This window comes from Vidua macroura, chromosome 3 (genome assembly GCF_024509145.1).
Source record: "Vidua macroura isolate BioBank_ID:100142 chromosome 3, ASM2450914v1, whole genome shotgun sequence".
In the NCBI taxonomy this organism is placed as follows: domain Eukaryota; kingdom Metazoa; phylum Chordata; class Aves; order Passeriformes; family Viduidae; genus Vidua; species Vidua macroura.
The window spans coordinates 10,472,563-10,544,651 of NC_071573.1; positions in this window are offsets into that span (position 1 = coordinate 10,472,563).

A 72,089-nucleotide genomic window follows, 5' to 3' on the forward strand; every position below is an offset into this window, starting at 1 on the left:
AAGAGGGGGAGGGACCCAGTGTCTTTGGTGACTGATGTATTTTTGCCTGCTCTTCTTGTGACTATGCCCAAGGATGGCAGGGCTCAAAAGTTCAAATACTGTCAACAGTTAGTCATGTTGAAAGTGTCATTGAGATGTGTGTTACATGCTGTGACCCTGCCTGCAGTGACTGGTGAAAAATTGCTTTCAGGAGACACTGACAGACCAAAGAATCCAACATGCCAAAATGATTAAGTCAGATGTACCATCGTATCCACTGATCCACTTTTTCCTCTGAAGAATTAGCCTTAGGATAATAAAACAAAACTGCATCTATAGAGAGAGAGTATTAAAACCAGCATGCATGCATAAAGGATGCAAAGTGCTCCGTTCTAATTTGGTTTCCATCATGCTGGAATTATCCCCTCTGTGGCCCTGGAAAAAAAATTACAAGATTTCTTCTCATATCATTCACACTGACCTTAGTGACAGTCCCGAAAAGCCTTTCTTTTTTATAGTTGTTATAACATCCACAGGCTCTAGATGGTACTATGTAATTGCTCTATTGGGTCTTGCCTTTTGTGATGGTTCCTTACCTTTTTTTGGCTTCTACAAAATGTAGTGAAAGCAGAGCAGAAAAATGAAATCAGCAAGAAACCTACCAAATAAGAAATAAAAAGGTCATGGATTTTTGTTTCAGACTCCATATTTAGATTAACTTTCTTGTATAATGGGATAGATGTTCTAACAGTGCTTAACACATTAGATTCTGGTATTAATGAGTTATGCTGTATTGAGCCAGTGTTTTCATTGCATTTACTGACATGAAAAGAGAAGAGAATAAATGTAGGGTTTACAAAGAGTTCTAAGTTTTTTGCTCACTGTGGTGTGTGTGTGTACAGCATGCATGAACATCTGTGCATACCTCTGACACTTAAGTGGGGACACCCAAAGATAACAGCTCTCTGTCACTCAGGTGACAGGGTCCTACGTGCAAAAGTGGGAAGAGCAATTACACAAAAAAAAAAAAATCTAACAGCAGAAATTGTTACACAATTTCTCATGACCTTACTGAGTTCAGAGACACAGTTGGATAAACAGCTATTTTCTACAGAGCTGCATTAAAATATATCCGAGTACATAATAAATGCTGTAATATGGATTTTTCAGACTGCTAAAGAAAAATAAAATGCAAGCCCTAATGCATGTGCTTCCCTAGACATTTCAAAACTAATTCAAAATTAAGTTTTCCTGTGAAACTCTTCACAACATAATAGAACTACAACTCCATGAAACTCCAGTTGAGAAAATAAGTGAATCACAATTGATACATTTTATTGTCCTTATCTTATCTTACCAGCTTTCTGGCACTTATTAGTCTTAGATGAGCTCCTTTTTGTTCTTAATCTACAGTTGTTAAAGAACCTGCAATTTCTGACAGTCAGACAAAAATACAAACTTTAGTCTGACCCCAGAAAAATGATGACACTCAAATCAAAAAAGAAAATTCAAGGAGTAATTAAACTTTTTTCCATGGAAATTCTTACCAAGAATTAGGTATGCATGTCATAAGGCTAGTCCATGAATAATCAGGGAAGGGGAATGTTTATTTGAGACAAGAAAGTTTCTGTGATTATGTTAATATAATATTAACATTTTCTTTAATAGTCTTTTCTAATTTCATGCGTGGGCAAGAGGCAATACGTGCTCTCTGTCAATGGTTTCTGGAAGTAGGGGATATACATTTCCAGCAATGGGGAAAATGGCTTACATATGAATAAAACCAGTCCTCTTCTATCTTCATCTCATGAGCTTTGACTCCATACTCCTCACTTGCAAGTTCTGTTGATTTTATACTTACCTGACTGATAGGTGTAATATCTGGGAGCCTTCCAGCTCTCTTTTAGAGAATGTAAGTAAACATCTGCCATTGTTTCTCCAAGGAGTAGATGTGTGTTCAGTGCAATGCCTGGGTTTCTGATGTATGCAGAGCTGTACTTGTAGCTGGAAGATTGCCTGTTCTTTATCCCTTCTATTCTGCCTTGCTTCCCTCCACCCTTGACTTCCTCTGCTGAAGTAGTGGCAATAAATATCCCACTATCTTAGAGCAGGTGTAATTATTTTCCTTCTTATTCAAGCAGTCTGAAGTCAACTTTTGATAGTTTTGCTTTGTTTTATTCTATGTTATTATGAAATATCTACGTGAAAAAGTTGTGCACAAAAAATTTTCCATTTTTCAGGTTTATTAAAAAAATAAAGCTTGAATTTTGATTAAAAACTTGAAAACCAAAAAAATTTTCAGCATGTAAACAATGGAACATGCAAAAAAACCCAGAAATGTAGAGGAAAAAGAAAACGTGGTGTCTTCCTGTGTACACGTGTGGGCATCAGCTCAACAGCTGTTCAGTTGAAGAATGAAGTGGCTGAATGTACCAGCTTTCTTGTATACTGGGGTGGGGGGGGGGGGGGTGTGTTTGAGCTGTCCTAAATCACATGCAACCAGGAAAAAACCTGACTAACTCATTCATTTTCCAGATTTTGGCATGGACTTTGCTGGGTGGCTGGTTCTTGCTCTAACTGCAGCAAATGGAAAAGCTGTTGATCAGAACTGCGACTGATATTAGGTGGTTGCCAAACATCAGCATATGAATTTGTTTGATTCCAGATGCCTAACTTTGAAGGGAGTGGTAAAGAAATTAGGAATTAAATGGGCTGAAAGAATTTAAACTGACAATTACTCGAGGCAAAAATGTAAACACTTGTAAGAGCTATTAAAAGCAAATGAAAAAAAGATTCCCGGTCATCTTAAAAGTGCAGGATATCAGTTTCTTCACATTCTTTGAGTTCAAAAATGCCATTGAATGAAACTTTGCCTTCTGAAGCAGAAGCATAGAGTATTGTTTGATCTTTCAAGGGAGACATATTTGATGCTGCTGTCATCAAACCCCAGCTATAATAATTTAATCTGTGTTCAAGGCTTTTCCAGTTCAATTTGGTTAATTCAGAAACAATGTTTAGTTTGCATTTGATAATAAAATATAAATAGATATAAATAGATAATAATAGATAATAACAGATAATAATATAAATATATATATATATATAATAGTATAAATAAATATAAATAATCATAAATATATTTTATCTGTAAGTTTACATGTGGTTATAGATGTGTATTCTATCCATATATTCATGCAGGGAAAAACTAACTTTATTCCATATATTTAATATTTAAAGAGTGACTCAAGATAGTGAAATCATTCAATATGTTAAACGCTCTTCTGTATGTGAAGAGGTATTCATGTCCACTCTTTTCTGCACAGATATGTAATCCTGGAATTGTCATACTCGATCCAAAGTGCAGTCTACTTGATTTTCCTTCCCATTCCTGGCAAATATGGAATGCTCCAGAGAGAAATGGATGAAACTCTATCCACACCATTGTGAAAAAATGCAAATTCTTAACATTAATGAAAACCCTGAAGCTCTCATGTATTTGTTCAAAACTCTAACAATAAACTCTTTGAAGCAGGAATGGTCTTATTAGTCATGCTAATATCCCTTCCACAGGATCACAGAAATTAAGGGTGTATGAGGTGAAAGGTGCTGTGAGTCATCCTTTCCATCCTCCAGGTGGATCATTTATGTCCTGTGCCTTTCTTCATGTATGTACAGAGGTTCCTGGAAGCAAGGCAAGAAAAGACATGAATTCTACAACCTCTAAGGTGAAAATTTGTTTTAGGGCTTTACTAGTCAAGATTCCTCAGGAAATGATATAATAATAAAATGAAAATATTTGACAATTGGAGGCAATCATGAAATAAACAGTAAGGCTGGTTTCATGGTGATTTTATTATTTATTTATTCATTTTATTTATTTATTTGTTTTCCACAGGCACACCAAATTGCTTCTCCTTTCACCAACTGCCTTGTGTCTTCCAGTGTGGCATAGAGGAGCGGCATAGAAGAAAGGGGAGTAAAACTCTTAATGACTGCTCCTCAGTAAAAGTGACTGGAGCCATTGAAAATGGTGGTGTTGAGGTGTTGCCCTCTGTCCTTTGCTTGGTGCTCCTGCCCTAGGAAATTTGGAAAGGAATGTGAGTTGCAACATGTTACAGCCTGGAGTATTGTTTTCTGTGTGTAATGAAGTATGTTGTTTGGGGTATGACAGTCTCTAAATTCATCCTTCCTCAGGACCATCACGAAAAGCTTTGGAATATTTGTCATGGAGAATACTGGGTTTGAATGGGTTGGGAAAAGCTGGAGAGTTGGCAGTGCCAGGTGGGGAAGGAGTTACTAAAAGATGTTTGCAGCCCTAAGGGTCTGCAGCCTTTAGGGAGCAAGGAAAATGTGAGCAGAGTAAAACAGTCCCCAAAGCTCTTCAGCAAGTCTCTAGTTTTCTTTTACCACATACCTAATCCCTTTGAAGAACTAAGATTCTGCATAGACCTTCATTGCCAAACTCATTATTTCAAGTTTGCAGTTTACCCCTGTATTTAGATGGAAAAGTGCCAGTGTGCTTGGTGAGGTTTTGCAACCTGCCAGGTTACTTTGAGGGAAAAAATAAAGCTTCTGTAGCAAGCTTTTGGTGTGAGAGCTAAAGACTGACCTTTAATGAAACATCTTAGTGGATACAGAGACTTACCGCAGACAAGTGAGGCGTGTTTGTGCCTTGCTTCCTTCCCACAGCAGCTGCTGAAGTTTGCTTTTGTGGAGTTTGGGATAAGTAAATAAGGACATCACCATTGCATTTTGCAAATGCCCAAATAAATTGTACACTTCTCTGTTACCATGTGTTTAACTGTAAAGGTAATAATTATTTCCCTGGGTTTTTATCTTGTCATGATATTTCCTTTTAAGCGGCAGAAGAATTAAACGTGATGGGCTGATAGTCTCTTGCTGAATTCTGTCTCATGAGCTTTATAGTTCTTCTTCCTAAGGCAGTATGAAATTCTCTGGCTTGGTGTCACAGCACAGAATTAAACTTCAGAAAAACACCTGACACCTACTGAAAAATTATGAGGCTGCATAAACGCATCTAGCCTGCTTTGTTTACACAATTTATATGGCATAATATTAAAATTTCATGTATTTAATTAGGAAAAGTAAATAAAATGGATGGTTTATTAAAGTGCTGAATGTGGATCACTATTAGAAAGTTGGGGAGTCCTAAGGTCAAACTCTTTCTACATTTGGATATGATTCCTTTAAATGAAGTACTCAGTGCTTCGAGAACGTTGGTGCTTTGAAAATGTTGTTAGCTAGCTTTATAGATCAGTAAGGAGCTATTATTTCTATCATGTCCTCTGAGCAAAAGCACTACTCTCTATTGACATCCTAAGGATAGAAGCACAGGCAGCTTATAGCGATATAACTGTTTGTATAATGTTTACATGGAAAATAGAGACTATTCCTTTTGGGTGTTACTATGGGAAATTAAATTCTTTACCTCAAGAAAGAAAAGAAAGTGAAATCACTTTGTTCCTATAATAACAGAAAAGAAGATTCCAATCTGGTGTCTATTTGAAGGTCTGGGGAAAACAAAATCTCAGCAACCTGATAAATTGTGTATTTTATTATTTGGTATTCCTCAAATAAAAAGAACATGAATGAAAAGGCCTGACCTTTTCACAGGCCACAGCAGAGCTCTGACAATAGTCAATACTTACAGTTAATAGCCGTGCAATTTAAGATCTGTTATATAATGATACATTTGTAAGCAATTTTTTTCCTCCTTTCCTAGATATACATGAGTAGCAAACTACTGCCAGTAGGTATAAAAATTTAGTATCACTTTCCTGATGGTTGTTATCCTCAATCCTATAATTAAAGCTGTGTGGAACTACACAGGGAAGATGCTGATAAAGGAGCCAAGAAAACAGGCAGAAGAGAGGAGCAGGCAGTCACTGCTTTCCTGGTGGCCTAAACACTGCACTAATCAACTCATGCTACTTTTGATGTTCTTCTGACAAGATATACTATGGAACTTTAGGAGTATGCTGTGGTGGAAATAGACTGTAAGAGAAATTTTAAAAGCAACAAAATATGGGAACTGAAATGAAACATGATGTGCTGATGTAACTAGGCATCTAGCAATGTCCAGATGGACTGTCAAGCCTGGAGACATTCAAAAGTGCTTTTCAAAATAGAAATCGCCACTTGCCCCTGGTTAACCCACTTTTCAATGTTTCTTTTTCTTTTTAATGATTACAATGCAATACATTTTTTTTTTTTTTTTTTTTATTACTTATCTTCCAGTTTCCCTATAGGTAGAAATCAGCAGCAGCTATTTATTTCAGTACCTGCACATCTGGTGCCTCATAAAAGAATGTGCCAGAACCATCAGAAATGTTTAAAACAGTGCTTAGACCAAACACCAGCTATCAATTCAGGTACAGAGAGAAAAAGAACCCAATTAGAAATAACTATGGGACCAAACTCTAGCAGATGTTCAATTACCCATGCTACCTACCTACCTTGCAACAGACTGGAGGTGCAGTTGGTGCTGTATACATGCATTGTTTCAGGACTGGTTTTGAATTTCCATGTGTGGTGCCATCTGTGCTAACACTCAGTGGTCCTACCACTCCCCTGCAGCCATCCTGCAAGGGATGTCTTGTTGCACAGTGTGTATGTCTGTGCAGTTTGCATTTGTCTACAGCAACATGCTTCACAAAGAAAATGTGGATTGTGTTGGTGAGGATAGTTGAAAGGTAATGTGCTCCTACTAGTGCTCTTCAGCAGATGTCCTCTAATTTCCTATCTGCAGAAAGGTTTACATTTCACTAATTTTGGTTATTCTTAATCAACGTGGAAGTGCAGCTTGGACTGCTGACACCTGCAAAGCTCAGGGCTAGGTAAAGCTCTCCTTGCCATACCTGAAGGGTGTGACTGCTGCTCTGCTAACAGTGAGGAGAAGAGCTCCAGCATAAGGAGAGTGCACTTCCCACCTTCAGCTGGACTCTAAGTCATTCCAAGGAATAATTTCCTTACTTGGTCTTTATCTTGATCTAGTGACAAATTAAAAAGCATGTTCTATCTTGCCAGAATGGAAAAAATGATTTTCTTTTTTTTTTATCCCTGCACAGCTGCAACTGAGAGAAACAGAAATTAATATTGCTCCTAAATGTGGATCTAGACTGGAGAGATGCCAGACTAACAGGGTAAGGGTGAAAGCTTTCTTGCTTTTGACAGGAGAAAGGCTTTAAATTTACTTCCTAAGCTGATGGGTTTTGAAATGGAGTTCTGCAAAACTAGCAGACGGGCATTAATTTTTATTGCTAAAATTGTGTGTGTGATGTTGGAAAAACAGCCAGTCTACAGCCAGTGCCCTGTCAGTGGAGTCAAACATTTGGCAATGAATAAGTTACAGTTTTTTCCTCCTCAAAAGCCTAGAGAAAGACTACTGTTTCCTCCTGAGGAAAAGCTGTAGATTGATAAGTAAGTAATACAAATGAGGTTCCACAACCTCTCTTTTAGAAGATGTAATATTTTTAAGTAGTTTTGAAAGAAAATGCTTCTTTTTTGCCATACTTTAATATTCCTGAGCCCAGAGTGATGAGACACATCAATCGTTACTCTCTGATAACCTTGGACAAGTTTCCTTTTTGTTTGAGAGACCTGAAGAGCTTTAAAAGTGCCTTCAGGGAGTGCAGAAGTCTCTCAGGGGCTGGGAAGGAAAGGGGGTTTTTGCTTTTCATTAAACGGCCAGCATTCACTGTTGATGACTGTCAGTAAAATTTCATTACTGTGAGCTGCTCTTATCCACCACTGTCTGAGTCCCTAGGAGAACGGGTGTGTGATTCAACTTCACAGAAGTATGAGGAGAGTGGTTCAGCTTTAATATGAACAGCACTATATCTTCCCTTGACCTTGGTGTGGTCCTAGCCATGGGGTTTGTCCAAATTCAGCTGTATATCTCTGCATCCATTTCTCTGCTCTCTATGTTTAGATCCCCCAGAATTCAGGTGTTGGTTTTAAGAGGCAACTGCATGTAGCCCAACTTCTAAGGCATGGCAATCATTTGACCTCACACCTCATTGATTTTCACTGTGTTTAGTTTTGTTCAGAACAGACTGGTATGTTGTGTGCTTTCACATCAACTTTTACTTTCTTCCTTGCTTTGCCATGATTTTATATGGACAGCAACTAGAAAAGAATGTTTGTATGAGGAAACTTTATGAACATTTCACTAGAGAAATGTACTAAAATGCAATTCCTGCCATATCTAGATGAGATTGAAAAGGAAAATCTATGTTTACTCTTGTCAGCAATTATTGTGTGCAGTTTCAGTGTTTCATTAGTGTCTTAACACTATAAGAGAGTGTTTATGGGTAACAGTGGAAGCAAAGCTGAAGACAATGCAGCAGCAGGCAGGAGAGAGAAAAGGAAGAAATGGGAGATTCTGTCTGATGGTGGCACTTTGAGGCCTGAACAAAAAACACCCACTTCAAATTGAGAAAAAGTAAATGCTACATAATTAATAACAAGGGAGAGGAAAATCTTTAGTGCATTTTAAAACATAAAAGAAAAATATTCAGAAACTAGCCTATTGGGAAATGCAATTTCAAAAGTGTTTTTTAAAAAAATAGCAAACATGCCTGGAGTCCTCTAATCTGGATATTTGTTGTTGTTTTTTTTTTAATCTAGCTGAAGCTGCATATTTTATATTTGGCTTTGGGTATGGAGCAATGGGTGTAAGAAGAATTAAATAATTCTGAGTTGAGAAAATAAAAAAAAAAAAACCAGCTCTTGAAAAGGAAAAATTTCTTCACATGCAGAAATGAACATCAGTGAGAAGAATAGTGAACTTGATACTTCCATCTGAATCAGTGACAAAGATGCCCTGAGAAAGGAAGATTTGAAGGTAAGGGGTTGCTAGTGAAATTTCTGATACAATTTTGCTACCATTCATCAGTGCTTTCTTTAACTTGATGAGCTTTTCCAACAAAAAATACCAGAATTTAGCACTTTGCATATGGTGTTTTTCAGATGAACTTAAAATGTGCCAAGTAAGTACAGCTGAAGATGGTGGGAGTTGTACAAGCTCAGCATCTTTTGGGATCTGTCTCTGTGTACACATTCACTGTGCAAACAGCTAATTGAGTTTCAAAAGCGATAGAAAGAAAAGTTTATTCTCCTTCCTCCAAAAGCAGTTAATTTCCTGGGATCTATTGAGTCAAATGCTGTATTTACAATGTTCAGTTCCTCGCTTAATCAAAATTAAACACTTAATTTTGCACTTCATATCTCCAAAGAGGAGGGTGAATAATTTATAATGAATAATTTTATGAATTTGGCCTTTTTCTGTTCATGAATTATCCACAAGAGATCAGGACTTCTCAGAGGTACTTCCACTCAAATTGATTCACTAAATAATTCTTGATCTGCAGCAGTTTGTTGTGAGGTTTGATATTTAAGATTCCAGCTGTTCTGATTGGACTCTTAGGCAGATATTATAATTGCCAACTCAATGTGTACATATCCTAAACTGGCGCTTCCAGGCTGACTCATTGCAACTGCTGCAGCACTTTTTATAGCTTGATATATATTTTGTTTGTTAAATTTTAGAAAATTACTCTCAGCAAGATTTTTTTAGGAGTCATTGAACGTAAAAGTTCCATAACGTACCGGAAATCATCTGTTAGTGATGCTGATGGAAGGCATAAGTCTGGGAAGTAGCTAATGCTTTGAAAGTCTTTCAGGAGGACAGTGCACTGTAGAAAAGTTCTTTGGCAGTGTTGGAAGCCGAGCCAGAGCAGAGCTCTCAGCCCTCTTCTGTGAAGCACTTGTGATTATCTAGATCAATATCTATAAGGTCAATGAGAGTGCCACATAAAAGCTGTTCTTTAAATCAGTTTTGTGATGGGCTGTGGTTTCCACGGAAGAATAGCAAGTGGATGCTCTTGTTCCCAAAATTGTTTGCATGCTTAAGATCAACTGTGTTTACTGTGTTGTCTGTTTTATGCTACTGGTTAAGATATCCTAATCCAAATCTGTTTTTTTGTCTGTGAGGAACTAATAAGGGCTTTGGGGAAGGTCAGATTTTTAAGATAAATGGATAGATGCTAATTCACATTTTGGCTTTTATAACCAGAAGAACAAATACCCAGTACACTCTGGAGCATGTCAGCATCTTTGTATTTCTACTGGCATTCTCTTAAGTCCTGTCATGTAACAAATCATCATATAAACCAGATAACTTAGTTATATAGATAGATTTATTCTTTGCTTCTCAATCCCTATTGTGATACCAAAATATTTCTTAACTGGACTATCAGAGCAGCACAGTTGGTGATATGGAGAGTAGTTAATGTAAGATTTTTAATTTGTTGATAAGCTCCAGAGAAACAGATAATCACCAATGTAGTTGTTGAAGATATAATTATGTATAATTTATATCCCTTATGGAAAAGGGAAGGTTTGCTGATTACACATAGACAAAGTTTATGTCAGACGTTTTCTTTTTAGAGGCTCAGCACGTTCCTGAACTATGTGTATATAAACAAGTAGCATCAAACATCAAATGTGGCAAATTTTCAGATACCACAGTGTCTCAGAACATGAGGACAAAGATTTAAACAATTCCTATAGGCCCATTTAGATTTAGCTATCTTGTGTCTGTGCCTTCATTTACTGGTTAGCCTTTTGATGGATGCTATATTTCAGCAATATACAAAAAATTTTATTATGTACTCCATATTATACCTAAACTGTATTCCAGATCATGATCTTGGCAGGCTTTCTGTCCTCTTTTTCTACATTTGTAAAATACTGCCAGGAAAACCTGCTGGATATAGATTTATGCAAAATATTTGAATGGGAGGCAAGGGAGTGTGTGTTGACTAGACAACCTCCTTCCACCCATTGCTATATGATTCAGGGAATTTTTAAAATGCAATTTAAATAGGAAAAAAAACATTCAGATCCTCAGTTAGTAAAAATTAACCCTTTTCCTGGTTCCCAATTCCTCTCAGTTCTGGAAAGGTTGGAAAAGTTTTTTCTCATATATATGCAAAAATGTTATTGCTCCAATAGTTTTGTCATTGCAAAGATCAGCTGTTGAACCAAATGCCTCCTCCTGAGCTCTAAAATTACTGGTTTAGTATGATTAAATGTATTCTAAATGCACTGTTTTAGTGTGATTTTCCATGTTTATGGCATAGCCTTTCATGGGATGGGAGCTATTTGAAAGCAATGAAATGTGTTTGTGTTTGTGCATGTGAGTAAATGCATGTAAATGAGGAGGTCAGAGAGAATAAATTTGTGATGTCCGGAGGCCAAAAGAGACAGATTTGAGTTAGAAGACCAAGAAGATTTTAACCAGTTAATATTGAGAATAACTGATGTGCGACAAAGTTAATTTATTTCATTTAAGATGGAAGGATCTATTATTATTATTAAAATATTATCTCCAGTAGAAGGCTAATGGAAATAAACACAGGCAGAATTTCAGTCAGCTCCCCTGTCACTCCCAATACACATACTTACTTATATGCACAGATGTATGTGCACACATCCAAGGAAAGCCTGAACACTGACACCATGGCTGTAACTGGTGGGCTTTGGTCTGCACATGGGGAAATAATGAAACTTGACTATTTTATGTTGAAAGGCAAAGTTTTTCCAGAGTATATGAATGGAATAGACCAGCCTGACAAAACATCTAAGGGAACATCACTGCAGAGCTATTATTTCTCTTTTTTATTATGTGCAGACAATTCCACTGCTTTTAAAATACCCTGGCTCGGGGGCATCAGATCAGAGATCACCTCTTTTGCACCCAGCTGCTGAGGCTGTTGCAATACTCTGGAGGCACACATTTAACCAAAGTAACAGGGCAGTGATCACTACAGAGATAGGGGAATTCCTTCTTTCTTCATTCAAAGAACTAAAGTTGCTACTGTTACAATGATATCAAACTAATTCTTTTATATAAAAAGAACACTTAGTAAGATAAAAATGTCATTTCTCCTTTTACAGAAAGGTCTGATTCAAAGAAAACAGTTCAGTAAACTTGTTAAATGGTTATGACTTCAACAAACCTGAAGAGTCTGAAACTGTTTAAGTCATCACATAGAAGTGTGTAATAGGACCTGACATCAACATTTTTTTTTATTGTTAATAATCTCTAATAAAATCTGGAAAGCAAATGTCAAGAGCATAAATAAAATCATATGCAAATATACTGGCAACAATATTAGGACATTAAGAGTAACACTTTAAATATTCACATAATTAGATATTAACTAATCCTCGTAACATATCTGTGCCCTGGGTGGATAAATATTACAACTCCTGGGGAATGTGAAAACTATAGCAGAAGCCAGTGATTTAGGCAGAGGGTAGAATGTAAAGTTTTTCTGTTACTAACCCTTCCTCTGTTCTGAGTCATGCTTCCTTGAGCATTGGAAGACATACATTCTCTGTTCTGGCATTCAGACTGTATGAAAGAAAGTTGCCTTGACTAAGGCAGGTTTTTCATGCTACTGTACGAGTTCAGGTTGTGATGGGTAAGTTTTATGGTGCAATTCCTCAAATTCCAGGGTGTAATTCCTCAAACTGTGGTTTTACTAGTCTCACAAGTCACCATGAGCTGTTTTAGTGTGGACTTCTGGCTGTTGCTACAACCTATAGTATCACAGTACTCATAGAAGGGATTATGAAGTTCCTACTACATATTTCCTGAACTTCTTACCCAGCGAAGTTACTTTCGTTTAAATCGATTGATGCAATTGAAGCGTATTTTGAGTCTATACCAAATTAAAAACCAAGAAAATTGGTTATAAATGCAGCGTGAGGAGAGAGAACCCACTTCAAAATCAACTTGCAGCATTTCCCCACGCAGGGCCAGCAGTGGCAGGATCTGCGTAGAGTGGATATGTTCCGTGCACAGAAGTGATCACCAAGTCAACAGGCCCCTGAAACCCTGTGGTTGCAGTTTGGTCCCATTCTCCTGCTGATTGTGACCATATTCTTTGTTTGCATAGCATCTGGGTGAACATCTGTGAAAAGTCAGGGATGCTTTCGGTCTGTGCTTCAAGCTTAGACAACTCTTTTATAAAAATTAAGAGTGCAGCTAGGGTTACTTTCCATCCTTAAAGTCTTGCTGCAGAGTTGGAAGTTAGATAATGTGCCGGGGTTGATTCCTGGTTGCAAATACTTGAAATGCATTTGGAATAAGATGATATTCGGTTAGCTTGGGCAAAAAAACTCAGAGGCTCACGGCTCAAAAGTTCATACGTATTCCCTGACTGAGTGCTGGCACTTAGTAAGTGGATCATTCTCATAACATAGCTGCCATTTTTTCATTCTCGATAAGAAACCTATTGTCACTTTTGTCCATGAAATATCTTGAAAGGACAGTGAAAAACCTGTATGTATTTCTAAGCCTTTTAAGTTGGAAAGTCTGTGATTGGAGAGTGGCATGTCAAAAGTCAGCCCTGAAAACCTTGTCTAGGGAGAAAATGGGAGAGGGATGTAGGCTAACTAATGTATTCTTATTGGGTTTTTCATGGTTAAAAGAAAATAAAATACTAAGCAGCCAACCATTTAGAGATGCTGGAAATATTTACTATTTTAAACACACCCGTGAAGTCCTGAGTTTGTGTAGCTTTCAAAACCTTTTGTTATTGCTGTTTTTGTTGAGTTTCTTGTTTCTTTTTTTTTTTTTTATATGATAATGATTTCTGATAAGCTTCTCACAGACAAGTACATTAAATGAGGATTTAGATGAAAACAGGTTGGGTTTTGATCAGTCCAGGTGATGATTAAGAAAGCCATTTACACAAAGCTACATGAGTGTGAGGCAGAAGACTTAAGAGCAGAGGAAATAATAGGAATGCTGAAGCAGTAACAAGTGTTATGTGATGCCTCCAGAGTTGAGACGAGAACCCTGGAAATCATGTAAAGTAGAATTTAGCCAGTGCAGAGATTCAAAGTGAGAAGTAGAAGCATTTTCCAAGAGAATATATAGTGGAGTGAGGCCTGGAAGAAGGAAGCTGTAGTGATCAAGACAAGAAAATTGAAGAGAAATGAAAAAGTATTCAAGTGGAAAGGAGAAAAGAGGAAAAAATAATTTCAGGGTTGCAAGGAAGAACATTATTTGATTGAATAAACATTTTCTGAACAAACCTGAGGTTGCAGGTTTATTTTGCATGGAGTCCCTGCTCAAGAAAAAGCAGCTCAGCTGCTTTTCCACCTCTTTGATATAATAAATGCCAACCATGTTAACCTAAATAATTTTCTAGAATGTTCCAGGGTTTTTTTATTCCCCATTTTTCCTATTTTTCTTCCTGATACTTCTTGTTGTTCAGTTTATATTAATTGCCAAGAAGTTTTTCCCCACCTCTTCAGGTATCCCTGACTTGTAGTTATTTGGTTTAAAAATATAGCACAGAACATCTTGTGTATAGGAGGGGTACATATGCATGTGACTAACCAATACGTTTTTCCTAGACAAATGATTCTGAAGTCTGCACCTGGAGTACTGGCAGGAATAACAGTCTGATGAACTCTACTCATCTTGTCAGCGGACACTGACATTTTTTATTTTTTCTTTATGTGTTGTAATGTTTCATCAAAATGGCAATTGGCAAAGTGTGCTTCACTATTTGCTAGAAAAAGAAAGATGTCAAATCTTGTTAATGTCATTGAGCAAAACTGTGTGGATTTTAGGATTATATAGCTGCAAGTATTATGGAATTATTAATTTAAGAATCTATATATGAATAAAGCATCTGGTGAATGAATAAAAGTAATTTCTCTCACATGGATAATTTAAATACCAGCTGTCTCCATACTAAACCATATTTTCTCATAAAAGCTTTTAAAGAGTCTGTCTGATGGTTGTGAAACTCCAGGATTTATGGACAGTGTAAGGTCTGTCTATACAAGGATCTGAATCTTGGCTCATAATTGAAAGCCACCTCCAATGAATGGTTCAAAACAAGTGTAAAAGACCCCCTGGAGGAAACAAACAATTAAGCTTTACAGACTGACTCCTCTTAAATGTCTTGTCAAAACTGTAAAAGCTTCATTTTAATGTAGGGGATAAACTTGAAGGGGATAAAAGAAAATGTGTTCCTTTAATTATCTGCTGGACAGGTGGAAGAATCTGACAGTCTGAGATCATACCATTAAAATAAAATAATATACTTGATAAATTGCGATATTCTTTTATGATGGCTTTATCTGTGCTCTTCATCCTTATCCATTTTCTTTCTGATATTAGTGAGTCTAGAAAACTTAGCATGAGCTTCTTTTGAATACACTTTGTTGGCACTTCTTTATTCTAACACACCTTCCACATTGACTGTTTTTTACAATTTGGATCTTTTCAGAAAATCTAATGAAAAGAGGGAAAATCTTGGATAAGCCCTGGTCTCTGAGGGTTGAGTCTCTGAGATCCTTGTCAGACATTGTAGGCTGATGTTCTCTGGGAATTTCTTCATTCAGCTCCAGAGGCATGGGTTTCTTGTGCATTTCTTGCTTTCAGAATGAAAAAAAAAATACAGCTGGTCAGAAAACAAAATTCTTTTGGGAAAGTCATATCTACAGTTAGAAAATTTGTCTGGAATTATGAAGGATTTTGAGTGCAAAACCACCCCCTGTAGTTTTTCCTGGTGAATATACTTCTGATGCAATACAAAAATGAACCATGTTATTCATTATTTGCCATGGCCAGTAATAGGCACTATGATCCTAGGATTTGATGATGTTGCATCAGTGCATCAGTAAAAACAATTTGTGCAATTTATATCTATTGTCACCAGCTCTTCTACTTCCTCTACTTCTCAACCTTTTCAACTTAGCAGATCTCATGTCTGAGTTCAAATGTCCGAAATTGTTAAGTGTGTGCATATTGTTTACAAAAATTGATTCTGCACAACCTTGAGTGTTTCCTGAAAAAAAATGGGGAAAAAAAGAAAAAAAAGAGAAAAAAGAAAAAAAAGAGAAAAAAGAAAAAAAAGAAAAAAAAGAAAAAATGCCTGTTAAAATGCCCTGTTTCAGGATTAACATTGTTTCATTTTTGTTCCATAATTGTTTCATATTCTAAAATAAATAGCTAATGGCTAATATTAAAATGGCTAATAACTAATTGATGTTCAGCTTTTTGCAGATTTTTTTCTTTGCAGTACATGCAGAATTTTCCTGTTCTCATTCAGAACAAAGCCAAATCTTGCAATCCCAGTAGTCTATTTTCAAACTTAACTATTATATTACATTAGAAAAACATAGTAAAAGGTGACTAGAGAAAAAGCCCACATCCCTAGGGATCTTCAGTCATGATTTGAAGATAATAGGCTTCAGAGGTAAAGACAAAATATGTGTGGCTTCAATTCAGCCTATTTCCAGCCATATGCAAATTTATGCTTTATTTCTCTTATTTCTCTGCTAATTCTGAATGGGAAACAGGAAAAAAGTTAAACCCAGAGGTGCTTTAAAGACATTCTTAAGATTTTAGGGAATATAAAGTCCTGATTGATTCTCTTAACCACCTTGAACACAGAACTTCCCACATAATCCTTTATGTTTGTACAGCATGTGTTACAGCAGAATCAAGCTGCTGCCCTAAGATACTGAGCTGATATTCTGGCAAGTAAATCAGATGTTCTTGTTCTCCAAGTGTCAGTGTTCAAAGAGAGGAAAGAGGAACTAATTTTCTTAAAATGTAGTGTTTTAAGTGAATGCATCAAAATATTATGACCCCTAATTCTACTGAATTTTTCTAAATGCTTTCTGCAAAACATAGTGTAATGACATTTGCATTTTACAAGGAAAGTGCATTAGCAACTTTTATATGGGAAAGAGAGGTTAATTCAATTCTGGACTGTAATGGAGGTTAAATGTAAAGCTTTAATGTTCTGGACTTCATCCCAAAATAATAATTCAGCTAATGAAATAACTCATTGTAATTCAACCAGACTAAATGGAAGCGTTTTTGAAGCTGTGTCTACAAGAATTGATTGCTTAACGCTTATGAGCCAGCCTAAATTCAGCACTTGTTGGACAATGAAGCATGTTTTAGAATTGTGAGGGTGTTCCAATATCCTCCTAAACACCATATATTTAAAAGCAAGCCTTCAAATTACTTTATAGTGCTGAATTATCATTTTTTTGATGGACCATTTATAGATCTAATATGTTCCTTAAAAGTACATGGTATGATGACTAGCTAATGCTGAACAATATTTCCTGAAGTAATTCTGATTGAATTGGTTATTAAAATATATATATATTGCAGTTTTAGGTCTTTATCTTTTTTCTTCACAAATCATTTGTGAAAATTTTTTGAGTACAGGAGCATGTTCGTTATTCATAAATGCTTTTTGGATGGTTTGAATTAAAAAAGAAACTTTATATTTTCTGTGATCCACTGAGCTATTCAATAGCTACGTTGTTTTTTGTCATATGTTTTTTGATAGCTTGTCTAAATCATGGAAGGCAAATAGTATGTAACAAACCTGTTCTTGCATGACAGACCTGATTTTCATGATGTTATGGGTTTGGGGTGAAAATTTGTCCCTTATTAAAAATATTTGTCACCAAAACTTATCCACAGCATTGCAAATAACTACTAATTCATGGAGGAAGTATAAACGTGCCTGAATTTGACAGTATTTTGTAATTGAAAACATACTTCAAAAACTGAAAAACATGTATCTCTAATGACTCTCCCCAAAGTGAAACCTAGATCACCAGGTCAGTCTTTTTCTTCCTCTCACTACCTACCTCACCATGTCAAAAACCTCAAGCCCAAACCCAGAACAAATGCAGGCAAATGCAGGTTATTACTCAAAGGTGCAGACTGATGTCTCTCTCAAGAAAAAAAAATTTTGACAACTTTTAGGATGGTTTGATCGATGAATAATGCTCAATGTCTTAGTTCCAGGAACACCTCATGGGAAATAATTTATTATAAGCTAAAACTGGGATTGGAATATATGCACCATTCAAGCAACAGCACTCCCTGCCCATGTTGCTGGTAGCGTTCCAGGGAAGGAGGAGTTGTGGTGGGATTCTGGAGGGGAGCATATACCCTGCTCTTCTCTTGTGGCTGCAATAAGAAACTGGGAATCAGACACTGATTGGGTGACTGGTGATGTCCCAATTTCTTTTGTCTGGTTTGCTAAAGATTAAGGAAATATGAGCATTTAAACCAAAATTCCTGAAAATGTTCAAATACTTTTCTAAATTTTTGGAAGTTTGGGAGTTTTTTTTCCACTTTCCCAGAGCCTGTCAGATATCTTTGTGATCAAACACTGTATTTCTCTGTTCACAAGTTGCATTTCTGCCTCTGCTCTTATTCTTTTCAGTCGTAGTATTAGAGGTGATATACAGCTATGCTACATCACTTGGTCTAGTAAAAAAAGTACTTCTCCCTTGAAGCCTTGCTACACTTGAATGGTATTTGAAATCTTAGGTTTTAAAGGCAGAAGAACTTGTAGATGGTCCAACCTACAAAGGAGATTTCATGTGTCTGAGCTGGATCTAATTTTGTGCCTATACATTATAGAGTACTTGATAATCACCTTGCTAATGTTCAGGTCTAAACACTCTGCTTACTCAAAAGAGACCAGTGGAGGTTTCTCTCCAGAGGTGGGTATCCTCTGCCTAGCTGTGGACATCTGAGTTAGGTGGACAAACCTCTTTCCAAAAACCTTGCAAAAATGCTTAGATTTTATTTTTTTTTAATAAAGGTTGTGTCCATCTTTCCCGTATTAGGAAGGCTTCTTTATCAGGCTTGATTTTATGTCTAAATTTAAGTACAAACTATAACACTTATGCTAGTTGAATTACTTAGTACCTTGTCAAAATGAGAGACTTTCTGTACTTCTCATTATTCAAAGTTCAGTAACTTACTAGAGGGAAAGCAATGAGGTCTGATCTTAGTAGCCATAGGGCTAGAATGGGTTTCAAGCCTCTTCTCCCCTCCACAGTCCCACAGGATCTCTGCTGTCTTAGCACAGTGGTTGATCAGTTGGTATCCCCCACCATGAGAAACAGCAGCAGATGGCAGAAATCTCCTTCCTGCCCAAAAAAAAACCAGAGCTGGGCATCTGCCATTGGAGAAACAGGGGAATAAGAATAAGAATGGGAAGACTGCTGCCCAAGTCAGAGAGCTGGCCTTTTTGAAGAAAAGAGCTGCAGGCAAAATAGAAAATTCCTATGGATCTAATTCCCAGGCTGGCTATTAGCTGAACACGTTGATTTAAAAAATAACTTCTCTGTCAGAGTAATGTGTTTCACAAAGGCATCTACTCATGATCTAAAAACATCAAGAGATGAAGATGGACTTTACTTTATATTTTTTTCCCCATGGCTAATCACTTATGCAATTACAAATTGGTGCATGATTTCATATTTGGCTTCATTTCTATCTATGGTTCTTTCTATATCTGTCTTTGTTAAAGAATCCTTTAGCTCTTTCTACTTTTTCCCTTTGAAAGTATTTAGACTGCAATCATGTCACTCTCAGCCTGGCCTCTCAAAAGCTAAATTACTTGAGCTGTTAAATTTTTTCACTTTAACAAATTTTCTTCAGCTCTCAAAGTCAATTTTTATGACCTTTTACTTCACCTTCTTCTGTTTTCTAATGTCCTTCTCAAAATTTGGCCCCTTAAATTGTGGGCAGCATACCAATACCCCTTCTACTTCTGCTGCTTACATGTCCGGAGATTGTAATAGGCAATTTTCCTACAAAATTGACCAAAGGAGCACATTCTGAATTTCTTATTGGTTGTCACTGAAAAAGCTGCTTTGGAGGTACATCTTTCCTACTCTGTGGATGGCACACACACTCTTCCTTTCAGCTATATTTTGTTGTGCTCGAATATATTTAAACACATTTTGTTTGAGTAAGTCCAAGTCTTCTAGTGATTGCTTCCCACCAATCTTTGTCTAAGGTAAAGAATCAATCTATTTTTAAATATTTACTCCAATTTATTAATTAATGAAAAAGTGGAATAGGAGCAGACTTATTGCTAGTCAAAGACACCTTTGAAAAAACTCCCATCAGCAAATGTTCATCATCTGACAAATACTTCTTGGCCCAACTCTTATCCCATCTGAAGTGTGCCATATTCTACAATGTCAATTTTAATCAGAAAATTCCATAATGCTACAGCAAATGCTGAGAAAAGTGCACTTGGTCTCTGAAGTTACATTTAGTGATCAAACAAAATCCTCGCACAGGAGGAAATAAGGTTTCCTTGGTGTGATTTTCTTTTAAGTGATTTTTGTTGTCATTAAGTTTTTATTTCTCTATCTTAATACTTTATCAGAGGGCTCCTTTTTGATTTTTTCTGTAATTTTCTTGAGGTTGATGCCTGGCTAGCTGATATACTGAGCCGCTGCTGAATGGTTTTCTGTTTGAACCCTGATAAATAATGTTCTTCCAACTTTCTGATGTTGGAAGCACCCACAAAACGTTTTGCTTTAGTAAAAAACAAAGGCCCTACAACTCCATCCAACAACAAAAAAATCCCAAACACAGAGAATAAATGTTTATTTTGATGAGTCTTATTTATATTTCATCAGGATTAAAAAAATACGAAGAAAATTTAGATATTGTTTTCTTTTTGATGTAGTGGTTGTTTTGGGTTTTTTTGTTTGTTTATTTGTTTGTTCTTAGTTTTGAGGTTTTTTAGTATGTAGTGTTCAGTACTCCTTTTGGTGACCGATATCTTGCACAGTATTCTTTACAAATACAGAACAGGAATATTTAGAACATTCAGATTTCTAATGGTCAGTGCTTCTATTTTTACCGAGGAAATATTACCACATATCTGTGAATGCTTCTCTTTGTTTTCAGCAAGCACAGGCTGTAGGGAGGTGCCAAATCCATTTCCTTGACAGAGGCAATTCTGCCACAGCTCCAGGTCCATGGGGCCAAGTGGGAGATGCTGAGTACATATTCCCTGTGGGAACACAACCTTTTCTCCTCTGGCTGGTTTGGATGAAAGCCCCTTACTGGACAAAAATGTACCCATGTACAGATTCAAGTACGAAGTGGGTCCCTCCAGCAGCCAGGGTACGATGCTCAGCCTGTCCTGTCATAGTTAGCAGTGTCCCCTGATCTCCCCTTGCTGCACAGGCAGGTGCATCCCCAAATGGTCCATCTGAGAACCCCACCACTGGCATATGCCTCTGTGGGACCATTAGCTTTTGGGGTGACCCCATGAGCCCTTCCTGTCCATTTGTCTGAGGGTTTGTGGGTTGCACTTCTCCTGGGACAGTCTCAGGAGCAGACAGGACAGGGGGCTTCAAGGTCTTCAGCTTTGTATTGAGTGCCCCCACCATTGCTTCTCTGAGCTCACAGAGGTGATCCTTAGTCCCATAACCCAGCACAAAAACTTCTGATTGCAGCAGTGTTAGGCCTGGGTTCAACACTGCCTCTTTAGTCTTCCTTCCCTACTTTCTGGGATTGCTAGCTTGAATTATCCTAACTGTTGTTTGCTTAAACATGTTGTCACTTGCTGTCTTTTTGCTAGGCATCCCCTCATACATATAATGTCCCAAGTTTTTGGTCATTTTCTTTACTGTGGAAGTGAAGATTTTAACTAATTATTTTTCAGATGCTTAGATTCTTACTTGTGTTGTTGGAGCTCCCTTCCAGTTTTATTTGTACTTTTTCTTGGCTTTGGAAATTACTACTTTTGAAGTACTGCTTATCTATCTGCCTATCTACAGAGCCCTTTGAAACTGGCCTCTCCTGGCACACGTTGAACACAATTGGATTGCTACTATTGATCTTTAGATAACAGCCAACTATCATTCTAACGATTCAGTCATCTGCTTTGTTATATAATAGTTGCCTCCTGTTGGGTAGAGCATGGTTTGGTTTTAGGATAGAGAAAAGTGTTATATCACAAACTCTACTGATGATTTCCTGTAAGCTGATTGAAACCTGCAGCATGTATTCACTGAGCTAAAGCCTCCAAAAACACACCACTTGTTCCATATCACTAGTAAGTCAGGATGAGTTCATCCCATTCTGTAGTTTGGTCAGATGATCTGCAACAACCCTTCATCAGAACCCGCTCATTGATCCGTGTATGTTCAAAGTCCTGCTGTTCTAAGTTATCAATAATTCTAAAGCAAGTAATTGCCTTCTAAAATGAGCAAAATCCCAACCTCTTTTCCTTACACAGCCTTTTCCAAGCAGGTTATAAGCTATGATTTAATAATTCTAGATAAGAAATTAGTCTCACCAGGTTTCAGTAATGCCAATTACTTTGATCAACAACAATTTTCAATGGTTTTTGTTTACCATCTGGATTTCTACTGATGGTAGAAAATAAGAGAAACTTTTATTATTTTCATTATCTTTGTCACATTACTTCAAAATATATTATGCTGGATTTAATAGTCTGAATTGTTTTCTGAACATCTTTCCTTGCATGTCTAGTTTTCAGACCTTTTTGCAACTTTCAGATAGTTTCTAACAAGAAAATTGTTTGCCTTACCCATGTTATACAGGTAACTTCTTCAGTATCACATTTTCTTTCAGGGGAATGCAGCCAGTATCTCCATGAAATCCAGACTGTCTGTTTCATTTATACCTAGCAGTCTTCTCAACAATTTACTACCTTTTTTTTGCCCCTCAATCTAGTAATATTTCAGAGAAGACCATTTGAGCCTATCTCTTAATCATCTCTTTTCCAAGATGTGGATAATTTCCCTAATATGTACAATTGGACAGATGCCAACAGTGTTCTGACTTCTAGTTCTCCTTACTTTTGAATGAACTGGTCACCTTATCTCAAGGTAATATCAGCAATGAGGGCTGTGTTAATTTCAGAGCTGATAATGCAATGCAAGTGCAGTCCAGTACAAACATTCCCGTGTTCTCTTTTTTAATTAAGATGCCCAGATAGTTTGATCCAGAACACGTGACAGTCTTACAATATCTATGAATTAGGTTGATTGCTTCCTGGTAATCTTTCTTGGATAATACAGCTAACAGATGTACTCTCACTTTATATAGTTTGCCCAAAATATATTTAATGTCTTTCATAAGATTATACCTCTTTTGAAAAGAACAAGAAGACGTGCACTTCAGAGGACCACAAGGAATTTCATAACACAGATAAAAGAAGGAAGAAGGACTAAATGGGAGAGGGAGTGTAGTTTCTCATAGGCAACAGGAAAAAAGTAGAGAGAACAAAAAGTTCCAAGATATTTTTCTACAATTATATTAATTGCTTTGGAGCTCAGTAGAGATATGATTAATGCAGATTTTAATATTGGAGGTATTTGCATCCAAATCAGACATCCTAGACTACTTCTGTGGTCAGTGGAGATAAATGGGTATTTTTAGTACATGATTTTTCTCATCCTAAAGCAAAAGTCTATATTTTATCGGACTTGAGTCTTAAAAGCACCTATTTTTCTCCATGAATCCCTTAGTTGTGAACACTGAGACTATAAAGGTAGGTGAGATTAATCCTACCTTAGGTGATTAATGTCAAAATACTCAATTTTGCGAAACAGCAGTGCTACCTAAACAACTCTTCCTTAAGCATTTAAGTTACCTGGATTTTTTTTTTTTTTTTTTTTTTTTTTTAATGGCAGCAAAACCTCACAAAACTAAAGACACCTCAGCTGCTGAGATAAGATTTATTAACACTACCCTATGTCTGTCTCCCTGTCGGTCCATCTGCAGACAACACAGTCCAGGAGCAGGAATGTGGAGGAGTGAGTGCAGCTTTCTGAAAACAAACTCCGTGCTTCTTCTCCCCCCCTTCACTCCTGGAACAAGTCTTAATGGTGCAAAACTTATTATTCAGCATAAACAGACAATTAGGGATAAAAGCATCATACAGTTGACCTAGGACATTGTCTTTTTCTGTTCTCCAAATTACCGTAAACTTACAGATTAAAACCATAAATTGCATTGTTATCTATGCATAGCTAATATTTTATTGATTTTTCGTTATATATATTGCAGATTTAGATTGTTAATAAATTCCTGGTTTGTACTGACTACATTTATTTTTCTAAGTGAACAAAAATATCCATAGGAGAGCCTTGAAACTTAAACTCTTCTGCATAATTTATAACACCTAATTTTACTGTAACTTAAATTTTAGTTTCTGGGTTTTACCTGTATCTAGCCCATAGGTGAACCGTTTTCTGTGCCAGCTTCCTTACTAATTTATAAACATGAAGTCAGCAATGTCACAGAGACGAAAGATGCACATTAAAGTAATGTCTCACAGCAGTATCACTTCCAGCTGGGGAATTGAGTGTTACAGTTGTTACAATTTCTTTGTGTTAAACTCTCAGAGCTCTTTCTCTTGAAGTCTTCTCTCTTTTTCTACCTGTTACTGCATGAACTGTTGCCTCAGTTTTGAGCCAGTAGGTTCTTCTTTTCTGAGAGTTTAAAAAGGACCTGAGTTACCCTGGGTTGGACAGCTTAGTTTAAATCCAGAACAAACTAGTTTGCCTCTGGAGATCACTCACTCAGTTTTCTAAGGCAACTCAATGGGAAGAGAACACATCATTTGTCAGCAGCCTGACATGCCACAAGCTCTTGGAAAGACTGTAAGAGAAGAATATTAGAACATGCCAGCAAAGCTGGTTCATAGTGTTAGGTTTGCCTGGAGGTAGCCATACCCTGTTGACTTTTGATGTGTTTATATTTCTCTTTTGGGTCACGACTGTGGACTACTGTGGTGACAATGCTTCAAGCATCTGTTTCAGAGAAGTCTTTTAGGCCCCTCCTGAACACCTGGACTAAGGCCATCTCCTATTCATCACAGGGGGTACTTGCTTGTGACTGAAGGCTCACCAGTTCTTGTTCATCTCCCATATTCACCTGTACTGGCTGCTCACACAGAGCTGGGAATCTCACATAATCAGCTTTAGTCTCTTTAATGACTTTATGGCACTTGATATATCTCTTTTTATCCTTCTTCTAGATTTCTGGATCCCAGCACACCAGCAGGACTCAAAGATGGTTTTGGTTTACTCTTGACAAAGGAAAGGAAGAATAGAGTAGTGGTTGGGACAAAGGTGGAGGAGCAGAGAGGTCTTGGAACAGATACAAACAGTAATAATGTTTCTTTTTCATCTCTCTCTTCCATCTCTAAAAATTAATCCCATCCAAAAATTATTGAAACACTGAAAAAAAATTAGCATCTTGCATCCAGTATAAAGGATGAAGAGAAGGTCTGTTTCTGTATGAAGAGTATCCTACTCCAGTACTGGCTCAAAAAGGGATCTGCATGTCTTTAACAGTTTGCCCCAGATTGCATGGTGCTGTGAGTAAAGAGATGAGGCCATGAAAGGCCTGTTTTGCAGATAATCCTACATGGAAGTATTCAGGTTCATCCAAACGCCTTAGGAGTTGAGATGCTAGATGCTAGAGAGCTCTGAGTTAGGGATCTGCTGGACCTTGGTCAGACACTAGCATGAGGTTATGGTAGAGTGGGCAGACTGACTTTCCAATCATAATCCATGTATTAAGAGACTCCTCTTCCTTGCTCTGGCCTTCATTTTCATGCATGGCACCAGAAAGACACAGCAGGTGTCAAACAGAAACTCAGAATATATGGCCAGACAGTATGGTGTTTTCTGCCCTATCCTTCCTAGAAAGAGGATGTTTTATAGAGGAGGACAAGCACATAAGCCAGGCTGGGGTGCACCTAAGCTGGCTGGTGGTGGAGATGGATCTGAGGTGAAGGGAAGAAAAAGGATGAAAGAGTTTGTACTGGGAGCAGACAGGGAATTTGTGTTTGTAGTAAGAATTGCTTCAGTTAAAACACTTCTCTGCTTATTTATGGGAAATGTTTTAGGATTAAAAAACTTGGTTACAGCATGCAGATTGTTAGGATAGATGCTGATTGACTAGGTTACACATAATTGTGCTGTGTGTCATCTTGACTACCTAAATGGTTGAGTCATGTCTGAGAACACGTATCCAGTGTATCAGAGGGAGCAGACACTGAGCATCCCTGTGACTCCTCCTGAGCCAGCAGGCTGCTACATGCTTCCTGACAGGGCAAGGTAAATGCCATCAGATGACTGAAATGCCAAATGACGGAGAAAGTATGTGAATATATAAATACAGACTTGTTGGGGGGGCCGGAGGGGGGGCAGTGTGTTTCTGTGTCTATATGTATCATAGTGTCTGCAGTCTGTGCAAGATTACTTGTCAAGTGGTTTAAGCTGTGTGACTCCCCCCCAAGCTGTGACACAACTTCTGGACAGTGACTTTTCTTTTATCTGTTTTAGTATGGAACCTTAAATGCTAGCTCTGATAAATGCAAGAGAAGAAATGCTTCCCCTAGGAGAGGTGAAGTAGGAATTAGGAATAAGAGTTCAAGGTGAGCTGAGCATTTGTGGATCATAGTACTGTGGACTGTAACTCTCTGATGGTAGCTCACTGCAATTACAAGTGATCATGTAGCAGCCCCTCACCAGTCATTCTGCCTTATACCAGAAATCACAGTTTTCTGTGACACATTTGGAAATACACCCACAACCACTAGATCCATTTCCACACATGTGAGAGAAAACCAGTACTTTTATCTGTTCTTGGCCCTTCCAGTAGCAAGAAACTTGTTTTTGAATTTTTCTCTTCATCCTTGACTTCAATTTTCTGCCTTTGTCCCTCTGCCCCATTTGCAGGAGTGTTTCCTCCCTGTGGTTCCTTGGCTGTATGTAAGGAAAAGTGCTGCCAGTCAGTGAAATGCAAATTGCACCCTGAACAACAATGCCTATAGAAGGGATGTGTTTGTGTTTTGATTTTTGCAGACTCAGTTGCATGTGGAACAGTTTCAAGATTCTTGCCTCCAAACATGTCTTTTTCTGCTCTGCAAACATGTCTTTTTCCAAACTGTGTTGGACTGTTTCAGAAGAAATGAGACTTTCTTTCTTTTCTCCATCTGTAAATCTATCAAATATGCAACAAGGTAGAAAAGAAACAGATGGACAACATGGTGATTTGGGGATATGTTTACAGGCAATTAGTTATCACTGTGAACGCATTAATTATGGATTTGTGCAGGAGGACCTGCATGGTTAAGAACATTCCAACTTCCTTTTCTCATACGTCTGGGATTGTAGCTTGAGGTGTGGTAGGTTAACCTAACAAAACTCAAAATGCAATATTGTTGATAGGAATATAGGAGTATAGGAAAGAACATAAATAACCCCTCTCTTTGTAGAACTGGCACTTCAGTGCCTATTTGTGCACTCTTAAGTACAATGGATTTTCAGCCCTTCTCCATTTGTTTCATGTCATCTCATTGTACAAACTGCAGCCAACAAGCTGATTTTGGAATGGGAAAGCAAATCCTATCCATTTTTCAGCTGACTTCTCTTTGCCTCTTCAAGGTACGCTATATGTGCAGAAGAGTGACAATTTATATGATTAGCCAAATTCAGCTATAGACAGCCACAGAAGTCACTGGGGGCTAAATTATCTCTGGAAAGTTGAGAATAGAATTTGAGCTATTGGATATGTTTGTACTGGGAACACTTAGGTAATTAAGTAGAACCTTTCTGAAGTACAGTGATTTTACTAAACAGGTTTTACCTTGCAGGGAAGAGCAGTTCTGTTAAAAGGTTCCATTCTTATGAGACTGAGTCAGATGGCTCATAAGATTAATGATACAAAAATGACATCTTTGGCTTTCATACACAGCTAGTTCAAATCTAGTTCTTGCAAGCTACCAGTTATTTATTGTACATGGTAGATAGATAAAAATTGTTTAAAGGCCTATGTAAAAAAAAAAAGAAAAAGAAAAAAAAAAAAGAAGTATTTACATCTATTTGTGTTTCAAGATACCTGTGTTGTAAGACCCAGCATTACAAGTGCATTCATTAGAAGACAGTGACAGATTTAATAAGCATGGAAACTCCCGTGGCTGACGATAACCTTCTAGATCAGGACTTGGAAGTATATGAAAAGCAATGAAAGGAACGCTGTTTTTAACAGTCACAAAGAGATTAGAACACTGACAGTGTTCTGAATTCTACTGTTACAAGATTTTGTGCTGCTAAAGAGGAAAACAGATGCAATGTCCCGCTTTTGGAACAGCCTGTATGAAAACTCTCCAACCCCACCCAACTCTAAGGTCAAACACTAATGTTCCCTAGCTGATGGATGTGGAATTACTGCATAGAAAGGAACTGATGCTGTCTTTGTGTTTTCTTGTTTGGTCTGTGATAGGTCTCTCACAGATGCTGCATTTATTTAAGTGTGACTGTCTGCAAGAAGATGCCTTTCCCTCTAGGGCCAGTGTTCTTGCACTTAACAGACGTGGCTTGCTGTGACCTCCACTGAGAATGGGATTAGCTCTGCTTTTCCAAGGCAAGAGGCCTGGGCTTGGGATAAGAGAGGCGGGAAGCTCAGGGAAGTATCTTCTGTGTCCAGGGCTTGGGTAACAGCTTTTGTTGCACAGATGGTATTTAGTTGAGCTTTCCTTATGAGTTGGGTGAGAGGTCACTTCAGAGTGGTGTGGGTGGGAGTTTAAAAAATGCCCAAAAGGTCTTTTGAAGGTAACACACAGTGTTACCTGTGTCTGAGGGTACAGATCCTGAGCAAGAATTAACATGAGGTGTTACCTGAAAAGGTGCTAACTGCAGGACTTGAAGCTTAGCACAAAATGTTCTAGCTAGTCCTGCACAGATTTTCTGTGCCTTACACACTTTGCTAAGGAAGTCTTACTTTCTGACTAATATTTCCTTTTGAGCTCTGCCTAATATCCTGCATACATACAAACCTATTCTTTCTTGATCAAATTTTATCATTACCTGAGGCAGGTACTGATTATGCTGTATCTGTTTTTATCTCCACACTTAATTCATCATAAACTGTGTTAGTTTTTTATTTTTGCCATTTATATTTCATTGTGCATGGTAATTCAGGCATTCTTTTATATGACATGAATAGCTGTGAATGTAGGCTCTATGGACTTTTGCAGTGCAAGAGTAAAACTGAATTTCATTTCTATATAGCATGCCCTTTCTGAATTTCATATGAGAAATACTTGCTCTTGAGCTATCCAAACAAGAATGCCTTGGCTTGGACCACAGTGACAGGTCACTTACTCATGCTACTTGTCAGTGACACACTGATGCAAGCTGAAATGCATTGCCTTTTCATTTGTTTTTAACCTTAATCAAAACTTGTGTGGAAGAGGTACGCTGGCATAGCAATGAGGAGTGAGTCACTACAGTCCTCTGGTATCCAGAAATGAAATGTCAGTGCAGCTGCTCAATCTTCATTTCCTTACATAACCAAAGGCCAGTCAGGTCTTAAAATTTTCTTTTCTATAGAACTTTTACTTCTCCAGAGCCTCCTTTTTTATATGCATGAATGTGTGGGGATTGTTTGGCTTGAATTTCAGCAGAACAGCACATAATTTTAATTCTTGCTCTCCTTTTCCCTCCTCTTACTTCCTCGCTGAATCAGGCATACTAATTTATTATTGTTAAAGTAAGTGGGCTGTTCTCACTTGACTATTCATAAAAGCATATTATACCAAAAGGAGCACAGTCAGTCATATAAGAAATCACCAACCTTTCCATTTCTGCATAAATACACATACTCATGTCGAAGTAAAGAGGGCATAAGTCATTCTGGCAGCTGAGACATGCAATATACTGTGTGTTCCTATTGACAGAAGTATTTAGAAAAAAATAAAATAAAATTTGTTTCCACATAACTCTAAAGCTAAAGGGACCTGGAATTACTAAGACAGGGCAGCTGAGATGTCTTGGGTACTTTTAGTGCAAATGTTGTGGATGCACACCTCCCCTTTCCAAGTGTGGATCTTAAAGTACTGCACAAACTTAGCATCAAATATTAGTTGTGTCTGTCACCCTGGAAGCTTCAAACTTCTCTGCTCAGGGCTGTGGAGTAGATATGACAGCATCCACATACGTCCTTTCATATTTGGGTCCACTGTCCTGGTCTTCCGAGCACCACAGAGAAGACCTCTGCATTCTTTCCATCTTTCTTAAGCATCTTGAAACCTGAGTGTTTTTCTGACAACACTTTTAAGTTTTTAAAACATTTTTTTAAATCTAGAAATACTTTAATTTATGGGAGGAGGAAAAAAGAACTCTAAGTTTAGAGACCAGGCATATTTTTACTATTTGCAAAAACAACTAAGCTGCTGCTCCCACCTTCACAAATTCCCAGCACAGGTAATGTATTGCAGTGTGCTTCACCAAGGAAGTGGTCTGCAGCAGAGATGTCAATTGCTCCGTGTCATACAGTGAATCACGGGTGACAATAAAGTCTTTGGGAGTCCTGACGCAAAGGAGTCTTTGCTTAGCAAAGGACTCCTCTGCTTCAACTTTTGAATGTCTCATGCTTATCATAAATTTGAAGCTTTTTCCTTCAATCTGCTGGACCTTCAGAAAATGGGGCTTTACAGTGGCATCAGTCATGGAAAGGATAAATTAACTAAAATGAGTTTTGTAATGCATAAGTTTTTAGCAATTTTTTTTTCAGTTCTATTTCATCTTTGGTATTTCATGCAAAATATAAGTATTTTATACAATAGTGGGAAAAGATAGATTTTGATAGCAAAAAAAAAGTGGTTTTTATCTGTATAATTCGAGTGTTGTGAACTGGCACTGAAAAGTTTTATTAAAATAAAAAAAATTAATAAAAACATTAAAAAATAAGAGGAGAAAACAACTCTGAACAAAAAAAACCCAAACCCCTCATTTGAAATCCATTGAACCTCAAAAAATTACTTCAAAGGGTTTGGATTGGACCTATGCAATTCTTTTTTTTTTTTTTTCTTCAAAAGTTGTATGTGAAATGGCTAAATGAAGATGTGACCCAGGGCTCTGAGTAGCTTTGATTTTGTTCTTAAGCAAAAGAGGCTGTAGGTATTGAAAGTCAAATGCTGTATGCCTCTTGAAGATTGTGCTACTTTTCTGCATATGGGAAAGAAAATATGCATATTTCTGTGCAGAAATGTTTTTCATATTGAAACAGATCCTGCAGGCCAAATAATTTCAAGCTTTTTTGAATAAATCTTTAAATATTTCTTTCCTCTCCCTTAATGTTGTTGGAGTTGTATATTTATTTATTTTCTAGTGTTAGCATCGCTTGAAAGAAATAAGCCTCCAGACAGTATCCTTAATTTAGAAAATATTTAAATTCTAGAAATCTCTGCATATGTGGTAGGGTTAATAATGAAATCCAATTCAAAATATAATGATATGTTTTTGAGTGCTTTCGAATAAAATTATCTGGTGGGTGTCAGAGTAAGGGAACCAGACAATGAACACTGACAGTAATGGAATGAGGTTACCACAGTTGCAGAGGGAAGTTTTTTGGTGAAATTCTTCTAGTTTAGAAAATAAATATTTATTAAAAATTGATTTATTTTAGGAAGATACCAATATTGGCAACAATTGTTCTGGGAAGGAATGATCTCTGAATTTGCTGAGCATCCTGGTTGGAGAGAACCAGCCAGCTGGCCCTCGAATTGGACTGGGGAGAGGCAGGTTTCAAGGTCTCTCATGTCACTAAGACCTTTGTGTGATGTCTTCCCAAAAGAAACCCACCTCCTCAAAATAATTTCAGAGACTTTGCTGTTTACCCAACATTAATATCAAATGATATGTTACCCAAATATTTTTGAAGACATTTAGATATATCTTTTTTAGTACTAGGATAACTGGGAATGTTTGTAAGGCCAGTGTAAGGCTGAGGTAAGGACGCAGGGGATTGACATGGCTACAGACTGACCAGAGCATCATTACTAGGAATTTCAGTACCCAGGGGAAATATACCTTACACCTGTGTATAAACACCTTCTTTTTAAAGGGCTGACAACTTACCTTCTTGATAAGACAGCAACACTTGGGGAATGGCTTGCATCTTGGTATTTCAAAAAGGAGCCAAATATTCCTATTGTCACCAGACAGATCAGGGAAATACTTCTTTTTTTATCTAGAAGAATGTAAAGGGCTGATGTCTGAAATATAATATTGACGTAAGGCCTCACCCTTACAGAACAAGATTTTGAAAGGTCTGATGACAGTTTTGTTGTGAATAAACATAACCATGTATCAGTCTTTAAAGACAAAACAGCTTTGATGTGATAGAGATGATGTGGATGCTCCATCTCTGGAAGTATTCAAGGCCAAGCTGGATGGAGCTCTGAGCTACCTAGTCTGGTGGAAAGTGTCCCTGTCCATGACAGGGAGGTTGGAATTTGATGATTTTTAAGGTCTCTTCTAGCCCAGGCCATTCTATAATTCTATGATTCTATGATATTGCAGCAACAGTGTACTCAAAAGCGAGGACTGGCTGGAAGGGAAAATTAAATTGCACTTGAATATAGAAATTTCCATCTGGATAGGTAGAAGCTGGGAGAAATATTATGGGTGGTAGGTATGGAAATAGTGTTCAGTGGGTGTGTGGTTGTGGTGTTATAGGAAGGAAAAAATGAAGACCTGTTGAATGAGCTAATCATATGAAGCAGAATTGATGAAACTCCAGGGAGCCAGTACTTGGTTGCTGCATTAAACTCATTGATCTGCTACAGGTGGGCCAAGAAGAGTCAAAACCTTTTTTTTTTTATTTTTTTAATTTGTCCAAAAAAACCTCATTTAAATTAAAAAGGGCTTATTTCTGCTACTTTGATATGAAAATAGTAGAAATATTAGGTTGTGGTGTTGTCTGACTTACTGCAGGAAATATTTAGTGTTACAAGCATGCACATGGACAGAAAAAATTTAGAAGTAGCGTTCAAGGAGAATATATGGATTTTTAAAAATAAACATATGTTAAATAGACACTCTACATATTCTCAAATCAAACAATCCTAATTCAAGACATTTTTGAGACTGAGATTGCCCTTAAAAATAATCCAAATATGTGAAGAAGACCTAACAAAATATATCTGATGATGCTACAAGGAAGATTGTGCACGTTTAGGCAATGGAATGAAAAGGATCATAAACTGAGAGGAAGAAAAAGTAAAATAACATCTTTAAAACATAATTTTTCTCTTATCTGGGTTTTAAACACTTAGTTGTCACAGATATATTCATGCTTGCTTCATGATGTTACAACCTAGCCATATGCACACATTAGCACATGTCTGAAGAATACAGAATATCAAAAAAACACCAATTAATAAGTGATTTAATTAGTATTGACTACGTAATTGTCCAATTTAATTCTTGCTGCTTATAAATCATCAGAATGTATTTTGAACACAGTTTTTTGCATGGAAGCACTCAAAAACTTAATAAAGCATATTTCAGCCTATGGGGTATTTCTAGGCTCTTTCTGTGGACTGTCATCAGCCATTTACTTATGAGCAATTGACCTTTTAAAACTGTATCCTATTCTTTTTTCTTCATGATTAAATTACAAGAGAGCTCTAAAAAGGAAGGCAAATCAGATATCATTGTGATCCTCCCCATGGGTTTGGCATTTGGTAAGCAAATATTTATTGCAAGTGTGTAAGACTTCTATTCCTGTGAATGCATCAATTGTACTAGGTATTTGTTGACAAGGTACAAAGTATATTGTTGATAGTGAATATCTAGTTTTGATTTTACTGAAAATTAAGAAAAAGTCTCTCAAAACTTATTTAGACTTGTGAATATGAGTTCAATAAATCTTTGGTATGTTACTTTCAAGTTCTGCAAGAAAATAATCTATAATTTTAAGGACTTTTTTTAGTAGGAGGAGACACATAATTGTATTTCTATGTTTACTTTTGGACATAAAATGCCAATTATCATCTTGGGACTTGCAAAGGATCAATTTATCAGATATATTGTCCTCAAATATTTCAGGAAGCAGAAGAAGATGGTTCCTGATGTGAGCGTTACCAATGGGCTTGAGAAAAGCAATAGAGAGACCTGAGAGACTTACACCCCTGAGCTGTTGATAGGACCAGACACCAAGACAAGGTATGCTTTTAGGGACTGTTCTTAAACTAGGCTATATTGGCAATGTTTTACATGGCATGAAGGATCTGTCTCTGTGCCTGATATGAGAAAAGGGCAGCAGGATGATTTAATTTATCTATTTTTAGTTAGGAAAATGCCCCAAGAAATGGCTTATTTTCTTCAAATGAGGAGTGCAGTTAAGTTTATGTAAGTAAATGTGCACATTTATGGATATTCTTTTTAAATGAGACCTGTAATTACTGCAGGCTAGCAGTTCTCAGTGAGACAAAATTTCCACATGGGCTACTTGTGAACAGACCCCATGGTTTGATCTCCTAAAGCTTTGTGCCATCCTTTTGTGTCTGAAAGGATGCAAATACTGAATACACACTTGTATTTTCTGTCAGAATCAGACCCATCGTCATCTGCATTTTAACCTTCTCTTACCACACTAGATGGGATGGAGATGGCTTTTTAAGGCAGGCAGGTATAGGAAGTAGGAGAATATTTATTTGGCCAAATTAAAAGCAGGAGACTGCATTTTTCTGGCTGATGCAAATGTACAAGGTATATTGTCTAAAGTCAGTATAAAGACTATGAAATAGGGAAGTCAGGAGTGCTGGTAAGAAATCACACAGCACAATTCTTAACATTGGAATTGTTCTTTAATACAATTAAACTTGATGTTATAGGAACGCAGTTAATGAGATGGGTTTCTATTTATTTTTTTCTGTATTATTTGTCAGTTATAACTGGCAACAAGGGGGATAAATATAACTTTCTAAAATAACTATATTTATATTTTATTGAGGGGAAAAAAGATATAACCTTTTTAACATTTAAGTCAAACCTAGATCATCATCCTTCTGGACAGAGGAGATTGAAATATCAGCCTTGTTTAATATCATAAATGGTACAGACTATCATCAATTGAAATGACATTTGTTTGGAAGAGATGAATATTAGGTCACATTTTTCCTGACAAAATCCAGGAATTTCAATGTGATCCTTTAGAGATGAGTTTTCCTCCAGAAAAATCATAGCTGCTGTGGAGCTAAGAGGTTGCAATATGGCATCATACATGGGCAGCACGGCTATGCATCAGTAGTACAGATGTGCATAAACCAACCTTTTATAATATGCAGACACAAATGGACCTGTGCTGTTTTTAAATACTGCTGAATTTCCTATGGTAAGGAATGTGTGAATGGCAAAAGAATTCCTAGTGATGGATGGCAGAACTATGAATTTCAAGAAAACAATTGTGTTTTGCTTCTATTGTGTCAAGTGCTGGGCAACAATCACAAGTGTTGTCTGCATCAGCTTTTTCTAGATACCTGTTTCTGAACAGCAGCAATTTGTTATGACAGCCTTTGCTATTCAACAGGACTACAAAGTCATTTGTCAATATGCATTCATACAGTTTACATACCAATGCTTTCAGTTACAGTAAATTGTGTGGTACAGCTGACAATTAATCTGCTACTTGATACACTGAGTACTCCACACGGAGCCTATTGGCACAGCTCTCTTAATGCTGAAAGAAATGTTATCTTTTGGAGTAATACACATACACTTTGCTTCCTCCCATGGCATGTGTTTTAAAAAATGGTGTTGAAAATAATTGGTGTTCCTGCTGGGATGCATGCAACTGTCACAAAGCTGTTGCTTTGTTGGGAGTTTTCCTTAGAAGGTGGCCGCTCTGGGAAAGAAGGTACAGAAACAGTCTCTACTCTTTACAGCTACTCATTGAGATAACCTGACCTCAGGGCTGACACAGGTTTGTTCTGTTTGCTGTGTTTCCTCTTCAAAAAGAGTTTCTTTTCTTTCAGGGAACAGAAGGTTTTTGCATGGTATTTTTGCTTTGAAGAGTTCAGGGAAGGGCTTACAATTGAGCAGCTTGGCATAACACATATGTGTCTGGTTAGATGTAAATAAGAGACTGAAATTTTTGGGAATAGCAGAGCACACAGCCAAGGTGTAAAAACCAATTTGCTGACCTGTGAGCTTCTCAGTCTATATAGAACCTTTTCTATCTTCTTGGCATAAGGACACAGATGTAGAGAAGTGTAACTTCTGCTGATTTAGACATCATTTAGAAAAAGATCAGATCTTAGATCAGATCTTAAATATATACATATATATATACACATATATACAGTGACAGCTTGAAAGTTTTATACAATCTTAACACAAGTACAGTGACTAGGAAAAACACAGTGGAACATCAGGTTATCCTTAATTTTTTTCATTCATCACTACAATGTAGTTTTCATGGAAAAACTTCACCTTCTTAAATTTACTGGTGCCTTTAATGTCGGCTTTAATAGTGCCACTGGTCTGTCTCTTCTGTGTTGTGTCATTAATAATGCAGGTTAAATAGAGTGAGCTTTCTACAGCTGGCTTTGCAGTTGCATTTAAAATAAAAATGCATTATGTATGTAACTGCAAATGCTCTTTGTTATTACAGGTTACTGGAAGTGTGCACTTGTGGAATGAAGAGGGAATCTTCATATAGGAAGGATTATAGGTCGCATTGAAGCATATATACAATATTAATTTAAAAAAACCTTCAAAGGAGGAACCTCTGCTAAGGTTATATGAAAGTTATCTCACTGTCTGTAATAGAACTTTTGTAGTAAAGCTTTGGCACAATCAAAGGGATGTTTATAGCAGAACTGTAGCACTATATAATAATGAAAAGCATGTAATAGGAGCAAGGGAGAACTGTGTGCCAGGGCTAGTGCCATAAATCCCTTTCTGATAAGATTCTTGAGGTAAGGAAGAGCAGAGATGTTCATTCAGAAAATGTGTGTCATTAAGTTCTTGTAGCTTCATCCATCTGCAAGATCTTAAAGACAAGTTTAAGTTCCTTACAGGGAAAAAACATCTCAGTGAAGAACAGATGATGCCAAATTTGGGAAGTGCTAAGGGAATGCCAGAAGTACACAAGAACATCATTTTTAGTGATGCTAACTGTTCACTAAACATGCTAACTGTTCGCTAAAGCTGAACATAAAGAAATATGCCATTGTGTGTAATGTGCTACCAACCTCTAGCTGACACCTCAGAGGTTGGCAAGTTGTAGTGGTGCTTATATCAAACAACAGCCTGTAGTGAAATAATCCATTCTCCTTTAGTTCATCTATTGTCTGGCTTTGCTCTTGATGCTCTCTCTGTGGTCCCAGATCCAGGCAGAAGTTATTTTTTCACTGTGCACTGGTTCATAGTCATTTCCTATTCAATTAGAAGAGGATTTATCCTATTCCCAGAAACTGAGGTAAGAGGAAGACAACTAATCATAGTTAAGTAGAGAGGAGCAGCAGGAAGATACCATGTCTTCATGGTGTCTTGTTTTAAGAAGACTGCAAGCATTCTTGAACTCGGATGAGTTAATTCTTTGCTGTCCTATGAGTTTTGGGAAAAGGAAGTGTGAAGAGTGTATATGTATTCTTATAAGGGTTTGAAACCTTCATCTCCAGTCAAATTACAAGAAATAATGTCATTCTGGAGATTCCTATAATTTGTGTGAGTCCTCCCATTTGAGAGAGGAAGAAATCCTTATAGCTCAGGGGAGAGCACAGCTGAAGGGGGGAAAATGACATTGCTCCCCTGCTTCTCAGGGGCATCAGTTTGTAGATGTGAATGTGTTAGAAATATTAAAAATGGAAATCATGTAAAATCTGTTAAGAAAGATAACATTAGAACACTTTAACTCCTGTAAGCATACAGGACACAGATTGATGTGTTTTCTGGTATATTTATTTTTATAGTATCACTGGTTCATCGCTGAGGGTGAATAATGCTAAAGGAGACCCTTTTGCAAGGTTACCTGTAACAGGTGGGCACTGTTGCAGATTCAGTAGACCTTGGCTCTATCCTGGGAAACATGCAGATCTTTATAATGTGTTTTTGAGGCTCTATTGATCACTTCCAAGTTATATTCAGTAATAAGCACTGACCGAGTGTCATTTAGACAAGAAATAGACTACTATGCAAAAGAAGAAAGGGAATTTGTTTCAGATGCCAGCATTATTCTACAGGAATGTTTTTAGGTTCCCTTATTATGAAACATTATATGTTTTATATAAAACATTAAATAAACATTATAGAAAACATATAAAACATTATATGTTTTATAACATTTATAAACAATTCCTTATTATAAAACATTATAATAGTAAGCAATAAACCACTCTGACATTTTAACTATTTGTAGTACAGTATATGTTTTGACTATTTGTGTATTATAGTGATGTCAGTCATGGTTTACTTTAGTTAAGATGAAAAAATAGTTTCCTTTCTAAGCTTTTGGGATTCCGTGGGGCTTTTTTTCATCCTACTATAGCTTAACAGAAAGTTGTTTCTTTCTGTGTGACTTTGTTCATGTGTTACAAGAGTTTCAGATGAGTGTCTCAGCACAAGTTAAGCTGATTTCCAGAACCCTGTGCATCTCCATCTGGGTCAGGATCACTGTCAAATGTCACAGGATATGTTGTGAGCTGGGAAGATGGATGTTCTTCCTTTATTCTTCCATCAAAATGCTCTGCTAAAGTGTTTGTTGAAGGGGTGAAAAGCACACGGTTGTCTTCTGAATTTTGTCTGTTGACCTGTACTGAATGGCTCTGCAGGCATCTAGTGACCTCAGGGTGCTTTGTGAAGTTAAGGTACACAACCCTCTGAAGAAAAAGCAAGAACGAAACTACAGGACTGTCTGCCTTCAAATTACAGATAGCAAATATTTTGGTGGGGTTTTTTCCTGTTTGTTTTTTTAGGGTTTTTTTTGGTCTTTTTTTTTTTTTTTTTGGTTGGTTTTTTTGATTAAACAAACAAAGGGCCTCTCCAAGCAAAGAAAAATTAACAAAAATATACTACTCCCCAAAAAATCCCAAATCAAATATGTAATCAAAAATATAAATGATAAAGATGTTCATAATGTTTATTTTATTTAAGGATTTTTTTTTTCTGAGACTTTTCAAAGTAATTTCAAAAGCACTATGGGGATCAAGGAAGTCTACTACCTGCTATTTTCATTTGAACTTTTCTCTAACACGAACTGAAAAAGAATAGAATTTCCAAAGCGTTACTTGCTATCTTAGGTTTTTAAACCTTTAGATGTCAGACACCTACCCAGTCATGGATTCTGCAATCAATTCTGACTTGGACTATTAGAAGTGAAGGTTTATTTCCCTAAAGTTCCTGCATGTGTTTTGATTTCTTTTTATCAAGCAAAAATTAGTTTACTTTGTAGTAAATACTTTAATAGTATTATAGGCTGAAGGATGCAATGTAATGCATGTTATTATTTCCATTATGTGAGTTACTCTTTCTTATGGAGGAAACTCCCATACCAGCTACTTGAGCCACATGTCAACTTTGGAATGACTGCAGGATGGGCTACATTTGTGCTGGATTTACTTGCAGCTATGGATAATGATTATGGGCCACATTTCTCACTGATTTAACTACTCTCAGTTAAATGGCTTTATATCAGATCTTCATGGATTTACTGTGGGTCTCTGCATGTTTCTGTGACTCATACTAGAAGAGGCCATTGTGCCAGAAAGCAGTAATTTTACCAAATCTTAGAAAAATATGAAGTCCTTTTGCTTCTGGTTACCCAACATTATGTTAGGGGCTAGAGTTATTTTATGCACACGCATGTAACAAAACATTTCCCTACTGAACACAAAACTTTTTAGGTATTGGTGGAAGATCCTGTACAAATGTTGCCAGAGTGACCAACGGAAAAAGATGCATTACTGAATAACAAGATTCTTCCAAATATCATAGAAACAGAACGGAAAAGAGTTATCCCTCTTGCAATGCAAGTAGGAAATCTCTCCTAATTCCATGACTTTCTGATCATCTACATGAAAGGCAAAAATTTGGTAGAAAGCGATGATTTAGGAGCTTTGGTCATTATTTGCAATTTGGCTGATGTCTTGAAATGCCATGTGGTCTAAGAGCTGGTGAAAAAATACTTGATGTTTTATGAATAAATGTTAATTGCAGGCACAAATTTGAGTGCTGTTTTTTTGACGTAACAGTAGTTATAAGCCTATAAACTAAGAAAAGGATAAAATCCCCCATATTACCAATTGCTGATTATGGCTCCATAATTTATCATGCTGAATCATTTCTGTAACATAGTGAATAAAAAGCACAACCACCTGCAATAGATTATGTTGATTCGTTTTGCTGGCAGATGTGAGAGAGCATCATTGCTCATTAGATGATAAGCTTAATTGGTTTTCTCTAGAATTACATAGAAAATATTCTATTAATCTGATCACACAGAGGGTGCTTAGTTTCCAAATCCCTGAATTACTGTTTAATTGTTAACATTTTTGCAGATAGTGGTTATTTTCTGGGGTTGATTTATAGAAAAATGTGGCTTTGTCCTATGTAGGAGGGAATTACAGATGAAAAGGTCACATGAGATACCCGCTGTGACCTGCCTCCTTCATTTGGAGTCAATATACTTCCAGTCTGAGAATGGAGATTTTAAAGACAAGCAGTTGATGGAGAAATTCCAGGGAGCAGGAGAGAGAGGGAGAGAAGGGTCAAGCCAGGTCCAGAGCATTTAATAACAAGTGACTAGAATCAGTGATCTGAGATTACCTATCGCCATTTTTTTTCCTGAACTATCACACCCTGCAGGCGGGGGGATCTTCCAACACAGCAGTTAGATCCTTAGGTGCTCTAATCTCTGGGTTGAGCAGAGACTGTTTTAATGCTCAAGCTGCCTCACTTCTCCCCTGAAATGCTGGCTCATGGTGAGCCTGTGCCCTTGCTGTTGACTGGAGGCGGGGAGGCAAACCTACACCGAGGTGCTGTAGGAGGTGCCAGATCGGCGAGGTCACAGCTGTAGGGCCCATGGGCAACTGGACTCTCAGACTTTTCTGTGAGCCTCTGGCTCTGCTCACTTCTGTGTTTCACTGATGCAGCAGCACATAGTACATGCTTCACATCCTGCTCCGTGGAGCAGCTCTGAAGTGGTACTGCTGGGAGCCATGCTGGGATGATGTCCCTCAAAGTCAGTGTGAGGGGAGAAAACAACCTAGGAGTGGGATGTGCCTCCCTGTCTTAGTCCTGTGGTAATGACAAGAGCACAGCCTCAGAGGGATACTCTGAACCATCATTTTCCTGACACCAGATATGCTACGTTTGATGGTCTTTAATAAACATATCAAGCTACCCCTAAAAACCAGTGATGCAAGTTGCTCTTACTGTACTTAATAAGTGCTCTCAGAAACCCACTGCCTAAGCCAAACATTCTTTGAAATGCCAGTTAAGGTGTATTCTATGCCATTGGTAAATTAGGTAGCCTGTGTCTTCACTGCTAGGGATGACTGCTCTTACCACTGTCTCTTTCTGTTGCAAAGAACCCTGAAATCCTTTTAAGAAGAGAGTTTTCTCAAGAAGCACAGACTTGAGCAATGTTTTTTAGGGGTGCCTGTCTACACCATGAGCTTATTTCTTATTTATGCAAGAGGGGTGTTACAATAGATTCATTTTCAACTGGTGGACTCTTCCTACTTTCTATGGATCCTACTGAAAGTCCACTGGAGCAGGAGTTGATTTATTCTGTTGTCTGTGGAATCTTGTGGAGCAATGAATGTAGTGTATGTAAAATGACAGGAATCACCCAGTGACTTTTAACACTGAGTATTAATTCCATATCATGGAAGAAGTTTCTATAAAAGTTCGTTTTCTGAAAAGAATTCCTAGGCTTTCCAAAGCAAATCCTAAGAAATTTCAACTGTCTTGTGTGCTAGTCACCAGTTAACTGTAATGGAAGATTTATTTTTAAATTCTCTGAGGCTGTTTTAAACATGAACCTTCTACTTTCCCTTCTTCTGCCTTACACCTCCAACCCATGTTTCTCTGGCAACAAAAAGGTAGCTCAGATTTAGATATTAAATCTGTATGTTTCATGGGTCTGGTTCCTTGTGTCCTCTAACACCACACTGGGAAAAATCCTTTCAACCTGGAGAAAGACATGAGGGTACTTTTTGTTAGAGATAGAGCGTTTCCAAATAGAAATGAGTAATTGCTGCAGTGCAAATGACTGGATGCTGAAGATAGCTTTTTTGAAGCACAGAATGCATTAGTCTCTTCCAGTCTCCTCTATCTGGAAGCTGAATTTGGCAATGGTTGAAATGCAGGAAGAGGAAACAGGGAAAGCAGAAATATTTATATGTTCTTTAAAAAAAAAAAAAGGATGAAAGATTTGAGTCATATAAAATCACTTATCTGTACTTTTTTCCAGTTTATCATTGTATGGTCTGACTAGATCAGAGACTAATTTGATGGCTAGATTAGGAAATAATTAATATTATCATGTACAAAGGAGACAAATAATTAAAAATATCAAAATCCTTGGAAGAATGTATAATGGAAAAAACATAGCTGGTGTGCACTAGAGGAAGAGAGGTTTCCTGGGCTTTTTTCCAAGCTTCATGCTTAGGACCACCTTGATTGAGTGAAAGCAAAATGCCAGGAGTTTGTCATGTTAGAGTCCAAGGTTGCCATTAAAAAAAGAAAATAGAACAGAATAGCCAAATGAGAATTATGACACTGCTATAAAAAAATTATTGTCTATAAATACAGTTCAAGTAGATCCTGTAAACAGAATAAAGAATAAAACTCATAACAGGAGATGCCCCACCTTTTAGGAGGCAAAAACAAGCCCTTCAGTTTACCAGGATCTTAGAAGCCATCAAGGTCTCAATACAAAAGTGCAATCAATAGAGCTACAGAAAGCTTTGTTAGTTGTTTTAGGTTGCGAGCCTGCAAATAAGGATTGGAACTAGAAAATGCCTGAGTAATTTAATTGGTTAGACTAGTGCTTTTCTGCCAGCTGGCCTGGCAGGATACAAAATTCTATGGAGCAGCTTGCCATGCCATTTGCAAGACTGTTCTCTACAGATGTCGACACCTTAGGTGACATCAGTGTATGAGCTTAGAAAATGTGTAACTTATATGCACAATATCTGACTGTAAAGGAATCTGAAAGAAACCTAAAACTTTTTGGAATCACCATACTTCCCAAAAGAGGGACATGGCCATGCCTCCACTCTAATAGAGAGCTCTTGGTAGCCTGTCAATCCACACAATGTAGGGTTTGTTAGGATTTTACTAGGAAAGGTAATAATTTTGCAGAGAGGGTTAACACTTCTGGTCCACAGGAGTTTCAGATATACCTCCTCCTTGAATTTGGGTTTCTGAGTGTAATGTGGGCACAATTTGCTCAGTTGGACCTGCCCTTCCTCTCAGAGTTAGAGATTCTTTTTGTGAACTCCCAGGTGGAAGCAGAGGAATTTCAGCCATTACATTATCACCTTGAAGCATCCAAAAAACCCCAAGTAATTTCCTCACTAACTGTTCCCTGTCTCTAAGCTCCAGGTTAGAGGCATACTGTCCATAGTTTAAACCCTCCACTGCTTATTTTCTGTCTAAAATTGCTTTTATATCCAAGGGGATAGAAAGGCTGTGCCCAGATTTCTGTTTTGGTTTAAAGCAGCAATGCACATGCCCTGATTGTTCCTGTTCCCTAGTGCTCCAGGTACATGGCAAACACTAGAGCCCATGTGGAGGGCTATCCAAATCAGACAGACATTAAGCATAAGTATTGTAGAAAATGTCCTGCTCAGGGGACCTGACTAAGGTCAGTGTGAGGTAAAACCCCCAAACTATTTTTGATGAGGGCGCTTCAGTACAGCTGCTTTGATTTATGTGTTCATCCTTATTATACCAAGGGATTTCATGATGTATGTAGACACAGAACAGATCTGTGCAGTTCATGTGGAGCGTCAGCATTGGGTTCCACTAACCACACAGTGGTAGGAAGATAGATTTCTGAGGTCATATACTCCTTTGGCTTGTTCTAAGAGACTACAGTGCCCTGATATTATTAACAGCTAAATTAAAAGACAATTGGTAATTATTTGGATAAAATCCACACCTGTATAACTGAAGTTGACTTTTGAGTGCTGTGCAATAGGACCAATAACAGCTTTTTCTTTAACAAACATCTAAACATTGTACTGTGGCTCACTACAATGAATCTTGTTAATTTGTAAAAGAAAAAAAATCATATCCATACAAAATAACACTGATAGCCTGAAGTATGAGGGGGGTTTAGGGACTATAAAACAGATGATTAATTGAAAACATGAAATACCTTGAGATCCTGATATTTACTTTCCTGATTCTGAGCCACTAGGGTCCATTTACTTCACACTTACTATCTTTTCTCTAATTTTATGTGGTTTAAAATTCTATTTTTCTTAAACAAAAAAAATGTTCTCTAGATTGTGCTTTCCAAAAAAAGTGCTAACGAAAAGCCCAAAATGCTGGCAACACTGGAGCAAACTTTGCAGTATCATATAGTCTCAGTGATTCAGACTGGAGTCTTTCCAGTGCCCTGGCCTCATGGCCTAGCTATAGCAATGTATGGTAGGCAACAACTCCTGAAGTAAAAAGCAGAATTTGCAGTAGGCATGAGCAAAGAGACCTCTTGGAAGGGTGGGTAGTGATCACACAGCTATCCTGTGAAGATTTCTCAGGATGGAGAATCAGTTTTACCTTAGAGTAATATTTATTACCATCCAGCCACTGGTATATGAAACCTTCTGCCACATCTTTCCTATATAAAGGTTCAAGCAGAATTATCCTAGCCATCTTCAAACCCACAGGGGTGCCTGCAGGACACAGGTGAAGATAGTGGTGCCATTTGTGTTGATAGAGTGGTGAAGGCTGCCTGACTACCACAAAGGACTCCATTAAGCCCATTTACTCTCCAGTGCACTTGAATTAGGACTAAGTGCTGGATGGCTTGTCAGTGAGTGAACCCAGACTGCCCAATGACCCTCACTGTTACAGTGATGCGAGGCAGCTGACACCTTATCAGTCAGATCTCAGAGCGGGGATTTGGAGAAGCAGATCACTTGCCCATTATATCCTACTTCTGCAGTTTCACCAGGGATCTGGATGGCCAGGAAGAGTGGTCTGCACAGCTGAGGGCAGTTGGAGAATTCACACCCTGGAGGAAACACTTCCCTTTTCTATAGAAATATGTTTTGGAAATGGGTTCTGTCCTTTTAGGAGAAGAAAGTCAGCTAGGAGTAGTGGTAAGTAATTAATTTTGACTTATCTCTGTATATATATGCACTATAGGCTGGGGTTGTTTTAACTAGAAGAATTGTGTTCCCCCTGAAGTTGAACTATGATTTTGTTCAACCACAAAATAGGAGGAAAAAGTATCACTTCAAGTTTGAGGGTATTAAAACCCTGGAATTACCTGAAATAACCATGGTAACAAGATCTGAAGTAATGGCAGTTGCTCATATTACCATAGAAACAGGACTTAAGAAGTGGAAATTACCTATAATTTATCTCAGTTGCTTACAGTGACAATAATGTAACATGTATTTTGTGAAAAATACATACATTTTGCCTACAGTAATTGTCAAGAAGTTACTAAAAATTATTTAAACATATTCAAAAGTGGTTTTATTATTTTGTTGCCATGGTTATATTTTGTTATTAGTCCCTGCAAGAATGACATGTGAAAAAGAATGGAGAATTGTAATAAAGTGTAAAATTCATAGGTGATATAACCTGTGATATAGCAAAAACAAACGATAAAGTCAGATTCTGTTACTCTTGAATAGGCCAAAAAATGTTTGTTGTAATTCTTGATAAATAGTTTAATACTTGAGCAGCTGTTTGTGCTCTGTACCTGCTGAAACGGCAGTAGGTACAGCAGCGCACAGGCTGATGGCACAAGTCCCAAACAGGCACAAGCCCCTTCCTTGGCTGCTGGGCAACTGTGGGTAGAGCGAGGAAGCAAGTGCAGTGTTAGTGGAGCCAGAGAAGTGAAAATGAAGCACAAAGCCTCTGCTTTGGCTAAGATCAGGCATCTCCTTGTTCCTGTGGGTTTTTTGAGACCTAGTTGGTAAAACTGGAAAAGAAAGATGTAGAGATTTATCTGTCAGTCTGAAGTTGTGAGCTATTGCTCTCTCTGTGATGATGCAAGATGCGAAGACCTTAAAAGCCACAATCGTTCCTACACTAAGATGATTTGGAAAACTGGAAGACCAGTTTTGACTTGTTGATCTGTTCCCTCTCTATTACCTGCTTTGGAGTATAGATTCTTGCTTCTTGGTCATCTAATGTGCTCCAGCCAAGTTCCTAGAGTTGTTTGTACTGAGTTAGGTGTTCTGCATGGCTGGGGAGGTTTAAATCAGAAACACATTTTCTTTCTGAGCTTTTATGCACATGGATTAGCAATTTCACTAATGAGTCTTTACTTTCATTCTTTCATTTACTTCAGGGACAGTATGATCTGCTATTTATATCAGCAGAGGATAAATTTGGCACTATCCTTTGTTGGCTGAAGTGACAGAAAGCTGAGTACGTACATATCTGGCTAGATAGCAACAGAGCTATAGTGGGCAGAGGTCACTGTGAACAGTAAAAGAGGGAGGACCCCTGGGTACATGCATGCTAGTAAAATGATAGGGATTTAGCTCTAAATATTGATGAATTACTTCTCCATTAGCACGGCAGAGCCCTAATATACAGGGAAACTCTTAATTGAAACAGCTGAACATAGCTAATGGCACTGGATTGCTGTAACAGTCTCTGTACCAGCAGGGATTGAGGTGAGGTAGTGAATGGAAAAGTCAGCTCTTGTTGTGCAGTCTTGGATACATAAGGAGAAGCCTTGGTGGAGACTGTCATGCATGAGGTCTCTATGGTAGGGACAGGGCTTTAGAAAACAAATCACAACCCCTTCTCTGATGTCCCCCCTTCCCCGTTCACTCCAAAAGAACATGAAACAAAAAGCTCCATCCACCAAAGAGGGAACACCTGACCCCAGTATTTAATGTCATCAGTCATCAAACAAGCATTTATGGTCATGAGCATACTACAAGGTGTTTCTTGTTAACTATGCTAAAACTGATAACTGTATAATTAGTGATTACTGATAATTAATGCTATATAAATCTCAATATAAATAGCTAGTTAGAAGAACAAGATTTCACTCTTTCCATTAATGCCTACTGATTTGGGGTTAGCTTTAACTGAATTCCTAAGGGAAGGATCAATAGCAATTATTCAAATATTTTAAAAGCATTTAAATAATGCCATTAAATATGGCAACAGGAAAAAATAGTGACCAAAACACATTTTCATGTTAGAATGAAAGATTCTGCTTTGATAATTCCTCCAGCCTTTTAAAAATGGCTTGTATTTAAGTAGAATTGAAAAATATAAACTGGCATATATTTCATTGCAGAGGAAATAAATAAAGCCAAGTCTGAGGAGGCTTGTGTTTAATCATGAAATACACAACATTTTTCTGTAGTGAATTAGCCATTTGTCTTGCTAATGCAAAGCCTCAAGAGAGTTAGAGTCACAGTGGACAAATTTAGTGGCTGTACTTGTGTGACCTCTAGGTCACATTTTACCTTGGTAAAAATTCTGCATGGACAGAAAAAGGCCTGGTTTCAGAGTCTTTCTTTACGTGTCAGTGAATGTGATCCTGAAGTTGCAGCCACACCTTGCTTTCCCCTGCATCTTTAGCATATCAGCCAAAGAGCAAAATATGACTTTGGGCTGGAACAAAATGAATAAGGCACCATGAGGTTCTGTTGTAAGGTGGTTTTTCATATGGCTTCTGTAGGAAAGAAATCCATTGTAGCCCTTCTCAGAGTTGCAGCATATAGTCTCTCCTCTGTGTGTTTAGCAGGGATTGTTTTGTAGAAGGGCTTGTATTTGTGTAAAAGGTTGACTAAGGAGGGAATATTTGCTGGGCTTCAAAATATGAACCCTTAGAAAACTTTTATTTCTTCCAAAAGTGAATACTTCAATTAACTCATTTCTTTTTCATTAACACAAACCGTATTGATCAAATCATTTTTGAAAAAGGTATTAATATTTGAAGCCTCCTTAGACAAGAAAACTGAAGTTATATTAATATTTTAATTTATATAACACCAGTTAAATTATCAGCTCCATCAGGCTTTGCAAAAATCCATGTGTACTGTTCACATTTGACTTCATTAAGAGCATCTGAATTCAGTCTTATGGATCCTGCCTACCTGATTTTCGTAGAAAGAAAATTTCTGCCCAGATGTACATCCTTGTTTTTGCTGCATTTGGGTCAGTTTCAGAGGTTACCTTTTGATTTCAATTAACATGTTAATTTAGCAAGAGTATATTTTTAGGATGGAAATGTAGCTATTAGCGTCTTTGCCACAGCTGGTGAGAATACAGTGATCTGGAGTCCAGGTACTGTTTGGATGATGGAATTGTTAATGTTTCAAATGTTCAGGCTGGGAAACAATCTAGCTTTTACCTACAGAGCCTTTTTTGACAGTGTATAGAGTTGAATTACTGAGAGTTGTGAGTTTTGAGAACTCTGAGAATTACTGTTTGGTATAAAGGAATCTCTTACTTGTGTGAGGTTGCTGGCATTACAGGGAATAATTGCATGACCATGGGTAAAGAATACTCCTCTGCCTTCCATCCTTTGTAGGAAATCCCTTTAGTACATCATAACAATCCTTGAGTGGTACATTCTATATTACAGCTGCAGGAATCCTGGATGCTCTTGGTCTGGGAATAGCATGCAAGATTTATTATATCTGCATGTCTGTAATAAAGAAACTACTTGTCAAGTTAATAAAAGGTCTTGTGGCACACTGGGAAGCATTTTTAAATTTTTGTGTTCTCTAGCCATGTGTTGCAGTAATACAGCATTTCCATTGTTAGTATCAAGCTTTAAGCTCTGCACTGAACTTGTATGGCCTCAGGATTGGTATTTATGATGCTTTTTAAACTTTTTTTACTTGCATGAAATTTTTTTACTTGATTTAACTGGTTTCTTTAACTGATCAGGTGTCTATTCCAATTTTTTAAAACTTTTATCTTTATAAGGTACAAACTTTTATATAAATAGAATTAATGAGCAGTTATTCTGAGTAAAATCAGAAATTTATGACTAATGAATTATTATAGTGTAAAGAAGAAGCCTTGGCAATTGAAGATGCAGGAGGTGACATGGAAGGGCACTGGCAGGGAGTAATAAGAGATGTGGCTTGGCTAAGAAGACCCAACAGACATTAACAACTTGCCAATCATTGCTTAAACAGCCACAGAGCTGAAGCTAGAGAAAACTGCCTTCAGAGGTAAAAAAAGATAATAGACAAGTAGTATCTTACATATGTAAAAGGCACCATAAATAGTAAACTTAAAGGTGATATGGAGATGCAGACTGATGGAGGGATGACAGAGTAAATTTGTGTTACCAGGTGTATAAAAAGGACTCCAAATGGAGTGACAAAAAAGAAACCCACAAAAAATTATATTCCTCCAGATACTCATAGCTTGCTGTAATAACTTTTTCCTTGCTTCTACAAAACTCACAGTTAAACCACCAACTTTAAGACTCATAGGAGCAATGTAGGGTTAGCATAACACCAAGAAACGGGATACAGACTGAGTCATCTGTCCAAAATATTAAGTGCTACAACTATTATTGAGGCTCTTTTGTATTCTGATGATATTATTGTCTTTTCCTCTTTTTAACAGCCAGTTCTGCACTGACAGCAATCAGATTTAAAATTTCAGTTGCATAAATTCCTGGCTTTAAACATAGGATGTGTTTCTTCATTATTCATGAACAAGATTTTGAGCTAAAAAAAATGTCCTTCTGGGCAGAAATGTCCTTCCTGCTCTCAAAAGCTTAGTTTTTAAAACTGTGGTCAGATTTTCCAAATAACTGCTTGTGCTCATGTCAAACTGTAGCAATCCAGAACCTCAGGTCCCCACTTATCCTCCTGAAAGCAATTTGAATCACTTAATTTCAAACCCTGTTGTCACCAAACCAGTTCTTCACTTAGGTGCCTTAACCTAGTGCAAATATGCCCTTTAGGAGGCACAAAGCTGCACAATGGACACATTCATGAATCTCTGCGTGGAAAAATTTAAATTTAATTTGCAAGTATGTTTTACATGTTATCTGCTTGAAAAAGTATTTTCTTGGGACAAGGACTGAGTGCTTGTTTGCATTATTTCTAGTGCTGCTGGCTGATGGGAGCAGTAAAAAAAATCACCAAGCAAACATGTTAGTCCAAACAAGGATGACTTTTGTTTCTTGGAAGGAAAAGACACAGTGGCTACAACTTGTTAGTCTGTCTCAGAGATAATGATATCCATCTTTGTTAAAAAATAATCTCTTTAAAAGTACAGTAATTAAAATTGAGTGGGTATTAAAATAATCCACCCTGCTTAAAATTCTATTAAAGTACAAGTGATTAGGAGGATAATTAAGTAAACCAAAAGATTATTCTATTGGCACTTTTGAGAAGCTCCTGTACTCTATGTGTACAAATTTTCTTCTTGCAAGAGTCCAGGGAGAGATGAAAATAAGCTCTTTACACATTAAGGAAATAGGAGGTTGACTAACTCATTCGTCAGATGCTGTGGCCTGACTGATACCCACTGTGCCAAACAGTATCCCAACATTCAACACAGATTTCCAAACATTCTGGTCCTTTGGCCACTTCCTCCATTGAAGTAACTACCTGAAGATCATGGTCTGTCAAAATCCTTGGACTGATACTTGAGATTCTAAGAGCAAGCTTTAGGAAAACCTGAATGAAGCCTGGACTCATTTCTGAGCCAGTCATTGGTGTACATGTCCCAGGGGTTCTCAGTGCAATAGTTTATATGGATAGAGAAACCAGTGCAGAGCTGCTGATCCTGTGCCACTAGAAACTGAGGGCCTGTGTGACAGAAACAATGGTGACACAGGAGCAGAACAATTGAAACGTGACTGCTGAAAAAGAAAATACAAGAGGATGAGAACTGAAAACAAAACAAGAACTTAAAACATGAAGAACTGGACCCATTCTTATATACATTGGTGTAGAGTCAGCACAGCTGTTCTGGCAATTATTCTAATTCAAATTTAAAATTTGGGTTGTCATAAAGTAGTGTGTCTCAGAGGGACATCTATTGCTTGCTTCAGTTTGATCTTCTCATTTAGCACCATTTGCCTTGCAAATAGGAAAGAAAACATCTGGAGGAGCGTTAAAATAGCAGGAGGAAGGAGAAGAGGAAACCTACTCTTTCTGAACTGATTCTTGCTTCAGTAATAAAGCTTCTTTTCAGACTAGCAGCGAATGTGGTACAGATGGATATAAAGCAGTATAGTAAAGCTCTGTGGGCTTTGTGAAAGGCAGGGATAGCTGTTTGAATACTTGCTATAACCTTTTTCACTCATTCTCCAAAGATATACTGAGAAGAGGAAAATTCCTCTTGAACAAAAAAAGCAGTCTGCAAGGGATGCTTTCACTTACACTTACATATTATATATCCGACTTCCACAGCCTGGGTGGTGGAAACTGGAACAGCATAACATGGAATAACCTCAAATATTTTCTCTGTTCTGGGCTTTTTACTGGCTCTACCAGAATCTTGCTGAAAACAGGTGTCTCACTAGTTGGTATTTCCAGCAGGGTCTGGAGATAGTCATAGAATCTTTTAGGTTGGAAATGACCTACAAGACCATAGTCCAACCATAAACCAAGCACTGCCAAGCCCAGCAGTGGCTTGTCCCATGTCCCAAAATGCCACATCTGCATTTCTTTTAAATGGCTCCAGGAAAGATGACTCAACCACATTCCTGGGCAGCCTGTCCATATAATTGACAACCCTTTTGTTAAAGAAATTTTTCCTTAATATCTAAATTGCTCCTGGAACAATTTGAGACTGTTTACCCTAGTCTTATTGCTTGTTACTTGGAAGAAGAGGCTGACATCCACCATCTGTGTCCTTTCAGGTAGTTGTAGAAAACAACTTGGTGTCTTCTGCAAACTGACTGAGGGTACACTTGATCTCTTTGTCCATGCCATTGGTAAAAATATTAAGCAAAATAGCAAGACCTGGAGAACACCACTTGAGACCCGATAGGAAACATCTAACACTAACAGAACCACACACACAGGAAAAAAACCCATCAAACAACCACCAGCAAACAAACCACCAAACCTTATAAACACCACTTTTTGTGGCTAATGTGAAGTTTTGGCTTTTTTTGACTAGAACCTCTGTCTCTGCATAAAGCTGTAGATAAATCAAAGTCCTTGCAAAATACAATTGTGTCGGTATTTTGAGTGCCACATTGTAACATGCTGTGAAATGCGTTAGCAGCCATAAAGCAACACAAAACAGCAGACTCTTAAAAATGTAGTGTACTGGACTCTTGTGTGGCTAAGAGTTAATTATTTTGTAAGTGAGGTGGTTCAATAGGACAAATAGTCATTGCAGATGATTTAATTATCCTTTTCCCCCTAAATTTAAACATAGAAAAGAAAAAAAAATGTTTGTCACATATTGCAGTCCATGAAGTTGAAGAGATGGAAGCAGATCTCCTGTGAGGAAAAGCTGAAAGATCTGGTAATGTGGATCTTGGTGAAGAAAATGCTCAGGAGGATTTGATGAAAGTATAGAAATACCTGAAAGGAAGGTGCAAAGAAGATGGAGCCAGGCTGTTTTCAGTGATGCCAGGTGACAGGGCAGAAGGCAATGGGCATCAACTGAACCACACAGGAAACTGTCTCTAGATCAGGAAACAGTTTTTTACAATGAGGGTGACTAAGCCCTGTTTAGTGAAGTCATGGGGTCTTCATTCTTGGAGATATTCAAAAGTCATCTGGCTCTGGGCAGCCTGCTCTAGGTGACCTGACTTGACCAGAGGTCCCTTTCAACCACCTCAGAGCAGAGGTCTCTTTCAACCATTCTGTGGATCTCCTGTACTTGGAATGTTTTAGATTGCCTTGGAGAACAGGATGTTCAGGTAGAAAATACATTTCTTCCAGTTACTGCTCCACAGTGCAGGTCTGCTCAAGGGCAAAAGCATTGGCTTGCCAGAAAGCAGCAGTGTCTCATTGAGCATCTCTTCTAATCACTGGTTAGTGAAGTTCCTACTAGCTTGTTTGCATCTGATTTCTCACTAATGCAAAACTTTCCTCTAACAAGAGAAAAATGGGGAAGTGAAGGTACAAAAATGACAGACCACAAGTGGTGGGGATTTCTGCTTTAAACAAACAGTTTTGAGGTATTTTTCAGTAGCAAAGCATTAGAGCTCCTGATGAAAAGATGGGAAAATATGAAATTGTTGAAAGATTGCTTCCTCTGAAAATGTCAACTGAACATATTTCTGTGGGATGTTTTGGAGATGGAAATTCTGCAGAGTATTTTAATTTTAAGACTGTAGCATTTGTGAGTGGGGGGTGTGAGGTTTTGGTGGCTCATTTGTGAGGTTTTTGGTGTGCATGGTTGTGTTAGAGTAAGATGGTTCCTCCTAGATTGGGGGCTACAGTCTATAAAAAAGAACAAGTTATCAGAAATTTCTTTCCCCTTTAAGGGAACTAGAATAAATATTTCTAGATATAAACTCAGAGAAATGTTCTCCGGTCTAAATGTTCTATTCATTATTTCTGTTGACACAGATGAAAGTTGGGTTAGTGAGTAGGAAGCTTTCATTGAGTCCCATTGTGGGAGAACATCTTTAGTATTCTTTTGTTGTTATTACAATTGAACAACAGTGCCCCTCCAGCCACAGATCCTATAGCTTTGTGTTGATGCTGCATCAACCTACTAGCTTACAATGTGGTGGTTAAATAAGTGCCAAAAAATAATTTCTGCCTCCATATGGAAAGGTGCTCAATATCATACACTTTTCTGAAAACTACTTTTGCCACCCAGAAGTAAAATATCAGCCCGAGTAGCTCCTTTGACCTCACTCCAGCACTTTCTGTGAAAATAGACAAAGCATTCTGTTCTGCTGGACACTATCAGCTGAAGTCAAAAGGATAAATTAAACTTAAAAGACTTGATCCAGCTCTCTCCCCACTTTGGAAGCAGAACCTCAACTTTAAATATCTGAAACAAAATGCCTCTCTGGACCCATTTTGAAGGCTTTAAAATAATTTCACTCTTCCCGTTGTAAAGTGCCTTTACCACTGCTCCTGGTGCCTCCATTTTTTGCTCTGATCCTCCACTGATGGGCAGTATTTAAGCTATTCTAAACTAGAGCACTTCATATCCCAGATGACAGGCTGATTCTGGAGGTGTTTGCAGGTCTGGGATGGACCCTGAGGTTGCTACAAACCAGCAGCAGTTGCTGTTAAATGGCCTCTTTGCCATCCTCACTTTTTCAGACCTTGATTTGACCAGAGCTTGACTTACTCTTAAAGGGGTGATTCACTGCTGGTATCCCCATATGTCCATAGTCATTCTCTCAGCTGACTTTTCACGTAGCAGATGGTTTACTTAGTTGTTGCATTCATACTCCAGATTTTTTACTACCTTAATGTTGCACATTATCAGTGGAAATGTGGTAAGTGAGGATGATGATCTCTAGTGATAATTGAAATTGAACTTCTCTGACTCTTGCTGCAACTGTGGTATGTACGTAACTTCCAGATTATTCTGCCTTATGTTGTTTTCTGTCCCTGTTCTATTTTACCAGAAGTACAGGGCTGTAAATCCAGATTTCTGACTACTATTTTCTGCCAGATCAAAATAAACAAGAACAAAAAATATTTTTTTTTGCTAACTCAAAAGAAAGCCCTATATGAATTGAAGTAATAGGCATTAGAGTGCTGAAAATTTTGCTATCTTTTTAGCCACTCAATTTCCCATACTTTAGCTGTGGAAAATCAGGCATCAGACTGTCTCTGTTCCCTTTATTACATGGTAGACAACATCACTTAGATCTCACATCCCCTTTACAGTTAACTATTTTGAAGAATGGCATTTACGCTTACATTTAACTGCACCACAAATCTGTTGCAATGAATACAAGCTGGAAATGTATTTAGGTGTGCTGTATCAGAATGTGTACTCTGTAGTTTATTGCTTGTGCCATGCACTGTGAAGCTTGCTGCAATTGCAAAGTTTATATGGTGTTGGGTGTGTAAGTGCTAAAGCAAAGCATGTAAATTCAAGGCAGTGATGACATCTTCAAAAGAGCTCAGATCAGACAGTTCTACTTGCCTTAATATTCAGAAAACCTCTGTTCAAAAAATTGTTATTCTCTTTCATGAGCTTCTTTCACCAATGTAGGCTAGTAGACAGGTATGGATTTAAAATATTACTTGAAACTCCTGTGGCATTATCAAGTTCGGTCCCCAGTCAGGTAGTGAAAATATATGTATAAATATGATTACCTTTCACAACACGTAGTTTTGGTCTCAAGGAATCAGTCTGTTTAGATATCATTTTGTCTGATGAAAAAAAATATTTTAAATATTTTTACATTTAAAAGAAAGTGTCTTCCTCAATTTCTTTGTAAAAGGTCAAAGACTGGATATGTTTCCTCAAAATAATTAATGAAATTCTGTGTATTAATATTTTCTGATGTTCCCTTGGAAAAGCTTCTTGGTTGGCATTGTTCTTTAACTCGGCTAAGAGAGCTGTATGTGACTTGCCAGTGTGTCACATTCAGGTCTGTTTGTGCTTGCATATAAATTTATTAGCGGCTCTAACTAGGTGTAGTTCTACTCATTATCATTATAGGGTAACCTCTTTAACCACTTTCCTGTTAATTCTCCCAATGCAAAAGAGAATTTTTTATGCAAAAGACGTGTTAGCTACAGAGTTACAGTTTCCTTTCAAATTGCATTATTTTAACTGATTTAAAAATATTTTCTTTAGTGTGTCTCTTTGGTACTGTGAATCATATTTAAAAACACAGTAAAATTGTAAGTGTTCTGAGTGACTGAGTTACAGCAGAGCATTTTAAATTTTAATGAGGTGGAATTTGGCTTTACAGTGATAAAGATGGAAACCATCTGAAATTCAAACTAGGTTTAGCAGATAAGTGGGAGTCAACATGACAATAGACTGGAGCTGGTGGGGTCGAGTAAATGACTGAGGCCTTTCTGTCTCTCAGTTTTAAAAGTAGATGAATTTCTATAAGGGTGCTCTGGAGGGTGAGGAGGGGATGTAAACTGGCAGAGATGAATCTATGAATATTTTACCCAGAATTTCACTTACCCCTGTGCATCATCTCTGAAACAGAGACTGGCATCTCCCGTTTTTTTTCCTACTCCCCATACCAGAGACAAAAGCTGCTATCCAGTACAGCTGGATATCCAGTGCAGCAGTGTTGTGTCCATTTCTTACTAAATTTGAGCCAGGAAGAAGGCAATAAGACTAGCAGGCATTAAGGAAATTGCCCTGCATACACAGGATAACTGAGTGCTTTAAGAAATGTATTATGGGAAGGAGTTTTAATATCACTGGGGAAAAAACTACAACCCCTCCCCCCCCACCTCCCTGCTTATTGCACTTATTATGCAATAATCTGTAATAAGTGTTTGGATCAAAAGGAGTCATGTAAGAAGACAGAGTTGTTTTATTTGGTTATTTGGTTTTTTTTTTTTTTTTTTTTGTTTTGTTTTTTTGTTTTGTTTTGTTTTTTTTTTTTTTTTTTTTTTATTTTTTTTCCCCTGGACCCGTGAGGAAAGGGTGTAGGCCAATAATTAAGAGCAAGTAATCAGCCAAATATATCTGAGATCAGGTGGTTCTTGTACTCTGATCTATTTATTATAGTTTTATTTAGCATTTTCCCACCTGGCATCTAGGTATTAAAGAACCATAATTGGAGTCTTCATCCCATGTCATCTAGAGAGCTGTTACTGATGACTTCTTGATACTTTAAAGAAAATAGCAATCTACAGACCAAAAAGATCTCAGCTATAGAAGTATATGTCTAAAGTAGATGAAGTTTTCTTGTGGATCATTTTCTAGGCTTGACCAACACTATTTGTATTCAGTAATAATGGCTACATTAAAAATAATAATAAAAGATCAATATTTTATCCTAACAGTTACTGTTACACATTCAGTACAAATTCTCAAGGAATTGTCTAATTTTGTGAACATTTCTTTCACTTAACATATTTATTAATTCCTTAAATGCCCATGGAAAAGTCTGCTTGAAAAAGTAAAGTTTTAAAGCTCTAGCCAGTTTTAAATTGTGGTCAAAAGGTCTTTGGTTCGTCAATACTCGAACTCAAGTAGCCACAATTTATCATACTTCAATTGAAGTAGTTATGGGAGCTACCTTAATTCTATTTTCATTTCTGTTTTGTTGTTTGGTGGTGGTTTTAGGGGGAAGCGCGTTCATTGTTCAGTGTGAGCTTTTTTAAATTTTCATTTAACTTTATCTACAGACTCCCATGGCTAAGATCCATTAACTATCCTGTTGCTCTGCCTCTGGCATGGAACTTGTCTTTTGTGCTGTTCAGATCAAGGCAATGCTAAAATCTCATCTAATAAGTAGTCAATTTAATTTCTGCTGGTAAAATCGAAGTCTTATAAATAAGTAGATATAATTTCATTATTCATCTTGGAAAACTGAATTAAATAGAAGGAATTTTGTATAGTTTATAATAAACAGAATGGACATGTAATATCAATAAAAACATTCAACATATTTCTGATTTTAAGTGTATACAAAGGACTGCTTTTTCAACTCTATGAGTTCAGAAAAACTTTGTATGTATGTTGGATTTTAATGAAGAAGTTTTTACAATGGAGGATTTTTGAGTTTAGCAAATGGGGACAACTCTTGTTCGGCCTGTGCTAGCAGTATGACTTTTAGTTTTTAAAAGTGCAAATTCACGTGTAAATTTTTAGAATTGCTTTATTACATTTGTGTAAACTTTTAGTGCATAAAGCACTACAGAAGTTTATTTTTTCTCCTTAGGTGAAACTGGCCATAGTGCTGTTTCCCAGTAGGAGTTTTGTGCAAGCATTTCTGTGCAATGTGTCGTAGACTTCTTTCCATCCATGTTGATGTTCACTTACAGCTTCCTCTCAACATGGAAGTTCTTTCAGGCAGCACTGCCTTGTTGAAAAAGCCTAAAAATATATAGACAGGGCATTTATTTGTAAAATATCATTAGCCCAAACCTTGAATTTTCACTGTGGCTGCTTGGAAACATTTGTCTTCTATTTCTGTGCTTACTGGTTGAATAGGTTCTAAACTCCTGATTCTTTCAGGTCATCAGTCTTTATCTCCAGAAAGTGGCAAATGCTACAGGCATAACAGGCAGAAGCTATGCTTGTTGTCCATGTTATAGTGAATTTTGTGTCTTTTCAATAAAAAATGTGTTAAATTTTGTCTAGACATATGTGGCTGTTTATGCATAGTTGCACATGTCACTTTTAAATAAATCCTGATGCTTTATTCTTTAGACAATGTTTTTCTTTTCTTCTTTCCTTGTCTCTCCACCTCAGCTCTGGCAATTAAAACCCAGTCTAAGGCAAGAGTGCTGGTAGTAGCATGTTCTGTCTTTGGCTACCTGCCTTAAAACTCCACATGCAAGAAAGGAAGAGCTGAAGAGCTTTTTATAGAAAGCTGCTAGGGCTAAAACCATGGTAAATAGAGGTAAAAGATAAATGGCATAATGAAATTTTTTTTCACCACTGGCTTTTTAATGATTGCTATGTTTTGGTAGTCTATAGAAATAAGAAAATTAGTCTGCTGCCATTGGCATAATTAATCATAGAAGACTGCTAACAGTGATATAAAGGGTCATTCCTAGTAGGAAAAGCAGTCTGTATCAATTAAGAATTTGCCTAATTGAATTCTCATAGTTGGAGAGAGACTCTGAAGAACTGATTAGATGGAGAAGGTTGTGTGTTTGGTTTGTCAAGTGTCCAACCCTTGTACTGAGAAGTATCAACAGATGTAGATTGTGGCAAGGTCTGTTGAGGTATTTAATTTGAACTGAAAATAAAAACATTTGCTGTGCTTTTGCTTAAAAATATACTGAAATTATAGCATTATGCTCACTTCTTATGAAGAGAGAGTAAAATGAAATTGATGATTAACATGTGTAGATTGAATTCTTTACACAGGAAAAACCTATCCCCTACCCCTTTCTTCCTTGTCCCTTTCCCTAAAGAACAGATACTTTTTTCTATGAATTATGAATAAGTTTTGCTAAATTGCACCTGAATTGATATCCTCTAATACAGGATACTACTTTTCATTATTGTTGTTTTGTAACCTTATATCTGGAGAGATCCCTCTGCATGGGGTAAAAAAAAAAAAAATCTATAGAGGGTGACTAAAAATAAAATGGACCTTTATTTAGGTAACCAGGCACTGAACAGCAGCATTTCTGGCATTTGCACACCCCAAACCACACTGGAGTCCATTCCCTGAATCAGAAAACCTTTACACATATCCCTTTCTATGACTTTGTTTCCTCTGTTAATATGTTTTCAGATCAAGGCCTATTTTCTGTTATTTTCTTGGTAAAACTGTAGGTATGATCTTGTGTCTTCTGTATCTCTCCAAAGCCCTTTCCCAATGCAAAAATTAATCTATGAAACATTCTAAGATTTCCTCAGGGGATGCTGCTACAGCCAATCACCCTCTCTTTGCAAGAGAAAGTGCTGAGCTTGCTTTCATGGGGAGAAGGAGGAGACCTGGAACACATCCCTGTGTATAGTTTTATGAAGGACTGTTTTATTGGTGCTGATAATTAAAATTTCCTTTAAAAAAAATATAGGTTAGCTAATGCAAGTCATAGTAGAAAGTTTAAAGCAGGAGAAACGCCTGAATTTCATTCAACTAACAAGCAGCTTGTACTAACCAATGAAGGAAATTTTGTAGCCTGCCCTTCTGACATCATTAGGAAACTAATTTTTGAGAACATTCTGGAAGGAATTTGTTTCATATTTTGAGTGGTCATATATAGTAAGCATGAGGCTTCTTCACTTGCTCATTAAGAGTTAATTTTGGATTCAGCTGCAGCCCTCTGTTATTTCTCCCTGCTGTAAGGAGGTACCTTGTTTCTGCAGTCCAAGAAGGTAGGAAAAATACCTTGTTGCCTATCATGTTACTTGCTTATTATTTCTGTAGGACTTAATCAGGGAGCTGGTGGCATTCCAAAAAAAAAAAAAAAATCCCCCAAAAAACCAGCCGAGGTAGAAGTAGAATCTAGGGGCATGGGCTATTAATTTGTTGAATGCATTTTACATTCCCACTGCATGATATCTGGGGCACAGGATGTGTGCCTGCCAAGCCTGATTGTTCCCTCAGCAGAGAAGGAGGAGCAGGGAAGAGAAATCTTTTACATGCAAAAAGCTGTGAACTTTTCTTTAGGCTAACACAATTTTATTTGCTAAATTGGCACGTTTGAAGGAAGATAGAGGCCCGAGATGGAGTGACTAGAGATTCTGTATATGTTTAATTACCCCTCTAAGCATAAAAATATTAAGCACACCTGAATACTGATAAGTGCAAATAAATAATTTGGTCAATGAAAATGTCTAAAGACTTGTTTCCTGCAGGATAAATAGCTTCATCAGGGTTCTCATATATTTATATTGCTCACTAGGAGATACAGGTACTTTAATTTACCTTTTTGATGTTTGGTTTTTGAGGGGCAGGGGAAAGGGGGGTGTTTGGTTTGGTTTGGTTTTTGGCAACAACTTTCTTTGCTTTTGCATGGGGCTTTGTCTCTACTATTGTGCCTCAAAGCAGCTGGAAGACAAAACTTGCCCCTGTAAGTTTGAGACCAGGATCACTGGGTACCCCTAAGTCTTCCAAGATGTCAACTGCAGGACAAAGACTCTGTCTCTGATCGTCCCCTCTGGTACAAATCCTTGGAAATGCATGGCAGTAAACGGTTCAATGGCAATAAAGGCGTATTCCGTACTTGGGTGGGAAGGATAATTACAGATATTTTAAGAACTGCCTGAATGTTTCAGAGTAGTGACTCATCCCTAGGTTCTTCTGCACAACTGGCATATTTTTCTGTCGCAGTTATCTTGCAACCAGGACATTTTAATTCTGTTTATATTTGTGCGTGTCTATCCCCTGTGTGGCTTAGACTGCCTTAACAGCGTGTAAAAACTGCTGAGTAAATAACAAATGAAAGGTGAGCCTGGAAAGACACTGTTCCATTAGTCATTAAAAAACTCCAGCACCTGGGATAGAATTTTCATGAATCTATTTTCTGAGAGACTTTCAGTGAAGGGTGAATGTCAGTCATCTAGCATGCTGATTTGATAATAGTTTGGATCTATTTCAGATACCTGTCTGCAAATCAGACTGAAAAAGTTGAATTTGGAAGGAGGGGAAATGAATTATTTCAGAATGTTTATGAATACCTCTAGTTATATTTTGGTTTAATACTAATTGAAATCAGTCTTTTCTTTTAACAATATGACTCCCCTCCACCCGAGTCCACACCCACAGATATACTTGAGGTGAAAAGAAAAGTGAGTCAACAAAATATTTTGATCTTTCTGCAAGGATTTTGTCATTAAAAAAAAAAAATGGTACCAAAAAAAGGCAACAGCATGTGTATGTATCTGTTCTCCCCTCTTCTTTTACAGTCCCGTTGCTCTGAACATACATGACAAGACCAAAAATCCTAGAATGGTTTGGGTTGGAATGGACTATAAAGATCATCTTGTTCCAACCTTCCTTCCTTGGGCAGGAACACCTCCCTACTAGACCAGGTTGCGCAGAGCCCCATCCAATCTGGCCTTGAACATTTTCAGAGATGTGGCATCCACAGCTTTGCTGGGCAATATATTCCAGTGCCTCATCATCCTCACAGTAAAGAATTTCTTGCTAGTATCTAATATAAACCTACCTTCCTTCAGCTTAAGGCCATTCCTCCTTGTCCTATCACTACATGCCCTTGTGAAAAGTCCCTCTCCAGGTTTCCTGTAGGCTCTTATGAGTACTGGAAGGCTATTGTAAGTTTTCCCCTGGGAACTTTCTCTGCTGAGGTCTCAAAGGGCAGAATCCCTCCTTCACCCTTCTGGCCACGCTGCTCTTGATGCAACCCAGGACACAGTTGGCTTTCTGGGCTCTGAGAACACACTGTCAGCTCATCTTGAGGTTCTGCTCCACCAACACCCCCAAGTCCTTGCCCTCAGGGCTGCTCGTTTTACATCCTCTGCCCAGCCTCTACTTAGACCCCACACTTAATTTTTTGGATGACTTTTTTTTTTTTTCAATGTAATCTTTGCAGCTTTGTTTAGTATTCAGTTACAAATTCAGGTAGCTGTACTCCTATCTGAGATTAGTTGGATCTGTCTATATTTTCTTATTGTGGATTTTTCTTTTCCCTAGTTTTGGAACAAAACTGCGGCCCCTGAGCAAAGTGGTCTGTGAGGAGCGGCTTGCTGCTCTCAAAGAAATCATTTGATAAATGGAGTGATAGAAGGCTTCAGGGGAGTGCTCTGTCAATTTCAAGAGGAATAAAGTGTGTTTAATTAAAGCAATCTCTGTTTAGATTAAAATTAATCATTTGGTGCCAAGGGTAGGTTTTTTTTTAATGACTCTGGGATGCCATTCAAAGGAGACGCAGGAAGCTGATATAGTACTTAAAACTCTATTTCCTCAGCTCATGATCGATCACTTAGATGATGTACTCTGCCAAGAAAATGTTTATTAAACAGTATTCCACAGCACACCAGTAATTGGTAGGAGATGTGGCACTGAGGAAAGAGCAACAATTCTGGAACAGAGAAGTTCAAGGGACAGAGACTTTGCAATGCATCAAAGGATTGACTATTTTAAAGTGACAACCCATGGACCGTAGGCTGCCAAGTCCTGTCAGCACTGTAATAGTTGCCAAGAGAAGTGTCCTGCAGTTAGACAGCCTCAAAATATTAGGTCTACAGATAAAATTTAGGAGTATAACTACTCTTAATGAGCTTGGAAAAAATTAATGATCCTGTCTTCAGTTGTGAAGGCAGTTTTATTGGTGCTTCCGTCTCTCACTTTTAATTTCTTTTCTTCTCTGCTTTTTGCTTTTTTCTTTTCTTTTTTTTTTTTTCTTTTTAGCCAGTAATTTGGCTCAAACCCATTTTGATATCCCAAATTATTTCTATGTCTTATAGTGCACAGCAGAACCTAAAACTATCAGTGGTAGGAGCATCTGCTGTCTCAGAGCTTTCTCCCACATACAGCTGATCATTCTCCATGATGAAATGCAGTGGGGAAACAGCTGAACAGCTCTTCAGAACTGATGAGGTGATATGTGATGCTGGGGATCAGGGAGAGTAGAACAATTTGTAACAGAAACAAGCTTTGAAGGACAGAGTTCTCCTGGAAAAGGTGTTGGTGCATGCCTCCATGCCATGTAATGAAGAGCAGAAACTTAAATTTCTACAGTTATACACAACTTGGAGTTAGGCGTCTTGGTTTTCCATGTTCAAAGAATGTAGGAAACAAAAGAAGTTATGGTCAAAACAAAAGGTCATGATAATACTTATGATTTACCAGGAAGATACGACTTTTGGTTTTGTGACTGGGCATCTCCTTTCTTCTCCTTGACATTAGGTTAGAGTTAATCCATCGATCTTTATAACATATATACCCTGAAATGGCTCTTCTAGCTATTGAACTAAAGGTTTTCTTTCACTGCTTCTGTGAAATAAACATGGAGCTGATGCTGCTTCCTGTGTACTACACAGAACTTCTAGGCTAGGTATCATTTTGTCAAGGTTCCACAGCTCTCCTTGGCTTCATTCAGCACTGAAACCTTTTTCCTGTTGGCTTATAGCATCCTCTGGCAAAATGTACAGTGAACAAAGCTGAACCGCTAGGATGAATGTTGTCTGCTCTGAGGTGTGGTTCGGTTTAATTCTCAATCCCAGATTTGAAGGTGAAACACTAACCTCAGTTTGGCTGGATTCCTGATGTGCTCAATACCTTTGAGAATTGAGTTATTACATTTCAAATATTTGTGCACGATTTGTCTTTAATACTCTGTGTCCAAGTGTGGTTTAGTTTCTGAGGGTAATTGTAGTGGAAATCAGGTGTTTTTTAATAAAAAAGACAGGACATTGGTGCTGTACTGTGGATTATTTTTTGTATAGAGACTTCCTTGGTTCCTTGGTTGTGCTGTTTAATCCCTGTAGTAGTTTATGAGTTGTAATCCCTAATTTAATTCTCCTGCCAAGATTCTCTAAACCATGCTGCTGCCTGTTCACTCTCCCTCCTCCTTTTCTGCTCCCATGGGTGGCTGGAGAGGAGGACTGGAGACACAAAAGGCAAAGATCACAGGCTGAGATAAGAACCATTTATTGGAAATAGCAATGAGAAAAAAAAAAAACACAAAACAAAACAGTAATAGCAACAGTATTAACAAGAGTGTGCATAGATCCTTCCTCTTCTAGTGGAGAGCTGTGAAGTTTAGTGATCACTCCACTGATTTCGATGATGCAATCTGTATATTTTAGTCTCCTCATTTCCTTATATAGGAATAGTGCTCTTATACTTTTACAGTAAAATATTTTTTTATGGAGACATTGTAGGAATAGTTTATTTTCTGAAGTTCTTTTAAACTCTAGTATTAAACACTTCCAATTCTGACATTGTAATATTAAAACCAAAATGGCAAATGTGATGGCAAACTGCTTTCATCTGACTCTCTCCGATTTTGACATCCCAGTCGAGCCCTCCAAGATTATCAATTCACTGTAATTTGTTTTCTACAGATTGGTCCATTCTTTTCCAAGCCAGTTTCACGATTTTGGGGTTAAAAAGAGTGTGTGCTGTATGTTTCTATATTAGTGCCCTCAGGGGGTTACTTGGTAGCAGGAAACAAGTGTCATGGCAACTGAGAGAAAAGCCTCTCTCCAAGCTGCTAGCCCAGCATGGTTCCCTGTGCATGGCTCTTGCCACTCTGAACTGCCATTAAGAAAAGTGCTCCTTGGGGTTTTGTTCATTGTTTTGTTTTTTTTCTCCCCTGCAGCAGTCTTCAGTAACTTTCTTCAATTCTTGCTACTCACTCACTTTAAAATTAGGAAAAAAAAAATTAAAGTTAAAAAATGGTGGTGAAATAAGAGATGTAAGAAAATAAAAGCTGCAGTCCTGGCCTGGTAGAAAAAAAAGAAACAAGGATTATCTGGAAACCAGTAGGAAATATTGATTTTTCAATTAGGCAAAAATAACTCAAATTTATTCTGGCTAAAAAATTTACAAACTAACTCTTTCCCCTTTGCCCGGGCAGAAATTGAACCAGCAGGAATTCTCCCAAATTTCTTAAAGCTTTTCTTTAGTGTGCATCCTTCCTATACATTTGAATTCCAACTCCTTCGTCTGTGGGCTTTTTAGTGATTTTGCAAGAAAATATTCAAACATATATTTAAAATATTTAAAAGCAAGACTGCAAAACAAGTCAATATAGACAATCTTAACTAATCCTTGCACTGGTACAGAAATAGCACATTGTTAACCTTTTCTGTCACTCTATGGGTCAGTCTGAATTGTGACGTTTGAGTTAAATCACTGAGGTCCAGAGCAGAAGGGTGTTTGGGCTAATTTAATCTGTTACACATAAAGCATTACCTTCGTGGCAACTTGCTAATTTACCGATCGCTCAAAGATTAAGAGGAAGGCATATGTGAAAAAGTCCTGATGTTAACCTAAGTGCAGTGAATTCTGAGTTGAATTAATAAATAATCAAGCAGGCTAGAAGCACAATGAAAAATTCTTGCTTGATTGTGCAATTCTGCAGAGTTTAAAGCCATGTTAGAGTGCTGTTTACAGTCACAGGAGACAGATGGAAAATGTTTGGTTCAGCATGGTTGGAAGCAGCTGTAAACACTTCACAGAATTGACTGCTGAGTTGGAGGGTCTTTGTCTTGTCAGCAAAAATTTTGGATGCTTCTACAACTTCAAGATCTGTGTGCTGCAAGAATTTGCAAATCTGCTCAATTTTGGTCAAATACTTTTGCAATGGAGAGCAGGGTTAGGATGAACTCTTTTTCAGTTTGATGTTCAGCAACTGGATGTCTGCAGACCATCCTGCCTGTCCATCCTGTGGTTTTTCCCAGGGTGAATTACAGATTCAATGAGGTGGGAACATGCTTCTGGAAATCATCTGGTCCATAGTCTACTCCTCCCACCCCAACTGGATCAGAAAGGGCTGTTAAACTACAGGAGGTTGCTCAGGGCTGTGTCCAATCTAATTTCAAATATCTACAAGGACAGACATTTCATAACTAGTTCTCATGTTTGGTCATCTTCAATGTAAAGATGTGTTTTCTTAGGTTCAAAAAGGTTTTCCTGTATTTCAATCTATGCCAGTTGTCTCTTCTCCTGTCACTGGGAGCTACCAATAAGTCTGGATCTGCCTTCTTACTTCCTCCTCAGGTATTTATTATACATTTATCAGATCCCCCTGAGCCTTCTCTTCTCCAGACTGAACAGTCCCAATTCTCCCAGGCTCTACTCATATATTGAATAGAATGGAATAATCTATCTGTTGAAAGGGACTTACAGTGACCATCTAATCCAGCTGCCTGACAAATTCTGGGCTGACCAAAAGTGGAAGCATGTTATGAAGGTCATTGTCCAAAGGTCTCTTAAACACTGACAGGCTTGGGGCACCTCTCATGTGGAAGAATGGATAGATTCCAGTCAGTGGAGATGCCCCCAGACCCTCAAGATTTTGGTAGATGATCAAGAGAGGTCCTGCTATATAATCTCCTAGTTCTTGCATTACTCTGGAGTGAACTCCATTAGGCCCAATAGACTTGTAAATATTCTCTGATAGAGCTGATGATCCCTGACAATTTCAGTGTCACTGTTCCCATGGTCCTCTGGCTCAGGGGCAACCCAAATTCTATGAGTATTAAAAATTTAGCTAAAGATTGCATCTAATGCTTCCACTTTTTCTTCATCCCTTTAAACCAGATGGCTGTCTTCAAGAAGAATTGATCCAATGTTTTCTTACTGTTAGCATACTTTAAATAGCCTATCTTATTATCTGATTATCTAACACTCTCTAGCTTCAATTCTAACTAAACTTCAGCCTTTTGCACCTTCTCCCTGCATAAGCAGACTACAAGTCTGTACTCTTTCTGTGAAGCTTGACCTTGTTTCTGGAGATGACTCTTTTCCTCTTGAGCTATGGGAGGAGCACCCTCTTCAGACAATCTGGCAGCGTCTCCTACTTGCTTGACTTTCCAAGTGGAATTGCCTACTCTTGTGCTTCTGAAAGGTGGTTCTGAAAAGCTGACTAGACCTCAAAGACTCCTAAGACCTCAAAATGAGATTCCCAGGGTACTCTGCTAAACAGCTCTCTGAATAGCTTAATAGTTTGTTCTCCTGATGTCCAGGGTGGAAACTCTGCTGTCCTTATTTTCTCACTGAAAATTCAGACTCAACAAGTTCATGATCACTGTGACCTGGGTAGACAACCACCTACCATCACATCCCTCATGAATCCTTCTCTAGAAAATAGTAATTCTATCTTGCCTAGTTTGCTTACAAAGTATGTGTGGCAAAAAGTTATCTCCCACAAACTTCAAGAATGTACAATGCTTGTTGAATGTCACAGTAGGGTGATGTTCCCAGTTGATATCTTGGAGTTTGAAATCACCTCTAGGGACAAGGGCTACAGATCCAAAATTTCTCTCAATTGCCTATAGAATTACTCGTGCTCCAAGATTTAGCCATCTCATGGCTATTCCCTAGACTTGTTGCAGTAGGTACAGATGTCTCTTGTACTCGGGAGCTCAGAATCAAACTCAGTGCTCCAAACTTGCCTCAGCAGTGCCAAATAAAGAGGAACAAACACCTATCTTGATCTAGTAATGTTCCTCTAATGCAGCTCAGGGTACTGTTAGCCTTCTTTTCTGCAGGGGCACATTGCTGTTATGTGTTCTACTTGTCCTTCATTACACCTAGGTCCTACCTGTAAAGCTGGATTTTGGGTGGTCGGAATCCAGCACGTGCTTGTGAATGGGTTTGTTCCTCCATAGGTTTGAGGTTTTGCATTTTCATTTGTTGAACTGCATGAAGTTCCTGTCACCTCCCTTCTCGAGTCTGTTCACATCCTTCTGCATAATAGCAAAACAGCCTGATTTATCAACCACTTCTCCTAATTCAATATAATCTGAAAACTTGCTAAACTTGCACTCTTTCCCATTATTAATGGAACTTGTCATGAAGAAGTTCAATTGTATTGATCACAGAACACATCTCTTGGGAACACCAAGCACTCTCTTCAACTGGACTTCAGTGCCACTGATAACAATCTTGTGAGACCAGCAGTTCAGTCAGTTTTCAGTCTGCTTCTCTATTTACCCACCCCATAATTAATCAGCTGTCTATGATGTCATGGGAGAGAGTGTTAAAGCCTTAATAAATTTGTTGTAAGTAACATCCATTACCCATCAAGCCAGTCCCATCATCTTGAAAGGTAATTGAGTTCATCTTACAATGATGTTGGCCTACTCCTTCAGCACCAATGAGTACTTCCCATCAAGTCAACATGTGTTCAACTTGTGTAAGCATTCCCAAACTTGATCCTTGCACATCAAAGAGATGCCTTCCCTGTACTCATAAATTTGCTGATAATACTGGAATTTCAGAGAAATTGCAATGCTTTGCCTTTTCACTGATATCCAGTTCTAATGTCCATTAAGCTGATGAGATTCCTGATGTTTGGATCAAGCAGTGTTCATTAGAATGCTTTGAAATTTCCAAAGTCTATTTCAGTGAAGGAAATAATGGATGCATTTACAGTTATTCCCCACTCTCTGCAAAAAACTCCCCAGAGCAATGAGTTTTAGGTCCACTCCATTTAATTTGGGTTAGGTTTTTTGGTAAGTGTGGCAGTGATCAGTTGATGCTTGAATTGAAGGCTGAAGGAGTTTAAATAAAACTAAACTAAGGCACTAGAAGAACGGAATTTTGAGGAAAAAAGTTAAAGGGGGGGATATGTGAATTCTAAGTCCTACCAGTTACAAAGGTGGAGAAAAGTGCTCAATCAATGTGGTGGAAAAGAAATTAAATTCACTGTTAATTACCTCAGGCTGGACTGGAAGATCATCTACATCTAACAAGATTCTTTTGTTTGTTTTTTCTTTGCCATTACTGTTCAGTTGGGGTGCAAAGAGTTAACTTAAATGTATGCATTGACAAGTCCAATAAAGCTCTTTCTACAGAATTAGAAGTGTAATTCTGTTAAATCTGCAGTTTACTGTGAAAAGTGGCACTTCTGCATGCTAAACTCTAAATCCAGATTAGAAGGTGTTCATGAATAGTGAACAAATCCTGCTAAAATTGTCCTATCCCACCTTTTATGGAATTGAGTGGGTAAATTAATCTCAAAATCTTATGTAACTTTGCTTCTGTGAATGAAAGGCAGCTTGAACAATGGTAAAACATTGCAATTGTTGAGATTGAGATTGTCGAGAAATCTTGAGATTTCTGCTGTCAGGATTTATTTGGTTCTGTGGGTAGCAGTGGATCTCTATTGGGTTTGAGTGTGTTTGTGTTTTATCCATCAGGATATTATCATGGTTATGTTTTGGGTCTTTGGTTTAGTTTTTTTGGTCAAAATAATAATAATAATAATAATAATAATAATAATAATAATAATAATAATATACTTCCTAGTAATTATGTTATTAGTAAATTGCACTTACCAACTGGTCTATTTGATTATAAATATTTTTCTACATTTGTTAAATGTGCTATGTTTTTCCCAGGCATGTCAAACCTGTTTCAGCTGCTATTAAATTATTGAAAAACCTGAATGTAATACAGTAGCAATAGCAAGCTCTATGGTGATCTGGCAAGTGACAGGCTATCTATAACATTTCCTGTGTATAGTTAGTTTCTTTCCTTCTTTTTACTGTATTCTAATTGTCTATGTCAGAAATAGTTTAGAATGCTGGCTGTAGCATGGAAATGGAAGAACTGTGTATGGACTTCTGACACTGCTGTAATCTTTCTGGTGTGTCCTTGAGGCTACTGTTTGACTTGGATTTTTTTTTTTTTTTCAAAGAATGATAATACCTTTTTAATTCTAGATGTTTGTTTAGCATATGATAACTAGTGTGTCTCTTGTTCAACTTTTTCTCTCAGCTTAGAGAAAAAGAGTCTCAGGGCCAACCTTATTGCTCTCTATGACTATGTGAAAGGAGGTTGTAGTCCTCTGGAGATTCAGTCTCATCTACCAGGTAACAGGTGACAAGATAACAGGAAATGGCTTCAGGTTGCACCTGGGGAGATTTAGACAGGATATTAGGAAAAAATTTTTCACTGGAAGGATTTTCAGGCTTTGGGAGAGAATGCATAGGAAGGTGATGGAATCATCATCTCTGAAATTGTTCAAAAGGCATCAACAGTGTGCTACTTGGGGATATGATTTAGTGATGAACACTGTGATCCTGGGGTTAGTGGTTGGACCTGATGTTCTTAGAGACATTTTTCGACCTTAATGATCCTATGATTCTACTACAGACGTGTTATTCTTTTTTTTAAAAAAGGGCCACACTCAAATCTTGCTAGGACAAAATACATTTAGGAAGAGGGGTAATTAGTGGTCTCTTCTTCAGGCAGATTTATGTAGAGATACACTCCTCGTTGCCTCCTTCAGGAGGCCAGCGAGGTGAGACTAAGTGTCATTCAGCTAAAGGCTGCTGTGCTGTAATGTGTCAGTCACAGAGCTTCACATGAGGCACTGAGTGTCCACTGGCACCCCCAAAGAAAGGGATTTTTTCTTCTCTACTAGGTGCTAAACTTATCTTCATCTCTCACCTGAGCTAGCTGGTACTGTTTTCCTTCTCCCCTGCTGATTTTCAAAGTTCTTCCCAACCTCTCTTTAATAGTTTATTTTTAACCAGTTCAAGAGTGTTCTTCAGGATCCAGATAGAGCTTTCTACCTAAAATGATCAACTTTGAGACAACTGAGGGTAAGAGCACTTTGATTTATAATTTACAGGAAGTGTTTATTTGTAGGTGTGCTGATGAATAGCTCTTTGGAGAGAATAGAAAAATATTAAGTTTCAAACAGAGTGCTGCCTTTGCTAATATAAGTACAAATACATGGCTTCAGTAAGTATGCTTTTGTATTCTTTCCTTAATTAAAAGTGGGAAAAAAATTCCCTTGGGAAGAGAGAAACGTTGGTAGATCCAGCTAAGAGAGTTTCTTTACTTAGAGCACATCTAAATTATTCCTAGGTACCAAGGTGATGTCTGAATTTTACTTCACTTCATATATATGACTTTATTATAATTACAGTAGCTGGGAGTATGGAAAATGCAGCATGTATTGTAAAGCAGCAGGCGTAAAAACAATAAAATCTCCTTAAAATTAAAATATGCCTTTCTCATGGGCCACATGAAATAGTGTATTCAGCTGTGGTATTTCTCCATCTCAAAATCTGTGGGAGCAAACAGATAAATAATAATTATTCAAAAATTCTTGATGCTTAAGTTGAGAAAAACTGAATGTAGGCATATGGAGATATGGGGCAAGGCATGCAGCCATGATAAGAGAAGGATGAAATCTCTTCCTCAATCATTTGACTCAAGTGAAGGCTACCTCACTTTGCTGGTGCCAGTCTGGGATGCTACCACCCTCCTAGTTAGCTCTGCTCTATTCCTTTTTTCCTGGTAATCTGCAATGATGTTGGGCTGGAGCCAAAGGTCAGTCTCGAATTTCTGTCCCTTTGTTTTGTTTTCTCAATGAGAAAATCCTTTTTCTGTGGCTGACAATGGAAATAAGCAGCGTTTAAGTGGTGTGGCTTTGCTGTGCTGCCGTCTTTCTTTTTCTGCAAAGTATTTGTTATTTGTAACAGAGTTGCAGTCAACATAAAGTGCTCTGAATCATGAACAATTAAAAACACATTATTCTTGAACCACAATTTCTAACTGTGAAATTGTCCATGACAGGTTGCAGTGGGCATGCCTCTTGTCCTCCAGTAACTATGTCTACTTCCTTTTGTTTTTTTTTTTTTTTTTCCCCATAGTAACTGGAAAGGGATCATCTGAAAGTCAGATGCTGCTGTGCAGTGCTTCATTTTACTCTCATAATCCACATCATCCTCTAATAAAATAGCTTCAAAACTAATGAGAACCTTTGACTGTAAGTCTCATTAACCCACACTCCGCCTCTGGTGCTTATTAAGCTTTCTCCTCTTGTTTGTTTGACTCTTGAGATACAGAAGTGAGGAGTGGAAGATGGTGTAAAAATGCTGTAGTGAACTTTTTTTTTAAATGCCCCAACTGTGGGAAAAATAACAGATGTCTAATCTCATTGCATCTTTCAAATCAGAGGAGCTGTCAGTGCCCTGATTTATTTTAAAAAGGAGGAAATTACCTGAGCTACAAAAATGTG